At 42.9% G+C, this 72,089-nt stretch overlaps 1 protein-coding gene across 1 annotated transcript; it reads right to left on the bottom strand.

Annotated features, from left to right (window-relative positions):
- Positions 1-18,099: 18,099 nt before the first annotated feature.
- Positions 18,100-61,818, bottom strand: cdc20 (cell division cycle 20 homolog). The gene is made up of 11 exons (XM_068036369.1): positions 61,667-61,818; positions 48,228-48,459; positions 41,794-41,960; positions 40,589-40,685; positions 35,934-36,062; positions 24,345-24,541; positions 23,749-23,843; positions 23,388-23,619; positions 22,511-22,636; positions 19,130-19,247; positions 18,100-18,615 (listed from the first exon to the last, which is right to left on the bottom strand). Exons 2-11 carry the CDS (start codon positions 48,451-48,453, stop codon positions 18,446-18,448), a joined length of 1,557 nt encoding a protein of 518 aa, XP_067892470.1. The 5' UTR covers positions 48,454-48,459; positions 61,667-61,818; the 3' UTR covers positions 18,100-18,445.
- Between the last annotated feature and the right edge of the window lie 10,271 nt (positions 61,819-72,089).

Below are 72,089 nucleotides of genomic sequence, written 5' to 3'. Positions count from 1 at the left end.
GGGGGTTGCCTTATAAGGAATACCGAGCAAGTTGGGCCTATACTCATTTGAATTTAGAAGAATGAGAGGTGATCTTATTGAAACATAAAAGATTCTGAGGGGGCTTGACAGGGTAGATGCTGAAAGGATGTTTCCCCTCATGGGGGAATCTAGAACTAGGGGGCACAGTTTAAAAATAAGGGATCTCCCATTTAAGATGGAGATGAGGAATTTTTTTCCCCCTCAGAGGGTCATTAATCTTTGGAATTCTCTATCCCAGAGAGCAGTGGAGGCTGGATCATTGAATATATTCAAAGCTAAGTTAGACAGATTTTTGATTGATAAGGGAGTAAAGGGTTATGAGGGGCAGGCAGGAAGGTGGAGTTAAGGCCACAATCAGATCAGCCACAATCTTATTGAATGGCAGAGCAGGCTCAAGGGGGCAAATGACCCTTTTTTTATTTGTTAAGAGGATGTGGGCATTGCTGGCTAGGCCAGCATTTATTGCCCATCCCTAATTGCCCTTGAGAAGGTGGTGGTGAGCTACTCCTACTCCTATTTCTTATAACAACCCTTTTAGTCCTGGTATAATTATGGTGAATCTTGAACTCCTAAATTTCTCTGCTCCTTCAGAATTTCTAGCTTCTCACTATTTGGACAATACTGTTAATGTTTTCTTAGGTCCAAAGTTGATGACCTCACACTTCCCCACATTGAACTCCATCTGCCACAGTTTTGCCACTCACTTAGTCTACCAATGTTCCTTTCTGCTCTCATCTATACTACTTATTGTGCCACCTACTTAGTGTCATCAGTAAGCTTGCATAAAGCTCACCATTCCTTCACCTAAGTCATTTATAGAAATATAGCAAAAAAGTGGAGGGCCCAGTAAGAGATCCCTGAAGGACACTGCTCGTCACATCCTGCCAATAAGAGTACACACACATTATTCCTACTGTTACGAGCAGGTGAGAAAGGTGTCTAGGGGTCTTTTACTGTCTTCACCTGGTCTTATTGTAACAGAGTTTAATTTTAAATACACTGTGTTTTGAGCTCCCCCTTTGTGAATCCTTGTTCACAACTTTCCAATTATAAGGCAAAGAAATGAGCACACAAGGTTTTCTTTAGGTTTAAAGAAGAAAAGTGAAATTTATTAAACCTTAAACTTAAACTCTAATATGGTTAATGCTTATGGATATATGACATACCCACGTTAGCATGCACACACAATACACACATGCAAATAGGGACAGAAAAGAGCAGAAGAAAAATAAAATGGAGAGGTTTGAGGCAATTTCTAAAGGGGGTTTCTTGTCACTGTTTCTGTGTTTCCAGCTCACCATAGACTCCTTGATTGTAGACAGCTCCTACTTTTCGTTGGGGTCCAGTATTCTTCGTAAACCTTGTTCACTGTAGGAGACTTTTCTCTCGTGGTATTTATATGTCTTCAATGGTTCCCGAAGCTGGTGAGTGCGAGATGAGAGCAGACAGGAGAGAGGTGTTCTCCGTCCAGGAGCTAACATCCTTCTGAGTTCAAATTCCCTGTTGGAAGTTCAAATTCAAAAAACTCCAACAGTCCAATGTGACTAAACTGGCCTGACCACGTCTGTTTGTGTATTCGGCCATCTTAGTAATTAACCTGGAATGCTTCAACGTCTGGTAATCAAAAGTCCATTGTGGATTAAATTGGAGCAGGGAATAGTTTCTTTGTCATTTGAAGTACTTGTCTGTTGATATGCTAATGGATTTCTCCAGCCAAACTCTCCAATTGTTTGTTTCTTAAAGCAAGTTCTTTCTTTACCACCTGCAGTTTAAAATCAATGTTCATGTGGCGAAATTAATTTTCCTCATTCTTGGCAGGAGGGGTGCTTGCCTGACACTACTCTGTCTCTTACCTCTTAAGTAATTTGTTAGCCATGACAATAGGTTTCCTCCAATTCCATGCACATTCATTTTTGTTAACAGTGTTTTATGTAGAATCTTATCAAATACCTTCTGGAAGTTCATATAAATAGCATCCATAGACACTCCCTTATCTACCATGTTAGTTCCATCCCCAAAAAATTCAACTGCATTTGTTAGACATGACATACTCTTTACAAATCCACACTCACACTCTCTGATCAGTTCATATTTAGAGTGCTCAGTCACTGTGTCCCTAACAGATTCCAATAAGTTTCCCACAACAGATGTTAGACTAATAGGCATGTAATTTCCTAATTTATCTCTATTACCCTTATGTAATGGAGTTACATTGACAATTTTCTAATTCAAGTGGACAATCCTGTTGAGTCAGTGCTGTAGCACCTCGACACTGTATTCTTCATGGAACTTGACCCGGTTCTGTGCAACTGAAGCCCCAGAGCTTCAGGATTTTACTTCAACAAAATTAGTATGTTCACCCCGAGAAAACAAATACTGAGCCACTCCAAACAAATATACTTGCTACACTTTAAGCATACTTGCACCCCTCTAACCATTGTTCAACACTTCTTTCCAACTCCAACACTCTATTGTTCCAATGTTCCATGCTCAGGATCTAGGGTTATGCTGAAGGATTCTGCATATATTCTGTCTGTCTTCTAGACTTCTTTAGTGCTTCCACAATCACCAGTACTTCTCCTGATCCCTCAGTGTTCCCAATACCCTCCTACCTGAATGTTCATTGACCTGAACGCTGTTCACCCTCAGTTGCACAAGACCCCAGACTAAATGAACTCTCCCAACAGATTCTCCTCAGTGGTTCTAGGCCTGATGCACCATCCTGCAGATACTCCTATGAACCAGCTATCCATCCTGACTGCTACTAGACCCTAGCCATCCCCAAAGTACTCCCAATTGTAGTGGTCCTGATGTTTCAGTTGAGAAGAACCTAACTCAAACATCAGGAGATTTTGAATCTGAGACCTTCCCGGTTTGGGTGATTTAGCACCAGACCATAAAGTGCATTTACCAACTGAGCCTGTAGCGAGGCAATGCAAATATTAATAGAGGAGGAAGATGTCTTGTCTTGTTTGGTTCTGATGGGTAGTACCACCCAAACAGTGATACTGTGATGACTCCAAAGTCACCGTTTATCGACACTGTTCACACTAGGGCGGGTTCTGTAATAATGTATGGTTAGTTGGATAAGCTACCATGAAGCTTCACTCAGCTATTCAACATCATAAGTCAGCAGTTTCAGGAAAGGATGTGAGGGAAGAAAAATTATATGGAAGAGTTGAAAAGGAATGAAATGTTGTACCCTGCTGTAAGAATTAATATAGGTGGTGGCTCATAACAAGCAAGTTAGTTTACATTCCATTTTAAATTCCTCACTGCTGTGAGGTCAGAGCATCACTCAAGCAATTCAATAATAACATTTTACTGAACATTTTGAAAAATTGATACAGGACTTTGTTAAATATTTCTCCTGCATATTTAATATACAGTTTGTATTGGCAGCCATTAGACTTTATGCTGAATTGTTCCTGAAATTTGCAAGGACCAGTTTGCTGAGTCTGTGTGAGGAGGATTGAAGACTATTACAAGTAATAAATACAAAGACTGAACAAGAACCACAACCTGTATTTATAGTGCATCTTTAATGTAGAAAAACATTTGTTATGACCGACCGCTCCAGTCAAAGCCCCCAGTCAAAATATACGATTCTGATTGTGGTAGGAGAAACACACTGTTAATTCAATCCTGTCATTCCACAGATCGCCTAACATATCATTTAAAACTTTCCAAATTAAAGAAAGACCCAGCCAAATTGTACCATCTATTAACCCCCGAACCAGGTGTCTTTAAATCAACAAATTAACTGTTTAATTAGAAAATTCTTTCGCACAAAGAATAGTGGGTATCTGGAATGAGCTGCCAGAGGAGGTGGTGGAAGCAGGAACAGTAGCAACATTTAAGAGGCATCTGGACAGCTACTTGAATGAGCAAGGCATAGAGGGATATGGAATTAATGCAGACAGGTGGGATTAGTATAGATAGGCATTATGGATATGGTGGGCCAAAGGGCCTGTTTCTATGCTGTATGACTCTATATAAAAACTAAATTCTTAAACACTATGAAGATATAATCTATGAAGATATTAAAATAGAAAAAAATAGAGTCCTTGCAAATTTACAGTCCAATGTTACTTGAAGTCCTCACAGCCGTCCAATGGGGAAAAAAGGTTCTTCCACAGTAGAACAGTCCACAGTCTAATACCAGCAGTAAGTGATGCTTTCCTTCTCCAGCGAATTTCAACAATTAACAACTTGCAAACACTTTCAATAGAATCAGTCTGACTTTAGAATTTTTGAGGGATAAAAGATCGTCACAGTCTAACTTCCTTTCCTTCAGTTAAAAATTATCAGAGATCTCTGTTTTGGCTTGACTTTTTTTTAGAATTTTGAGAGATAATAATAATTAAACAGATGAAATTTCTCTTCCTTCAGTTTAAATGACTGAGAGCTCTTTTTCAGGTGCTAACACCACAGCTGTCTGTGCCCTCTGTTAGAACAAATTGTCTTCAACTAAAAAGCCAGTTCAAAATTGAATTGTAACAAATGTATCGCTTGATACTCACTTCAAGTGACTGTATCGAGGCACCCTTTGAATCGCAGTCTCCAAATGTTTGTATCCAATGGCAACCGAAAATGCATTTTCTCTAACTCCTGAGACTTGCTGGTTCTTAAAGCAGTACTGATCCTTTGCAAGCTTTAAAGGTGCACTGCATTTTCCAGAGAAAAAAAAACTACAGGACCATGACACATTCCAAAGATACTTCAGAGAGGCATAATCAAAAACAGGTTGTTGAGTCAAGGAAGGATAACTCCTTAGAAGGGGTGATACTAAGGGAATTAAGGAAATGGGGCTAGTGCAAGAAGGTGTAGCTGAGGTGGGAGTTCAGCTATTATTGTACTGAATGGCAGAGCAGGCTTGAAGGGCAAATGACCCAGTCCTGTTACTATTTCTTATGTTCTAATGAACAAAAACTTTGACAAAAATATAAATTTAGAGGATGAGAGGGAGGAGTTTAGTGAAAGAATTCCAGAACATGGGTCCTATGCATCTGAAGTTAGGACTGCCAATAGCGAAGCAAAGGGAGAGGAGGATGCACAAATGGCCAGAGTCAGAGGAATGGAGAGTTTGGGGCGCGGGAGGAACAGATTAAAGAAATAGGGAGGGGTGAGGCCTTGAAGGGAATTGAACATGAGGATGAGAATTTTAAATGAGACATTGGACAGCAGAGTCTGGAGGTGACAAAAGCAGGAATGAGAGCTTCAGCAGCAGATGCACTGAGGCAGGCATGGAGGTGGACAACACTATGGAACTGGAATTAAGCAGTTTTTGTGATGGAGAGGACAAGAACCTGAAAACTCAGCTTCAGTTAAATAGGATGCTCAGGTTGTGATGTGTATGATTCTCCCTGAAACAGTGGCTGGGAAGAGGTGTGAAATTAGTGACAAGGATTCAGAGTTTGTGGTGGGAGCTAAAGACAATGGTTTTGGTCTTTCCAAAGTTTAACTGGTGCAAATTGACTAGATGTTAGACAGGCAGTCTGATACCGCACAGGCAGTAGAGGATCAAGAGAAGCGATGAAGGGCTAGAGCTGGGTGTCATCAATGTACATGTAGAAACTTACCATTTCTCCAGATAATGTCGTAAAGGGTCAGCATGTAGATGAGGAAAAGGAGGGAGCCAAGGTTAGATTGTACAGGGCAGAAAGAAAAGCTGTTCCAGGGGATGATCTGGCTATGGTTGAATCAGTAAGAATGGAACCAAGTGAGGGTAGTCCTACTGAGCTGGACAAAGGGTAGGCATCACAGGAAGATTTTGTTGTCACCTGAGTGAAAGGCTGCAAAGAAATTGAGAATTTCATTTGTGACTTTGGTTAGGGTAGTTTTGGTGCAGTGGGAGGGGCAGAAAGCTGATTGGAATGATTTAAACATGGAGTTCCAGGGAAAATGCATATAGATTTGAGAGGCGACAGCACATTCAAGGATTTTGGACAGGAATGTGAGATTGAAGATGGGGCGGTAGTTTGCAATGACAGTATTTTTTTGAAAAGGGGTGCGATGATGGCAGTTTTGAAAGGGAAAGGGATATAACCTGAAGTGAGGGAACCATTTACAATGTCTCCCAACATGTCGGCCAGGAAGGGAGGTTGGATGGTCACCAGTGTTACGACCAGGTGAGAAAAGTGTCCAGGGTTCCCTTTTAGTCTTCACCTGGTCTGATTGTAACAGGGTTTAATTTTAAACACACTGTGTTGTGAGCTTCCCCTTGGTGCATCCTTGTTCACTGCTTTCCAATTATAAAGCGAAGAAATGAGCACAAACAGGCCTTCTTAGGTTTAAAAAAGTAAAGTGAAATTTATTAAAGCTTAAACTTAAACTCAAATTTAGATAACGCCTACGGAAACACGCCGCGCCCCACACAAGCATGCATATGCGACACACACATGCAAATAGAGACAGAAAAGAGCAAAAGAAAAGTAAAGTAGAGAGGTTTGAGGCAATATCAGAAGAGTTTCTTGTTACTGTGCTTCAAGCTCACTGTAGTCCTTTTGTAGGTAGTTCTTGCTTTTTGGTGTGGCTCAGTATTCTTCTTAAACCTTGTTCACTGTGGGGACAGAATAATGGGGACATTTAAGGTGAAATAATCAATCAATTATGTACTACTAACAAACTAACCTCGGAGCTGCAGAGACAGCTTATCAGAAATAATAAAGTAACTTCAGTGATGCACAGACAGCTTATCAGTAGAAGCAGACTAACAAGCAGAAACTAACAGGACAGCTGCAGACTGTTTAATAGTAGCCTATTGTATAGCAATCAGCCTAACGGTCCAAGGAGATAGGGGGATGAGAAACTGTTAGAGTAAGGAGGTGAGACAAATTGACAAGGCAGTACCCCAATCAGGCCATGACACCAAGAAACTGCAAAGTTTGTAAACCAATTGGGAACATAAAGGGGGTGTCACTGATTTGTATGATTCCCCTGCTCAGGGAGGAGAGGAGAGGAGAGGAGAGGAGAGGAGAGGCGAGGCGAGGCCCAGGTGTTGTTGTTGTTCGCTTTGCTGATGATGTAACCATTTTGTACTGCAATAAAGTTTCTTAAAGCTACAGTCGGACTTCGTCTCTCTTTGTGCAACTAATGGGATCCAACTGTTCACTGTAGGAGACCTTTCTCTCTTGGTTCATGTGTCTTCAATGGGTCTTCAGTTCCATGAGAAAGAGATGGGAGCAGACAGGAGAGAGGTCTTTTCCAGTCCAGGAGCAAACAGCTTTCTGAGTTCCAAAGCTCTGTGGCAAGTTCAAATTCAAAAAACTCCAACAGTCAGTTAGTCATGTGATTAAACTGGTCTGACCACGTCTGTTTGTGTATTTGGCCATCTGAGCCATTAACCTGGTAATTAAAAGTCCATTGTGGATTAAATTGGAGCAGGAAATGGCCCCTTTGTCCAGTCCAAGTACTGTCTCTTACTATGCAAATGTCTTTCTAGTCAGGGGCTTGACAACCCCTTGTAATAGACCTTCTTTTCTTCCCAGCAGCAATTTTAAGTTTTAATGTTCATGTGGCGAAATAATGTGTGCCTCATTCTTGGCAGGTGGGGGCCTGCATGACATCTCCACACCTAGGGGAATGAAATGCGATTTGAAAAAAAAAACAGCGCAGTTCATTACAAGGTTTGAGAGAAATATAAGATACAGAAAGAAAAACCATGCATTTCTCTCATTTCCATTCATTCATCCTTCTTAAAGCTTATTAAAATTGTCTTTTCCTGCCAGTGCTGCTTTAATTTCCCCTTTTTTTTGGCATCCCAGTCGCCATATGGTTCTTTGGGGAAGCTTCACTTCAGTTTGCCCATCGCCATGACTGCCTAGGGTTTTTGTTCCTGTTGAGATCATGTATTTTTTTCCAGGAGAGTTAGTAGTGGGTGGGTCTATCCTGAACTCTCTGAGTCATACAAAGACTTTTGACTCAGGGGATGGGTGGTTCCTTTTTCCTCTCACAGTGGGGGAGGATCCTTTGTTAATCTCCACTTTGTTCTCTGGGCCACTCCTACCTGCAAGTATTTGTGCCGAATTGACTGCATTCTCCTGTGACATTTCGACTAGGTGAGGCATCACCCTCACAGTTTCTATGCCCCCTAGCGGTCTCTCCTAGTCTCTGCAGATTCCTGTAAATGCTGTTAGCAACTCTAGTGGGATGCTTCTAGAGTCTGCATTTACGTAGGATGGTGTGGAGTCTAACTTTTCACATTTTTCGGGGTTGGCTGAGTAGGGATTTTCATCTGGGACTCCTCACGGACTTCCTTTAACCTGTCCTCTTGGTCACTTTTTCCCCTTCTCTTTCTAAACCTTTGCCAGCCGTGTGCCTGCCTGTCCCCTTTTGTTCTCTGCGGGGGTCCCTTACAGTTCACCAGCCCTCTGATGGTGGGTCCTCCTAACACCGGTACAGGACTTAGGGTGCAGGTTTCACTGTAGGTTGGAGTTTCCCCTCAACCTGGCAAATGTGGCAACTCCTGCAGTACTCCACCACATCTTTGTCGAGTTTTGGCCAATCAAACTGTTGTCTTATGCGGGCTTTGGTCTTTCGTATACCGGCATGTACAGCCACTGTAGACTCGTGGGCCCTTTTTAATATTTCTCCCCGGTACCTCTGTAGCACCGCTAACTGGTGAACTGCTGTCCACTCCTTGCCCTCAGGTCTGTGAGGAGAACTCCATTTCCTTATCAGTACTTCATTCTTTAAATAGTAGCAATCAGGGACACCCTCTGCTTCACTTTCAGACTGGGCATCCTGTGCTAACTCTCACAATACTGGGTCGGCTCGCTGAGCCTCACCTAAAGAAAATCCTTTTAATTCATTCCCTGGGTCTTTTAACTTTTCAAAGAAAGTCTCAGACAGGCAGACCTCATGGTCATTTGCCTGCAGTGCCAATGCAGTCTCCTGTGGGGGAGCTGGTTTGATCATGGCCCGATCCACTACACATTCAGAGACTCTGCAGGGGACTATCCCCTGCCACTTCCCTATGTCTCTGACCTCCTGCAGTCTTTCTTTCACTTCTGGGATGGCTACCACCTTCACCCCTGCCAGATGATTACCTAGGAGCAGGTCAACCTTGTCCACAGACAAACTAGGGACATTCCGTAGTCACCAGTTCCGAAACTAGGTCGCACTCCAGGTGCACCCACTGTACAAGTACAGGCATACACTGCCCTCCAATACCATTGACCACCATTTTGGTGTTCATTGCACTCTCTGGGGCAAAGGTCAGGTCTTTTCCCAATAAAAGGGATTTAGTGGCCCCCGTATCCCTGAGAATCATTCTGGGCTTGATTGCCCCACTCGAGGGTGATGGGGTTACTTTCCCTTCAGACACCAAACCCTGATAACCTTCATGAATCCTATTGTTTCCTGCACTGGCCATAGTAAGCTTCCTGGGTTGCACTCTTACTGCAGTTAAAGCCACAGCTTGTTCTGCTGTGCTTTGCATCAGGTCCCCGTCTTCACTGAGCGTGTGTGCCCTGATTTACCTTACCGGTTTCCCCTTTAGTTTTCAGCAGTCAGCTATTAAATGCCTTGACTTATTACAATGGAAGCACAGAGGACTCCGGGTCTCACTCTTGCTCACAGCACCTTCCTTTTTGGCTGGAGGAGGGCCCCCTGTGTTTCCTGCTTTCCGTTCCTTCCCAGGACTGCCTGGGTGGCGATCATCTTCCCACCCTTTGTCCTTTTCGGATTTGTGGGGGGGATTAGGAAAGGTTCTCCCCTGGGAAACCGACTTATAAATTAAAGCAAACTCATCGGCCAGAATGGCTGCTTGCCGGGCTCTCTGAACCCGCTGCTCCTCTACATGGGTCTTTATTGAGAGTGGGAGAGAGTTTTTAAATTCCTCTAACAGAATTACTTCTCTGAGAGTCTCATAGCTGAGCTATATTTTAAGAGCTCTCAGCCACTGGTGAAAAGCCAAATGCTTACTTCTTTCAATCTTCAAATAAGTTTGATTAGCTTGCTTTTTGAGGGTTCTAAACGTTTGACCATAGGCTTCGGGTACTAATTCATATACCCCGAGGATAGCATTTTTGGTCAGTTCATAACCTGATGAACTCTCATCTGGCAACAAGGAATAAACCTCATGGGCTTTCCCAGTTAGTTTGCTTTGCAATAAGAGAGACGAGGTTTCAGCTGGCCATTTTAGCTACCTTGCCAGTTTTTCAAAAGACAGAATAATGCTTCCACATCTTATTGAATTTTGGAATTAATTGAGCGGGTTTTAGCAATTTTGTACCCAGCCCTGTATTATGCTCCTCCATATTGGCCATGCTTTCACTGGGGTTACTCTGTCACCGACCCCCGCCCCGCCCCCCCCCCCCCCACCCCCCCAGTTAACTCAAGTCGCTTCAACTCTTTTTTCACATTCTTTCTGCAATATTCTTTCTCTCTCCTCTCTCTCTCTTGTTCCTTCGTCTGTCTTTCTTTCTCTCTCTTTGTCCTCTCTCTTTATCCCTCTCCTGCCTCTCTCTCTCTTGTTCCTTCGTCTGTCTTTCTTTCTCTCTCTTTGTCCTCTCTCTCTCTTGTTCTCTTTCTTCTAATTCAAGTTTCCTCTGTTCCAATTGTATCTTTGCTAGCAATACCCTGTCGGTTTCTACTTCTAAGCCTGTTTCTACTTCAGATTCAAGGGAAAAATGGTAGGTCACTAGCCTTGGGAGTTCTGACTTCCTAGCCTTGCCACGTACAGTGATCCCACACTGCTCAGCCATTTTTCTCAACTCCTCCATAGACAGTGCTTTTAACTTATCCCAAGCTACTTCGACCTGGCTTGGAAAGCTACATGCTTCAGTTGCAGACATGTTAGTATTCAATCACACACACCCACAAGAAAACCTGTATTAATCTTGAACTTTTTTGATTGGGAACAATTTGGCTTCCCACTTCCAATTTCCCTCATTTGTCTGTGGGTGAAATTCCGGATGCTGGCCCCCGAGTTTCTGTTGTGACCATGTGAGAAAGGTCTCTTGGGTTCCCTTTTAACCTTCACCTGGTCTGATTGTAACTGGGTTTAATTTTAAACACACTATGTTTTGAGCTTCCCCTTGATGAATCCTTGTTCACCGCTTTCCAATTATAAGGCAAAGAAATGAGCACAAAGAGAGGCCTTCTTGGGTTTAAAGAAGAAAAGTGAAATTTATCAAAACTTAAACTTAAACTCTAATTCGGTTAATGCCTTTGGATATACGCTGTGCCCCAGGCTAGCATGCATACGCGATACACACATGAAAATAGACACAGAAAAGAGCAAAGGAAAAATAGAGAGGTTTGAGGCAATATCAGAAGAATTTCTTGTTACTGTGCTTCGAGCTCACTGTAGTCCTTTTGTAGGTAGTTCTTGCTTTTCGTTGGGGCCCAGTATTCTTCTTAAACCTTGTTCCCTGTAGGAGACTTTTCTCTCTTGGTTCATCAATGGGTTTTCAATGAGAAAGAGATGGGAGCAGACAGGAGAGAGGTCTTTTCTAGCACAGGAGCAAACAGCTTTCTGAGTTCCAAAGCTCTGTGGCAAGTTCAAATTCAAAAAACTCCAACAGTCAGTTAAGTCATGTGACTAAACTGGTCTAACCACATCTGTGTATTCGGCCATCTTAAGTTAACCTGGAATGCTAGCCTCTCCACCAGCAACGTCTGGCAATTAAAAGTCCATTGTGGATTAAATTGGAGCAGGGAGTGGCCCCTTTGTCCGTTCCAAGTACTGTCTGTTATTATACAAATTTCTGTCCAGTTAGGGGCTTGGCAACCCCTTGCTTTCATTTCTTCCCAGCAGCAATTTTAAGTTTTAATGTTCATATGGCAAAATAATGTGTCTCTCAGTCTTGGCAGATGGGGTCCTGCATGACACCAGCTTAATCAGAATGAGGTCAAGGGAGCAGCAGATGGGTCGCATGGACAAAGTAAGCCTGGAGAGGGCATGAAGGGAGATGGAAGAGAAAACGTAGCCATGTGGGATTAGGTAGAGTAGGAGGGATATTTGGTTAGGTGTGCATGGGTTGAGGGTGTGGTAGCAGAGGCAGCTGAACATCACCAAGCGTGAGACCATCCAAAGAGGTCAAATAAGCTTCTTAAACATTTTAGGATGGAGAGAGCAGGGAAAAGGGGATTAAGGAGATAGTCATAGTGGAGAAAAGAAGACAGGGATTTCCAGTGTAGTGGGCAGTTGTGGCAAATGAGTGGACAGCATTGTAAATCCTCACTGAGGATCTGAATTAAATTCTCTTGTTTCCTTTTATCATTAAAAACTTTCAAATGGCTTTATATTAATTCCCACTGAACTTGAATCCCTTAAGAATTGCCTGTGTAACTCACCCACCTGTGATATGTTATCAAATACCTGCAATACTGCCACTCCCTGAAAAACGCAAAGTAAAGCAATCATATAGATTTCATCAGACTCTCCCAACAAGTTGGTTCAATGTTCAAACCAGTTTAGTTAGTACAGTCATTTAGTTACTATATGTAAAGTTCAAATTACATTCATTCTTTATTTGTTTGAACAGTTTTTGTCGTCCTAACTTCAGGTCAATGTCATTTATGCTGATGAAACTACAGTCAGAATATACTACTCAGGCTACCTTCCCTTAATAGTTGCCTGTTGTGATTAATGCATCACCTAGAGCCTTTGACATCCTTAGGACATCCCAGGGTGTTTCAGAGCAAATTAATTACTTCTGAAATGTAGTTAGTAAAGTTATATAAGCAGCAAATTTGTGCACAGCTCAGGCATAAAAACAGCAAATGAGACACATGTCCAGTTATTTTTTTTAATTGGTGTTGAAGGTTAAATATTGGCCAGGACACCTCGCATACACATTTTCCAATTATGCCACAAGATCTTTTACATCAACCCAAAGCAAGCAGACAGGCCTTCAGTTTCATGTCAGATACTGTTTTTTTAAAAATTAGACAACACAGCACTTCTTCAGTATTGAAGAACACAAGAAATAGGAGAAGTAGACCATTTGGCCCATTGAGCCTGCTCCGTCATTCAATACTATCATGGCTGATCTTGGGCTTCAATTCTGAAGTGACTGAAGTGTCAGCCTCGATTATGTGCTCAGGTCCTGGAGTGGGGTTTGACCACACATTCTACTGACTTAGTGGTGGGCAGTGCTACCACTAAGGCGAGCTGACAGTCATTTGTTTCAATGGATTGTTTTGCAGTAATGATTCATATGCTTGACTGCAAGAAAGCAAAGGCTAAAAACAATGAGTGCTCTGGTGATCTTTCTTGTCACCGACAATGATAACATTGGTTCAGGTTGGCTACAGTTATCTTTTCAATAGTTAGCATAGGTTGGTAGAGCCAGTTCTTTGAAATCATTGACAGGTAGGTGTGCTAGGTGGAATAAAAACAAGAAATGCTGGAACCACTCAGCAGGTCTGGCAGCATCTGTGAAAAGAGAAGCAGAGTTAACGTTTCGGGTCAGTGACCCTTCTTCGGAACTCCTAGGTGGATATGTTTGTTGGCATCATGCTAGGTGCAACTGAAATAACCTGAACTCCAGCATATGTATTCTCTCCACAGATGCTACCAGACCTGCTGAGTATTTCCAGCATTTCTTGTCTTTATTTCAGATTTCCAGCATCCGCAGTATTTAGCTTTTATATATGCATTCTTTCATCTAGTTGACAAAATTGAGATGCTTCCAAAGAAACCTCCAGCATTAAAGTAATTGTAATTTTTCAGAGGACATACATTTGATGTACCTTTCAGTTAGATGCTATAGAAACATAGAATATTTATGTTGTGACCATGACGTTACAGAGCCCATCTTTAAGGATCTTCCTGTTCTGCAGAACTCTTGGAAAGAGTTACTGTACAGTTAGTTCTGTGATAATGGAAACAGTGATTTAGTTGCTACACTCTTTTTACATAAACATTCCTTCACGCTCTGATCCAAGAAACATAGGAAAAATAATTGGAATGTTAGTTGGAAAAAAATTACATTAAAAAAATACAATAATGGACTAAACATTAGATAAAAGTACATTAAAAGATAATGTACTTTTTACAGCCTTAGGATGTCTAATTGGCTATAAAGCTTTATTAATTACTTTTGAAATAGTTACTTTTGTAGGCAAAAATGGCAGTCAATTTGGGCACAGCAAGGTCCCACAAGCAACGATGATATGGTGGTTTAGTGTTGTTAAGGGATAAATAGACCAGGCCAACCAGAGAATGCACCTAAAAAATAGAAAATGCTGAAAATACTCAGCATGTCTAGCAGCAACTGTGAAGAGAGAAACAGATAATACTTTAGATCGATGACCTGATTCTGATCAAAGGTCATCAACCTGTAACATTAACACTTTCTCTCCATCGATGCAGCAAGACATGCTGACTGTTTTCAGCATTGTTTTATTTCAGATTTCCAGCATCCACAGTATTTTGCTTTGTATCAGTGAACACGTCTGCTGTGCTTTGAATAGTGCTATGCAATCTTATGTTCATCTCAGCAGGCAAATAGGGCTGTTTCTTATCTCATCTGAAAAACAGTACCTTCAATGAAGTAATCCATCAGCATTACACTGAACATTACATCTATTTTCCTTGTCTTTTTAAATAAAAACTCGAGTTTCCCATAACATTTTCAAAATATTAATAGGCTTGCTAAAGGTCGTGGTGAGCAGGCTGCATGCAAGAATAATTAGACCCCTTCACAATGAGAGGAAGCATACAAGGAGTGAATTTTCTTCAGGGATGAAACAGAAGCATATCACCAATTTTCTGGTCCATTTCCTAAATTTTATGACCAACAGGCAGATACTGAGACCCAAGTCTATAAATATGTACATAGATTAGAAATAAGATGCCTGAATTTGAGGTGCACACACACAAGGATAGGGAGGAAAAGGATGTGGTTTAAAAAGAGAGATAGGTGTTAGTGCTAAACCTGTTGAATCTGCTGAGGACAGTCTTTTTTTAAAAAGATGCAGGCCTGGGTGTTTGTAGCCTTGCTGGTGTTGTAGGTTTCTTGTTAAGACTTCAGACTCAACATGGTTGTCACTTTCCATTCTCTCCCGCAGCAATTTGAAGTATAGAATTAGAAGGGCTCTTTCCTGGTTTTGGCTGAATCTCTTTCCACAGCATGTAGCTGGACTGCTTTCTATGATGTCATTGTGATCTCTCTTTAGGGCTACCTTTTAAAAGATACAAATACATCAAATTAGAGCTTGTTAGTTGACATATGGCCTGTTCCTCTGCTGTGACCACAATAGATCAGGATGCAGAATCCATGGGTATCTATTGATGTCTGGACGGGTACCATTGTTGTGGCTACTTCATACCTTCTTTGTCAAAGAAACCCATTCAATTCAGGAATGTCTCGATAGTTTCAAGATGGGTTTAGTTGACACCACTTAATCTGGAATGCATCTTTCTCCTTGAGTGAGGCAATTTTTGAAAAGAGGCTAGGTCATCTGACCTTTGGCCATCTTTGCAGCACTTTTTTCTTTAAAAAAGGGAAGAGTCAAAGTGTGGACAATTTCAAAGAGTCCCCATTGAACAAAGCTCATATCTTAAGTTAGGAATAGGATATGGCTTTACTGGGCAAAAATCAATTTGCACATGTAAGGTCCCAGAAACAGCAGTGATAAAGACCAGCTCGCTGTTTTGGTGATGCTTTTTAAAGGATAAACATTGCCCAGGGCACCATAAAGAATTCTTTACTTTTTTTATGCTCACCGGATAGGGCATATATGCCCTCACTTTAAAGTCTTTCTGACCGATGGCATCTCAGACAGCACAGCACTCCTCCAGTACTTGAGTGCAAAATGTAGGCTGCCACTGCAGTTAACTCATCTTGAACCCACAACCTTGACTTGGGCAAGAGTCAACCAATTGAGGCACAGCTAATACCAAGGAAACTAGAAGTCATTTATAGAATTTAAAAATGCTGAACAAGTCAATGAAGTGTAAATCAAACTGGATGCATTAAGCAGAAGTTAAATAATTACAACTATAAATCTTGCAGCAAGGAGAGCAGAATGGATATGGGAATATGCTGCATGTCCAACCTTTTGCCCATTGGAGGAAGTGATATCCCAAGGAATGTAAAGAGTCTAATGTTGGTAGTAGAGATAGCAAAGCATATTAATTGCTTGGCTTGAAGGAAATGTGAGCCTCTCAAAACTGTACTCCAGTGGCATTTGTCCCATCCAACTTGTGTTTTGAGAGGCGAGGAAGAAAAGGGATAGTGGGCATTTGCCAAAAATCTACAATAGTAAGCTTTCCCATGCATCAATATGAAACAATTTGAAGAGTAGGAAAGTGAACATTTTGGGATTCAGACTCAGATGGGAACAAGAGCTTGGTGCATTAAAGAGGGCAGGAAGAATATGGTGTCAAGATCTATGTGCTTCATAGACTTGAACCTCAAGTCAATTCATTGCAGAACAGATCAAAACAGCTAATAAACTGCTGAACCAGATATCTCCAAAAAGCACAAGAAAAGGTCATTTAGACCTCTGGTACTCGTCAGTGCGCACCTTGCACGTGCAGCAGTTCGAAATCAGTCAAACACTCAGGCCAGGGAGGCAATGCAGAAAAGAGATACAAGGCTGATTTGTCATGCCAAAGGTCAGAGTTGGAGAAATATTTTGGGGCCCTGGGCAGGGAAGAATAGGCCATTCAGCTCCTCAAGCCTGCTCCATTCAATAAAATGACTGATCTTTTGATCCACTCCATTTTCCTGCCCAGAGTTGAAAATCTACCAACCTAGCCCTGAATATACTCAAATGACTGAGAATCCAGTGCTCAAGGATAGAGAATTCTAAAGATTCATAACCCTCAGGTGAATAAATTTCCCATCTTAGTCCTAAATGGCTGATCTCTTGTCCAGAAACTACACCCTCTAGTTCTAGAGTCTTTAGCCAGAGCAAACAATCTGAGGGGGTTTAAAACAAGGTAGGTGCACTCTGGTTTCAATGGGATCATCCATCATTCTAAAATGCCAGACCATGGCCCATTCTTTTCTCATAGGACAAGCATCTCATCCCAGCAATCAGTCTAGTGGACCTTCATTGCACCAATTAAAAAAAAAAAAGGTAAAAAACATCCTTCCTTAGGTATGGAGGCCAAAATTGTATAGTGCAGGTGTGGTCTCCCCAAAGCCTGTACAATTACTGCAAAACTTCCTTACTTGTGTACACCAACTAGGAATTATGTATAAAGACGTGATTTTGGGGGCAGGAAGAGAATGCCAAGGGGATTAGCCAAGATAAGCCAAAATGCCAATTACATATTGCTGCAAGACCAAACAAGAGATTATAAACTTCACTTTCATTTCTGGATTCTCCAGCTTTTAATTTCAGCAACAATGTACCCTACAAAACAAGTATTGTGTTTCAATGTCAACTGCATCTAATACTGCATTCCAAACAGTACAAGATCAGAATTAGCTTTGTAAGAATCATAGTAGAACCAGGTTAGCATTATTTGGTTGCGATAGAGAGGAAAATCCTTCAATTTCTTCCCCACACCGTTACATGTGAATTCAAGAACAAATTCAGAAAGCATAGTTCATTTTTAATAAAAGTAAAGCCATTTTCAAGTAGACAACATACAAGAACTAGTATTTAAAGCACGGCCTTTAAAAAAAATGTAGATAACTTTTTAAATTGTTGCAGAGGTCTGTTGAGAAATGGAATGACCATTACAGTAGGACTTGAAATGACAAAGTTGTGGCCCTCAAACTTCCATTAATGTATTTCACCCTCTTGCCAGTTATTTTTCCAGTGAGGCATCTTAGCATACATGAGAAACAAGAGGAAAAAACTAGTGCTGGAAACCAGAAATGAAAGGTACTGGAAATGTTTAGGTCAGTCAGCACCAATAAAGAGATTGATACAAGTGCAATATATTAATGCTAGTGGTTTTGTAAAGTGATTTGAGCTTGCCCTGACACTAAATTATTGGGTTTAAACCCAGAGTCAGGGTTTCAGCTGACTTGTGAACGAGTGTAAGTAATCTCACTGCCTTAGTCTGACACTAAGGATTGCAAACCCACGATGGCATCAAAATGTGTTAGTCCAGTCTGTTAGTAAAATGAACTTGTAACTAGATAGTAATACATATACAGCTTGAATAATCCATCCAAGTTTATTGAAAAATTTAAAAGATAAAAATCTATACACATTAAAATATTAAAATGAGTTGTTCATATACAACTTAAAAACCTCTGTACAAGAAAGCATACCACTCAAAGCTTTAACATTCTCAAAAAAAAAAATCACTGACATGCAAATAGTTCTGAATTTGGGAACAAGCAGATATTGATAAACATGAGTTTCTCTCCAAGGTGAAAAAAGATTAGTACTATTGAAAAGTCAGTCATCCTCATTTTTAAAAACTAGTTTCTGTTCCTTTGAGGGAAAGTATAAGCTTTCACTTTTGTACAAGTCGCTGTAGCAGTAATTGCATAAAGTTTTATCGAATGCCATGGTGCAGCACACTGGATTGATGGGCTACCACCTTTTTCTTTTTTGCTGGGTCCACAGCAAAGCACTTCCAGATACGGATAGTTTCATCTGCAGCCACAGAACATACTGTAGTACCATCCGGACTCAGAGCAAGGTCCAGCACCCGAGCCTGATGACCTGCATGGAAAGTAAAGCAAGTGTACATTAGATAACGTGATACAATCTGACAACTGGAAAACAAGCAGGATCCACAAGAAATTTTTGACTTCACTTGTGCTTGAATTTTAAACAGAGCTTACAGGATCAAGTGGCTTTGAAAGTATAGGCAAAGGGTCTATACTCAAACATTAAACTCTTCTGTTCAGTTGCTGACATTATAGAATTATTGGATGTTATTTTGAATGTTCAGTCCCTAGAGTGATAATGCAAATGATTAGGCTTAGGAGAGAAGATCTTGGACAAAATTATAAGCTATAGTTTTCAAATTAGATTTAAAAAAAAAAAGTTTCCACAAGTCAATGCAACTGGAGTAGTCAACACCTTAGTCAAAGCTGCTAAGACATTTGAGCTGCTTCAAGGAGGCACACCAATAGTAAAAAGTTAATAATTTGTCCCAAAATCATACATTTTTAGACCTAGAACTTGTACAGACATTTATAAAAATGCTTCTTCACACAATTGAAGTGCTTACCTTTGAGCTCAGCAACTTTGGTCAAGTTTGGGTACTTCCAGATTACCAACTGATTCTGTGAAAATCCATGACCTGACACCATTTCTTTGTATTCTGTTGACCAGACTATGGAACAGACCTAAAGATGACAATACCATGTGAGTAAAAGGTAGAAAACAGTGCCAAGCTCACCCACCTAACAAAGGACATGTGTAAAGTAAAAACAAGAAATGCTGGAAATATTCAGGTCTGGCAGCATCTGTGGAGAGAGAAGCAGAGTTAATGTTTCAGGTCAGTGACCCTTCATCAAACTGATTCTGGTTCTGATGAAGGGTCACTGACCTGAAACGTTAACTCTGCTTCTCTCTCCACAGATGCTGAAAGACCTGCTGAGTATTTCCAGCATTTTGCTTCTATTACGTGTAAATTACTTTAGCAGGACAAATATCTCAAATAACCTAGTCAGGTTGGGTGAAGTTGGTTTAAAAAAAAAAAAAACACTAAAGCTTCACTGGTTTGTTTTATATGGACATCAATCCATTTGCTCTTCCACAGCTCAGTCCCTCATTAAAATATTGATTTGTCTAGTTCATCCGGGCGGGGAAGAAAATAACCTTCAATGGATATAGTTTCATCCAATTCACTTGTCAATATCCTTTTGTAACTTAAATAAAAATAAAATACTGCTGATGTTGGAAATCTGAAATAAAAACAAGAAATGCTGGAAATACTCAGCAGGTCTGGCAGCATCAGTGGAGAGAAGCAGAGTTAACGTTTCAGGTCAGGACCCTTCTTCAGAATTGGCAGATATAAGAAATGTAAAAAGATTTTAAGTAAAGCAGGGGTGGGCAAGAGATAACAAAAGTAATGTTTGTGCTCCCATTTATATAACTGCTGCCTCATTTAGTGTCATCTGGTATATCCAAGTTTGCATTCAGTTCCTTCATCCAAAAAATATGGTGAAAACTTGGCCCCAGTAGATCCCAGACCACTGGTCACACCCCACCATACAAAGCCTTTTTACTTCCCAACTCTAATCACAAGGTTACCCCAATTCTGCACACATTTTTGCCAATAATCTGGTGTGCAGCTTATCAAATGCCTTCTTGAAGCCCATACCCGAGCCCCTAATGCACAATGCTGGTGATTGCCTCAAAAAAAAAAAAATACAATTAGATTTGTTAGACAATACCAACTTTTCACAAATCCATGGAGGCTGATTAGTTCATTCTGCACAAGTGATCATGCTGTTAGAGATTCCAGTAATCTCCCCACAATTGATGTTAACCAACAGGTCAAGTTACCAGATTTTTCTTGCCTTCCCTTCATAAAATGAACTACAAAGTGAACATTTTCAATTCAAAAAAAAAATACAATTCTTGAATCTAGAGTGCTTTGGATAATTACAATATTAATTTTTAAATACATCCAGTTCTGGATATTTGTCAATTCCCATTCTCAGCATTACCAATGAAAACAAAATGTTAAATGCATTAAGCTCCTCTCTATGTATCTTGGGTTCCTTTGTACAGCTGGTATTTTGTCCTGTTACTTACCATTAGAAAATTAGGATTTGTAAAAGGCAGATCATGCTCGACTAATCCAATTGAATTTTTTGATGAACAGCAAAAGTTAATGAAGGGAAATGTGGTGGATGTTGTTTGTATGGATTTTTATAAAGGGTTTGATAAGGTACCACATAAAAGCCTGATTAACAAAACTGAGGATCATGTTGGATAAAAAATTGGCTTAAGGACTGAAAATAGTGAGTTGTAGTAAATGGTTGCTTTTCAGACTAGAGGATGGTAGACAGTGGTGTTTCAAGGATCAGTGCTGGGACCACTGCTTTTTTTTGCTACATACATGACTTGAATCTTGGAATACAGTAGAATTTCCCAATTTGTTGACCAACACCAAACCTGGTGGTGGGGCAAACAGTGAGGATGATAACCAACTGACTAACAGGACAGATAGGGTAGCAGAAATGGGCAGACAGGCAGATGGAATTTAACACTGACAAGTGAGGTGATGCATTTTGGCAGAAGTAACAGGGAGAGGCATTATAGACTTAAATGGTGCAGTTCTAAAGAGTGTGCAGGAACAGAAGAACCTGGAGGTGCATATGCATTGATCTTTGAAGGTGGCAGGACATATTGAAAAAGAATGGCTAGCAAAGCATATGGGATCTTGGGCTTCATAGAGGCATTGAGTACAAAAGCAAGGAAGTTATGCTGAACCTCTATAAAAGCTCTGGTTAAGCCCCAACTGAAGTATTTGAAGTATTGCGTTCAGTTCTGGTCACCACACTTTAGGATGCAGAGGAGATTTACCACAATGGTTCCAGGATTTTTTTTGGGCAGTCGGGGGGGGGGGGGGGGGGGGGGGGTCTTGAGGGATGGATTTTAGTTACAAGTCTAGGTTATCAAGAAAAAAAGGATTGAGAGGAGATTTCATAGAATTGTACAAAATTATGACAGGCTTAGATAAGTTAGAGGTGGAAAAACTGTCCCCATTAACTAAAAGTACAAAGACAAGGGAACACAGATTGAAGGTTTTGGGCAGGAGCTGCAGGAGGAAAATAGGAACAATTTTTTTTTTTAAAAATATAAAATGCATTGGGTGGTAATGACCTGGAACTCACTGTTCACAAGGGTGTTGGAAATATACACAATGGCTTCAAAAGGAGATTGCCTTCAAATGGCTGTCCAATAAACTTGGAGGGCTATGGAAAAGAAAGTGGGACCGACTGTATAGTTCCTTGGAAAGCTGGCATATACTTGGTCAAATGGCAGCCCTCTGTGCTGTAAATGTATCTGTTTTATAGTCGAAGTACAGTCCAACCACATGATCTCCACTATTCACAATATTGGGCAAATGGTACATTTAGCCACAGCAGGAAGTAGAGAAATGGAATAGATCTGTATTTTAGAAAAAAAATTCTTGATTATGCCAGCCAGTGAACAAATTACAGAACACTAAGCAGTAGAAACTACACCTTTGTAACTGCTTGCATGTCTGCCAATTCTTAACTATCCATTATAGTTTCCCTTGCATGTGTCTTTAATGGGTTCACATTTTCCTTACTACACTATTAAAGACATTGATAAAGTTAGCTTTGATATCCCTTACAAGTTTTTCATTCTCTTTTGCACAGAATACTTCAACTTTTCCTTGCATTTGTGCAAGCCTATTAGACACTATTTGCCAAACGTCAGTGGCCCTCTCACCCCAATAAGTTGTACATCAATCCAATCATGCGTGAACATTAAAATGTCAGCCTAGTTTAATGCCAGAATGAACAAGATTGGGGTGCAATAGGAAAAAAAAAATCATTTACTTGGCAACACTGATTTCAACTTCCATACTGCATTAATCTCACTATCTTTGAGCTGTAGAACTAACCTGAGACCGAGTATCCACAGCATTCAGACAAGATCCAGTATTGGCATTCCAAAGACGAATGAACCGATCACTGGTGCCACCACCACTTGCAAGGATACTTGCTTGCCAAGGGCACCAAGCAACTGCCTGGAACAAGAATTAAATATAGTTACAGATCAACTTGAGCAAATATTACTAATCGACTGCACCAATGACAAGGTCAAAGCTGCTAACAGCCTACAGCAAAAACCCATTTTGCAAGTAGACCTCAATTACAGGAGAGAAAAAGAGCTTCTCCACTGAAAACCAGCTACATATTTCCACCATAACTGAAGAGTTAGCAGAACTAGTAGTTGCAGGGAATGGTGCATGAGGCATTACCCTTTAATGAAGTATATGAGCACTGACAGGCTTGAGTCTTATTTTTGTAAGTTTATAAAATGGAAGGACATGTATGACTGGCAAGACAGGCAAGCAATATTTATACTTCAAAAATGGTGGCAACTTTTGTAGTTAAAATTAATTTTAGTTTAGAGTTAAAGCTGGTTTCATCAAAAAAACATGCAAAACAACTAAAAAGGTTAATACTGTGATGCACATATGGCTGGGGGTGTAGAGGAAACAAAAAGAAACTAGGAGAAAAGCCAGTGACAAAATTCAGACAGTTACTTTATGTACTGCATTAATCCATCAAGACCGCCTCAGTGGACAGTGTTCTATGTATATAGATTTATAAAATTTGGTCCCAGTTCTGTCGTCAGCACTGGTGATTTAGAGATACAACTGGAAATCCCATTGCTACGAATACACTACAGCTAGTGTTTATAAAATTGAATCCTATAGATCAAACTGCAAGCTAGTTTAAGTCTTCATCCATTTGCCAATGAAAGCCATTTACCTTAACAGCACCCTGGTGCTGTGTGAACGTGTGCAATGGTGAGTACTCTGCATCATTCCCAGCAGCACTAGGCCAGATATTCAGAAGGTTGTCATTTCCACCACTAGCAAGATACCTTCCATCAGGTGACCACTTCAAGCCACAGACCTCCTGAGTGTGTCCAACCAAAGTAGATACATGATGTTGTGCCACACGAACATCGTGATGATGGATTTGACCTGTTCTGCAGCCACTGAAGAAATTAAAGTTAAAAAGTGAGAAACATTTTGCAACTCATTCAGAAGCTTATAACTGCTTATTGTACTATGCACAAAAGTAATTTTAAAACTGCTTTGTACTGTATATTACTGGCATACTTTACCTGGATAGAATGTAACTGCTCCAGCTGAGTGCACCTACTCGTACAGTGTGACTCACCATATTCCTTAGACGTTTCTGACGCTCAACATCCCAAACCTCAAATCAAAAATATTTACAGTAATTCTATATTGCAGCAGCTGTGCACACTTCAAGATCAAAGACAAGTACAGCTACAAACTAGAAACATTTCAATTCTCTCAAACCCTAGCTTTGCACTAGATTCAGTCCCTAAAGTGAATGCAACACAGCAATGTAGCGTAAAGTCTCAAGAATAAAAATCTGCAGTGCTAGCAGTCATATTGGATATTGCCCAATTGCATTATTCACAAGACAGGGTTTAGGATGCCAGCCATCTTAAACCTCAATTATAACGGAGGTCAAGATTTGATGATTTGAGTTAGAACTAGTTATTTGCATTGCTAGAATATGAAGTAAAGCAGATTCTGGTATAATTAGCATCTACAAATACATAGTCATATGGTACACCAGGGTAGAACAAAGCAATAACTGACAATTCATACTCCTCTTTCTAAATGACAGTAGTTGTATCTTGGTTTACAAGAACCAAAGCAGAATCAGACCATCTTGCACTCTTACCTGAACCTCTCCATTCCTTGTTCCAACTGCCAGATAGTTCCCTTCTTTTATCCAGGATACAGAAGCAATGTAGTCCTCCTGGCCCTCCAACTGTACAAGTGGTAGGATATGACCAGACTCAGCATGCCAGAGATAAACATTATTTCCAAGGCCCACAGCCAGGTAGTTCAATGAACTCCAGTCAATCAAATTCAGATCTGAAAAGGAGGCAGGGATGGGTAGAGTTGTTAGAAAAGGGGAGAAAAAAAAGTTAACGTAGTAAATTACAAAAAAAAAATGACCAATGGTTCTGCATGTTTTAAATCATTATACCAAAGATAGATTAGGTAGGATTATGGATACCAGCAATTTCCTTTCTGCATAGAGAAGAGCAGCACAGAAACAGGCCCTTTGGCCCATTGTGCCTGTGCCAGCCATCAAGCACCTATCCAATCTAATCCCATTTTCCAGCACTGGGCCCGTAGCCTTGTATGCTATGGTGTTTCAAAGAACAAAGAACAGTACAGCACAGGAACAGGCCATTCGGCCCTCCTCACCTACGCCGATCTTGAAGCCTGCCGAAACTAACACCTTTTGCACTTCCGGGGCCCATATCCCTCTAATCCCTTCCTATTCAAATATTTGTCAAGATGCCTCTTAAACGTTGCTATCGTATATGCTTCCACCACCTCCCCTGGTAGCAAGTTCCAGGCACTCACCACCCTCTTAAAAAAAAAAAAACTTGCCTCGCACATCCCCTCTAAACTTTGCCCCGCGCACCTTAAACCTATGTCCCCGAGTAACTGACTTCCACCCTGGGAAAAAGCTTCTGACTATCTACTCCGTCCATGCCGCTCATAACTTTGTAAACCTCTATCATGTCGCCCCTCCACCTCCATCGTTAGTGAAAACAATCAGTGTTTCCAACCTCTCCTCATAGCTAATGCCCTCCAGACCAGGCAACATCCTGGTAAACCTCCTCTGTACCCTCTCCAGAGCCTCCACATCCTTCTGGTAGTGTGGCGACCAGAATTGCATGCAATATTCTAAGTGTGGCCTAACTAAGGTTCTGTACAGCTGCAACATGACTTGCCAATTTTTATACTCTATGCCCCGACCGATGAAGGCAAGCATGCCTTATGTCTTCTTGACTACCTTATCCACCTGCGTTGCCACTTTCAGTGACCTGTGGACCTGTACGCCCAGATCTCTCTGCCTGTCAATACTCCTAAGGGTTCTGCCATTTACTGTATACCTCCTACCTGCATTAGACCTTCCAAAATGCATTACCTCACATTTGTCCGGATTAAACTCCATCTGCCATTTCTCTGCCCAAGTCTCCAATCGATCTATATCCTGCTGTATCCTGACAATCCTCATCATTATCCGCAACTCCACCAACCTTTGTGTCGTCCGCAAACTTACTAATCAGACCAGGTACATTTTCCTCCAAATCATTGTAAAATTATATATCTCTGTCTTCTGTGATTCAGCCAGTTCTGTATCCATCTTGCCAGCTCACCTCTGATCCCATGTGACTTCACCTTTTGCACCAGTCTGCCATGCGGGGCCTTGTTAAAGGCTTTACTTAAGTCCATATAGACAACATCCACCACCCTTCCCTCAATCATCTTCGTCACTTCCTCAAAAAACTCAATCAAATTAGTGAGACACGACCTCCCCTTCACAAAACCATGCTGTCTCTCGCTAATAAGTTTGTTTGTTTCCAAATGGGAGTAAATCCTGTCCCGAAGAATCCTCTCTAATAGTTTCCCTATCACTGACGTAAGGTTCACCTGCCTATAATTTCCTGGATTATCCTTATCACCCTTCTTAAAGAAACAACATTGGCTATTCTCCAGTTGTCTGGGACTTCACCTGTAGCCAATGAGGATGCAAAGATTTCTGTCAAGGCCCCAGCAATTTCTTCCCTTGCCGCCCTCAGTATTCTGGGGTAGATCCCATCAGGCCCTGGGGACTTATCTACCTTAATGCTTTGCAAGACACCCAACACCTCCTCCTTTTTGATAATGAGATGACTGAGACTATCTGCACTCCCTTCCCTAGGCTCATCATCCACCAAGTCCTTCTCCTTGGTGAATATTGATGCAAAGTACTCATTTAGCACCTCACCCATTTCCTCTGGCTCCACACACAGATTCCCATCTCTGTCCTCGAGTGGGCCAACCCTTTCCCTGGTTACCCTCTTGCGCTTTATAATTGTATAAAAAGCCTTGGGATTTTCCTTAATCCTGTTTGCCAATGACTTTTCATGACCCCTTTTAGCCCTCCTAACTCCTTGCTTAAGTTCCTTCCTACTGTCTTTATATTCCTCAAGTGCTTCATCTGTTCCAAGCCTTCCAGCCCTTACAAATGCTTCCTTTTTCTTTCTAACTAGGCTCACAATATCCTGTGTTATCCAAGCTTCCCGAAACTTGCCAAACTTGTCTTTCTTCCTCACAGGAACATGCTGGTCCTGAATTCTAATCAGCTGACATTTGAAAGACTCCCACGTCAGATGTTGATTTACCCTCAAACAGCCGCCCCCAATCTAAATTCTTCAGTTTTTCAGTAGATTTGTTGGGAATTTAGAATAGTGGGAATGGAGGTTAAGGCAGTTGTATGTTCCTCCTGCAGAATGTGGGAGGTAAGGGTCGACAAGAGTGTCCCTGCTGACTGCATCTGCAGGAAGTGCACCCAACTCCAGCTCCTCGAGAACCGCATTAGGGAACTGGAGCTGGATGATTCGGATCATTCGGGAGGCGGAGGAGGTTATTGAGAGGAGTTATGGGGAGGTAGTCACACCTCAGGTAAAAGTAGGTAGATGGGTTACCATCAGGGGAAGGAGAGGGAACCAGCAGGCAGTGCAGGGATCCCCTGTGGCCGTTTCCCTCAACAACAGGTATACAGTTTTGGATACTGTTGCGGGGGATGACTTACCAGGGGTAAGCAATGGGGTACAGGTATCTGGCACAGAGTCTGTCCCTGTTGCTCAGAAGGGAAGGGGGAAGAGGAGCAGAACATGAGTCATTGGGGACTCCATAGTTAGGGGAACAGATAGGAGGTTCTGTGGGAACGAGAGAGACTCACGGTTGGTATGTTGCCTCCCAGGTGCCAGGGTTCGTGATGTCTTGGATCGTGTTTTTGGGATCCTTAAGGGGAAGGGGGAGCAGCCCCAAGTCGTGGTCCACATAGGCACCAACGACATAGGTAGGAAGAGAGATGGGGATTTAAGACAGAAATTCAGGGAGCTAGGGTGGAAGCTTAGAGCGAGAACAAACAGAGTTGTTATCTCTGGGATGTTGCCCGTGCCACGCGATAGCGAAGCGAGGAATAGGGAGAGGGAGGAGTTGAACACGTGGCTGCAGGGATGGTGCAGGAGGGAGGGTTTTGGTTTCCTGGATAATTGGGGCTCTTTCTGGGGTAGGTGGGACCTCTACAAACAGGATGGTTTTCACCTGAACCAGTGGGGTACCAATATCCTGGGGGGGGGGGGGGGAAAGAGAGAAGATTTGCTAGTGCTCTTTGGGGGGGGGGGGGGGGGGGGGAGGTTTAAACTAATTCAGCAGGGGAATGGGAACCTAAATTGTAGTGCCAGTGTACAGGATGTTGAGAGTAGTGAGGTCAGGGATATGGTTACAAGGACGCAAGAGGGCACTGGCAAGCAAGAACCTGGTTTAAAGTGTGTCTACTTCAACGCCAGGAGCATCCGGAATAAGGTGGGTGAGCTTGCAGCATGGGTTGGTACCTGGGATCTCGATGTAGTGGCCATTTCGGAGACATGGGTAGAGCAGGGGCAGGAATGGATGTTGCAGGTTCCGGGATTTAGATGTTTCAGTAAGAACAGAAAAGATGGTAAAAGATGGGGGGGGGTTGTGGCATTGTTAACCAAGGAAAGTATTACAGCGACAGAAAGGATGTTTGAGGACTCGTCTACTGAGGTAGTATGGGCCGAGGTTAGAAACAGGAGAGGTGAGGTTACCCTGTTGGGAGTCTTTTATAGACCTCCAAATAGTTCCAGAGATGCAGAGGAAAGGATAGCGAAGATGATTCTCGACAGGGGCGAGAATAACAGGGTAGTTGTTATGGGGGACTTTAACTTTCCAAATATCAACTGGAAATACTATAGTTCGAGTACTTTAGATGGGTCAGTTTTTGTCCAGTGTGTGCAGGAGGGTTTTCTGACAGTATGTAGACAGGCCAACCAGGGGCGATGCCACATTGGATTTGGTACTGGGAAATGAACCCAGCCAGGTGTTAGATTTAGATGTAGGTGAGCACTTTGGTGATAGTGATCACAATTCGGTTAGGTTTACCTTTGCGATGGGCAGGGACAGGTATATACCGCAGGGCAAAAATTATAGCTGAGGGAAAGGAAATGATGATGCGATTAGGCAAGATTTAGGATGCGTAGGATGGGGAAGGAAACTGCAGGGGATGGGCACAATCGAAATGTGGAGCTTATTCAAGGAGCAGCTACTGCGTGTCCTTGATAAGTATGTACCTGTGAGGCAGGGAGGAAGTTGTCGAGCGAGGGAGCCGTGGTTTACTAAAGAAGTTGAAGCGCTTGTCAAGAGGAAGGCAGCAGCTTATGTTAGGATGAGACGTGAAGGCTCAGTTAGGGTGCTTGAGAGCTACAAGCTAGCCAGGAGGGATCTAAAGGGAGAGCTAAGAAGAGCAAGGAGAGGACACGAGAAGTCATTGGCGGATAGGATCAGGGAAAACCCTAAGGCTTTCTATAGGTATATCAGGAATAAAAGAATGACTAGAGTTAGATTAGGGCCAATCAAGGATAGTAGTGGGAAGTTGTGTGTGGAATCAGAGGAGATAGGGGAAGTGTTAAATGAATATTTTGCGTCAGTATTTACAGTAGAGAAAGAAAATGTTGTCGAGGAGAATACTGAGATTCAGGCTACTAGGCTAGATGGGATTGAGGTTCACAAGGAGGTGTTATCAATTTTGGAAAGTGTGAAAAGTCCCCTGGGCCAGATGGGATTTACCCTAGGATTCTCTGGGAAGCTAGGGAGGAGATTGCAAAGCCTTTGTCCTTGATCTTTATGTCGTCATTGTCGACAGGAATAGTGCCGGAAGACTGGAGGATAGCAAATGTTGTCCCCTTGTTCAAGAAGGGGAGTAGAGACAGCCCTGGTAATTATAGACCTGTGAGCCTTACTTCGGTTGTGGGTAAAATGTTGGAAAAGGTTACAAGAGACAGGATTTATAATCATCTTGAAAAGAATAAGTTCATTAGAGATAGTCAGCACGGTTTTGTGACGGGTAGGTCGTGCCTCACAAACCTTATTGAGTTTTTCGAGAAGGTGACCAAACAGGTGGATGAGGGTAAAGCAGTGGATGTGGTGTATATGGATTTCAGTAAGGCGTTTGATAAGGTTCCCCACGGTAGGCTATTGCAGAAAATACGGAAGTATGGGGTTGAAGGTGATTTAGAGCTTTGGATCAGAAATTGGCTAGCTGAAAGAAGACAGAGGGTGGTGGTTGATGGCAAATGTTCATCCTGGAGTTTAGTTACTAGTGGTGTACCGCAAGGATCTGTTTTGGGGCCACTGCTGTTTGTCATTTTTATAAATGACCTGGAAGAGGGTGTAGAAGGGTGGGTTAGTAAATTTGCGGATGACACTAAGGTCAGTGGAGTTGTGGATAGTGCCGAAGGATGTTGTAGGGTACAGAGGGACATAGATAGGCTGCAGAGCTGGGCTGAGAGATGGCAAATGGAGTTTAATGCAGAAAAGTGCGAGGTGATTCACTTTGGAAGGAGTAACAGGAATGCAGAGTACTGGGCTAATGGGAAGATTCTTGGTAGTGTAGATGAACAGAGAGATCTTGGTGTCCAGGTGCATAAATCCCTGAAGGTTGCTACCCAGGTTAATAGGGCTGTTAAGAAGGCATATGGTGTGTTAGCTTTTATTAGTAGGGGGATCGAGTTTCGGAGCCACGAGGTCATGCTGCAGCTGTACAAAACTCTGGTGAGACCGCACCTGGAGTATTGCGTGCAGTTCTGGTCACCACATTATAGGAAGGATGTGGAAGCTTTGGAAAGGGTGCAGAGGAGATTTACTAGGATGTTGCCTGGTATGGAGGGAAGGTCTTATGAGGAAAGGCTGAGGGACTTGGGGTTGTTTTCATTGGAGAGAAGGAGGAGGAGAGATGACTTAATAGAGACATATAAGATAATCAGAGGGTTAGATAGGGTGGATAGTGAGAGTCTTTTTCCCCGGATGGTGATGGCAAACACGAGGGGACATAGCTTTAAGTTGAGGGGTGATAGATATAGGACAGATGTCAGAGGTAGTTTCTTTACTCAGAGTAGTAAGGGCGTGGAACGCCCTGCCTGCAGCAGTAGTAGATTCGCCAACTTTAAGGGCATTTAAGTGGTCATTGGATAGACATATGGATGAAAATGATATAGTGTAGGTCAGATGGTTTCACAGGTCGGCACAACATCGAGGGCCGAAGGGCCTGTACTGCGCTGTAATGTTCTAAAAAAAAAAGTTCCTGCCTAATATTGTTATAATTAGCCTTCCCCCAATTTAGCACTTTCACCCGAGGACTACTCTTATCCTTATCCACAAGTACCTTAAAACTTATGGAATTATGGTCACTGTTCCCGAAATGCTCCCCCACTGAAACTTCGACCACCTGGCCGGGCTCATTCCCCAATACCAGGTCCAGAATGGCCCCATCCCTAGTTGGACTCTCTCCATACTGTTTCAAGAAGCCCTCATGGATGCTCCTCACAAATTCTGCCCCATCCAAGCCCCTAGCACTAAGTGAGTCCCAGTCAATATTGGGGAAGTTAAACTCACCCACCACTACAACCCTGTTACCTTTACATCTTTCCAAAATCTGTCTACATATCTGCTCCTCTACCTCCCGCTGGCTGTTGGGAGGCCTGTAATAAACCCCCAACATTGTGACTGCACCCTTCCTATTCCTGAGCTCCATCCATATTGCCTCGCTGCATGACCTGAGGTGTCCTCCCACAGTACAGCTGTGATATTCTCCTTAACCAGTAATGCAACTCCCCCACCCCTTTTACACCCCCCTCTATCCCGCCTGAAGCTTCTAAAGCCTGGAACATTTAGCTGCCAATCCTGCCCTTCCCTCAACCAAGTCTCTAATAGCAACATCATATTTCCAAGTACTAATCCAGGCTCTAAGTTCATCTGCCTTACCGGTTATACTTCTCGCATTGAAACAAATGCACTTCAGACCACCAGTCCCACTGTGCTCAGCAACATCTCCCTGCCTGCTCTTCCTCTTAGTCCTACTGGCCTTATTAACTATGTCCTCCTCATTTACTTCACTAGCTGTCCTACTGCTCTGGTTCCCATCCCCTTGCCACACTAGTTTAAACCCTCCAGCAAACTTTGACACTAGCAAACCTTGCAGCCAGGATATTAGTGCCCTTCCAGTTTTGATGCAACCCGTCCTTCTTGTACAGGTCCCATCTGTCCTTGGAGAGCCCAATGGTCCAGATATCTGAAACCCTCCCTTCTACACCAGCTGCTCAGCCACGTGTTTAGCTGCACTATTTTCCTATTTCTAGCCTCACTGGCACGTGGCACAGGGAGTAATCCAGAGATTACAACCCTAGAGGTCCTGTTTTTTTTTTTTTTAAAACTTACTACCCAACTCCCTAAACTCCCCCTGCAGGACCTCATCACTCTTCCTGCCTATGTCATTGGTACCGATGTGTACCACAACCTCTGGCTGTTCACTCTCCCCCTTCAGAATGCCCTCTGTCCGTTCAGAGACATCCTTGACCCTGGCACCAGGGAGGCAACATACCTTCCTGGAGTCTCTTTCACGTCCACAGAAGTGCCTATCTGTGCCCCTGACTATAGAGTCCCCTATAACTATTGCTCTCTGCGCTTTGTCCCTCCCTGAACAGTGCCAGCCATGGTGCCACTGCTCTGGCTGCTGCTGTTTTCCCCTGACAGGCCATCCCCCCCAACAGTATCCAAAAGGGTATACTTGTTAGAGAGGGGGATAGCCACAGGGGATTCCTGCACTGACTGCCTGCCCCTTCTAGCAGTCACCCATCTATCAGCCTGCACCTTGGGTGTAACCACTTCTCTAAAACTCCTGTCTATGACGCTTTCCGCCACCTGCATGCTCCTAAGTGCATCCAGTTGCCGCTCCAACCGATCCATGCAGTCTGTGAGGAGCTGCAACTGGGTACACTTCCTGTAGATCCAGTCGCCCGGAACGCTGGAAGCGTCACGGACTTCCCACATCTCAGGTGAAGCACTTCACCCCTCTAACTGACATTTCTATCACTAATTAGTTAATTGATATAAAATAAATAAATACTTATTAAATCCTTACTAAATTATGATACACTTCACTATGTGGTCCCTAGTGCTAGATTTCTACAGTAAATATTAAATGCTGTCTAAATACAGTAATCTCCTCCCTCTGGTTTAGTTACTCTACTTATTAGTTAATTAGTGTTTTAATCAATTTTTTTTCATCAGTTTTATTTTCAAATTCAGTACAGATTCCTTACCAGCCAGACAGGTCACAGCTTTCCTGTTACGTCACTTTTTCAGTTTTTTTTCCCCCCACCCGAGGTAACTAACTCTGTATACTCACCGCTCTGGAACTCCATCCTCAGAGTTTCAAGTGCTCTTCTAAATACTTCTTAAATGTCATGAGGATTCCTGCCTCTACAACCCCTTCAGATAGTGTTCCAGATTCCAACCATCCTAGGTGAAAATTTTTCCTCTAAACCTCCTGCTCCTCATCTTAAATCTATGCCCCCTGGTTATTGACCCCTCCGCTAAGGGAAAAAGTTTCTGTCTAACCTATCAATGCCCCTCAATTTTGTATACAAAAAGGACCCCCCTCAGCTTTCTCTGCTCTAAGGAAAACAACCCTAGTCTTTTCAGTGTCTTCATAGCTGAAATGCTCCAACACAGGCAACATCCTGGTGAATCTCCTCTGCACCCTCTCTAGTGCAATCATATCCTTCCTATAGTGCAGTGACCAGAACTGTACACAGTACTCCAGCTGTGGCCTAACCAGCGTTTTATACAGCTCCATCATAACCTCCCTATTCTTATATTCTATGCCTCGGCTAATAAAGGCAAGTATCCCATATGCCTTCTTAACCACCTTATCTACCCGTGATCTAAGGACAAGTACACCAGCCCTTGCCTTGTTAGTCCTCCCAAAATGCATCACCTCACTTCAGGATTAAATTCCATTTGCCACTGCTCCACCCATCTTACCAGCTCATTTATATCGTCCTGTAATCCAAGGCTTTCCTCCTCACTATTTATGACACCACCAAATTGTGTCATCTGCGAACTTACTGATTATACCTCCTATATTCACTGGGCGGCCGTGGTTAGCACCGCAGCCTCTCAACTCCAGTGATCCGGGTTCAGTTCTGGGTACTGCCTGTGCGGAGTTTGCAAGTTCTCCTCGTGACCGCGTGGGTTTCTGCCAGGTGCTCCGGTTTCCTCCCCCAGCCAAAGACTTGCAGGTTGATAGATAAATTGCCCCTAGTGTAGGTATGTGGTAGGAGAATTGACAGAAGGTGGGGATGTGGTAGGGAATATGGAATTAATGTAGGATTAGTATAAAAGGGTGGTTGATGGTCGGCACAGACTCGGTGGGCCAAGAGGCCTGTTTCAGTGCTGTTTGACTCAAAATCATGTACATTACAAAACAGCAAGGGTTCCAGCACTGATCCCTGTGGTACACCACTGGTCACAGGCTTCCACTTGCAAAAACAATCCTCGACTATCACCCTCTGCCTCCTGCCACTAAGCCAATTTTGGATCCAATTTGCCAAATTGCCTTGGATCCCATGGGCAATTACCTTCTTAACCAATCAGCCATGTGGGACCTTATCAAAAGTCTTACTGAAGTCCATGTAGACTACATCAACTGCCTTACCCTCATCTGCACATCTAGTCACCTCCTTGAAAAATTCAATCAAGTTTGTTACACGATCTCCTCCCGACAAAGCTATGCTGACTATCCTGGATTAATCCCTGCTTCACCAAGTGGAGATTAATCCTGTCCCTCAATTTTTCCCCAATAGTTCCCCTACCACTGATGTTCAGCTCACTGGCCTGTAATTACCTGGTTTATCCCTGCTATCCTTCTTGAATAATGGTACCATATTCACTGTCCTCCAGTCCTCTGGTACCTCTCCTGTGGCCAAAGAGGATTTGAAAATTTGTGTCAGAGCCCCTATCTCCTCCCTTGCCTCATAACAGCCTGGGATACATCTCATCTGGGCCTGGAGATTTATCCACTTTCAAGCCCACTAATACAGCTAATACTTAGTTTAGTTTAGAGATACAGCACTGAAACAGGCCCTTCGGCCCACCGAGTCTGTGCCGACCGTCAACTACCCATTTTATACTAATCCTACACTAATTCCACATTACTACCACATCCCCACCTGTCTCTACATTTCCCTACCACCTACCTATACTCAGGTTAATTGGCCTTTATAAATTGCCCCATCAACCAGCAAGTCTTTGGCATGTGGGAGGAAACCGGAGCACCCGGAGGAAACCCACGCAGACACAGGGAGAACTTGCAAACTCCACACAGGCAGTCCCCAGAATTGAACCCGGGTCGCTGGAGCTGTGAGGCTGCAGTGCTAACCACTGCGCCGCCCACTTCCTCCCTTTCAATGGAAATTTGTTCCAGTATATCACAATCCCCCTTCCTGATCTCTACACCTGCATCGTCCTTCTCCATAGTGAACACAGACGAAAAGTAATCATTTAAAACCTCACCTACGTCCTCCGGCGCCATACAGTTTGCCACTTTGGTCCCTAATGGGCTCCACGCTTTTCCTGGTTATCCTCTTGCCCTTAATATACTTATAAAACACCGTGGGATTTTCCTTTATCTTGCCCAGTGTTTTTTCATATCCCCTCTTTGCTCTCAATTACATTTTTTTTTAAAATATAAAAGTACCCCTCTACACTTCCTATACTCCTCTAGGGCTTCTGCTGTTTTCAGCACTTTGAATCTGCCATAAGCCTCTTTTTCCCTTATCCAATCCCCCATATCCCTTGACATCCAGGGTTCCCTGGACTTGTGAAGGGTAAGACCAACCTTTACAGGAACTTGTTGGCCCTGAACTCACTTTCCTTTTTGAATGATTCCCACTGGTCTGATGCAGACTTTCCTACAAGTAGTTACTCCCAGTCCATTTTGGACAGATCCCGTTTTATCATATTGAAATCAGCCTTCCCCAATTCAGTACTTTTACTTCCAGTCCCTCTTTGTCCTTTACCATAACTACCTTAAATCTTAGAGTTATGATCACTATCCCCAAAATGCTCCGCCACTGACTTCCTACCACTTGTCTAGCTTCATTCCCTAGGATTAGGTCCAGTACTGCCCCTTCTCTTGTAGAAGCTTTACATGCTGGCTCAAAAGGCTGTCCTGTATGCACTTAAAGAACTCTGCCCCCTTTAAGCCTTTTGCAACAAGACTATCCCAGTCGATAGTGGGAAGTTAAAATGCCCCATTATTTTTACACTTCAGATTTGCCTACATATCTGCTCCTCTGACTGTTTGCATGCCAAAGAATGTTTAAACCCCATAACTTACAGTAATCATTTCGGATCTCTGGAGCATCCAGGATTCTCTCTGGCATTGAAGGAATATACCGGGTGGACTTCTTGGTGGAACTTGGTGTCGCTGACTGACTGTACAGAACTTTGAGATTATTCTGGTAACCTAGAGAACAAGCAGAGACTAAAGCCACAGGACAAGATTGGAGGGCTTCCCTACCCAAAGGATGGGACTCCAGCTGAAAACCACAGAACAGGAGGATTCAAGGAATAGCTAAAAACAGTAATATTTTAGTAGAAACATTTAATTACAAAATAAAACTATTTAATCCTCTGCACTGTTATTTTACAGATAGTCTTGGGCAAGTTCAGCCCTTGTAACATGCACCCTCACCCACCCACCCTATTTTATATTAACTACAAATATGCAATGCATCAAGTTATGCTCCAACAAAATAGATATTGAAATCACCCCCAGAGACCATGGAGCACAACTCAACAGATTCATTCCTGGGAGGGCAAGTCCACCACCTGCTCTCTCCATTTTGTGCACTCTGGGTCTTGCTTTTTTTTTGACCAAATGAACAGCATTGAAACTTCAATCAGTAAGACCATTTAAAAAAAAGATACAACTCTGCAGTTAACACTAAACCAAGTCAGAAAGGGACACGTCAGAAAGGTCCCGTCAAAGAACAAACTTCCAGTGTATCAGAATTAAAATGGTTCAATTGAAGGGGAATGTGATGCACTTACCCCCATTCCATTTGAATTGCCAAAAGCCAAGCAACTTGCATTTGTATAGCACCATCGTAAAATATCCTAAATTTCTCAACAGGTATGCTATCAAAAAATTTGACACCAAGCCACTAGATAAAGATGTCAGGACTGGTGTCCAAAAGCTTGGTCAAAGAGGTAGACTTTTGAGAGAGAGAGAAAGGGAAATAAGTTATGGGCTTAGGTCTGGAGCAGCAGTCAAAATACATACATGAATGGACAGGGAAACTCAAGTTACATAGGCATGGTTACAGAGCAACATAGGAGCAATAAAGATACCACTCACACCAAGTCTTTCCCAGTCAAGGAGCAACAACCTGATCTCAGAACAGGAATGAAATGCTTCTTACAAATTCCAGTAATGTCAGTCACTCTGCAGGATTCACATACTTTAAAATCAGCCTTCTAGGAATGAGACTTTTCCAGAGGATGCGCACGAGCCAATTCACCCATCAAGCCAGAGTTATGCAAGTGTGCGCTTCAGAATGCACCCTTCCCTTTCATCACTCGCAGTTAAAATGTTTCAGACTTAATTAAATCCTCTCAAAGATATCCATTGTATGTATGTATATATATATATATATATATATATATATATATAGACAGAGCCCACCTAGTCAGAGTACTTGAATGCTAACTAACTGAAGTTGCAAAAGAGGAGATATTTGGGAGAAAGGTCATTGAGATTTAAACTTGCGCTCAAAACACAAACCCACACAACCAACAACTAGAGAAAGACCAAGAATGTAATATACCAGATGAGAGAAATCCAACAGTGTGAAATCTAACCCCACAATGGGAGGACAATGATTCTTACATATACAGGAACTTAAGCTCTTCTTGACCTCTGACCTTGCAAGCTACCATGCCATCACCAACCTCCTTTTCCTCCCTTGAACACTCGCCTCCAAAATCTGTGCCCATCTTTTCTGGAACTCCCTGTTAGAGTTCCCCCTAAGTCAGGTTTCTACCCATTACCAGTAACGAAAGTTCTTAGTCACAAATGACATTCTATGTGACTGTGAAAGGCAAACTATCCCTCATTCTTCATCCTGTCTACAGGTTGACACTGTTGACATCACCCTCCTCCCAACAGCTCTGTTGAGCTGGGTAAGTGCACTTGCCTGGTTCCATTCTTAACTTAATCATGGCAGGTGCATCACCTGCAATGGCTGCTTCTCTTTTCACTCCTACACCATTATCTTTGGTTTCCCCAACAACCCCCACCTCCCCAACCAAACACAAGGATCTATCTGCTGTCTCTTGGCAATATCTGAAAGTTCATTCTACATGCATGCTGACGGCACCCAACTTTACTTCTCCATCTTTGGAGAAAGCAAAACCTTGTCTTCTGTCTCTGCCAAACTCTGCTCCATAAAACTGCTTCTATAGCCACCTACTCCATCCTTCTCCCTGGCAATTGAGGCTGAAAAATAGTTCACAACCTTGGTATCATACTGGACCTAGAGAACAGCTTCTGACCAATGTCCACACCTTCACTAAGACTGCCCATAACATTGCCCAACTCAGTCATTTTCTGCCAAGACCTTAACCTATGCCTTTGTTACCTTTAGACTTGACTATTCCAACACTCCTGGCTGGGCTCCTATGTTCTACCCTCCATAAATTTGAAGTCATCCAAAAACTCTGTCTAGTGCCTTAAATTAAGTCCTCTCCATCACCTCTGTCCTCACCAACTTACATTGGCTCCCTGTTAAGCAACTCTTAACAAGCTCATCTTAGTTTCCAAATCCCTCCATGGCCTCACCCCTTCCTATCACCTCCAGCCCCACAACCCTCTGTACTCCTTCAATTCTGGCCTCACCAGATTTTAAAATTGCTCCACCATTAGCAGCTGAAGGCACAGCATCAAGCACTAAGCTCCAGAACTCCCTCCTTTAAGACACTCAACCCATTTCTGATCAAGCTTTTGGTCATCTGCCCCAATCTCTCATGTGGCTCAATATCATTGTGTTTTTAATAACACTCCTGCAAGGTGGCTTGGGACAGATTATTGCATTAAAAGCAGATATAACAGGCTGTAGTACTAAAATGAAAATTTAAAAACATGAAGTGGAGCAGATAGTGACTGCTATGGTATACAGCAACAAAGGGCACAGGATCTCAGGGAAAGAGTCTGCCATTACACTGAAGCTTTGAATCTTCTAGTAATTATGAACTTCAACTGTATTAGGACATACTATTCTAGATATTTAAACAAATCCCACAAGAGGGAGTCTCAGGATGGTAACTTCTATTGTGTTCAGTTTTCAGAATCACAAGAAGTCCAACAGAACAGGAGAAGCATCCACACTAGTGGATCAGTTATGTCTTCCTTTTCCTCAACTGAGCATGCTCGTCCCCACCACAATGGTTAACAAGAGCCTGGACAGTGAGAGTTCTATTTCACACACTTTTGCGCTCATCCCATCCTAGAACCATAAGGGTTCCCCTTGCCCTGACCTCCTGTTGAAGAGGGTGGCGAGGTGGATTATCCTCTACCACAGCAAGCATGATGCCAAACATATCTCCCCTCCCAGCATTCCAAAAGTACCATTTCCTCCAATACATTGGTCCACTCCCATCACCCCCAACAACCCCTTGCCTTCAGCACTTTGCCATGCAAGTGCATGAGATACAATATCTGCCCTTTTGCCACCTCTCTCATTGGAGAAGGCCCCAACGACTCTTCAGCTGAAATAGTTACTTTTACTTTCAATTGTATTGTATTCAATTGTACATTGTGTGTCAGTTATAGTCAGAGCATAGAAACGGGCCCTTTGGCCCACCGTGTCCATGCCGACCATAATGCCTATCTATACTAATCCCAACTGCCTGCATTAATTCTATATCCCTCTATGCCTTTCTCATTCAAGTACTGTCCAGATGCCTCTTAAATGTTGCAACTGTTCCTGCCTCCACCACCTCCTCTGGCAGCTCATTCCAGATACCCACTATTCTTTGAGAGAAAAATTTACCCCTTTGAACCTCCTCCCTCTCACCCTAAATCTATGCCCTCTAGTTTTAGTCACCCCTACCATGGGAAACAGACTCTGGCTATCTACCCTATCTATGCATCAATTTTATATACCTCTATCATGTCCCCTCAGCCTCCTTCACTCCAGGGAAAACAGACCCAGCCTATCCAATCTGTTCTGATGAAATGTCACAGACCTGAAACATTAACTCTGCTTCTCTCTCCACAGATGCTGCCTGACCTGCTGAGTATTTCTAGCACTTTGTTTTTATTTTATTATACTTTATTCACTGCTCACAATGGAGACCAAACAAACTGGTTGACTGCTTTGCAGATCACCTCTGCAGTCCATGTGCAAAAGCTTCTAGCTGTGTCATTTCTAAGCCCATCACATTTTAAATTTCTTCCAGTTCTGGAGAAAGGTCACAGATCTGAAAAATTAACTTTTCCTCTTCACAGATGCTGAAAGACTTGAATATTTTCAGCATTTTCTGTTATATTAGAAACATCTGACTTGGGATAGATAACCAGCCACAGGCAAAGCAGAATTACAACCTCTGAAAGTGCTTGAAGTCCCTGGAGGCAGACTGACTAGGAAGCATTTCGTATTAGTGTTCAACTCCAATCTCAGCTAGTCAGAAAAACAGAGTCACAAAAACCCCCAAAAAATTGGCAGGAAGGGACCAGAAGGGCTTCCTTTTAAAACAGTAGAGGTTACTTCACTAAGTATCAAGTATCTCAACCTATGGAAATCTAGTAATGATTAATTTCATAATCTGAACAATTTAGATTGACTTTTCAGGTGGCTACATAATTTCCACCCATCCCCATTTTCACTTTCAACAGTCTGTCTGATGCACTAGCATGGAATAGCTCTGATGAGCAAATAGTCTAGATCCCTTGCTAAATAATCTGTAGTTAAAACATGTAAATTAAAATACCTTCTGGTGCACAAAGCGGTTTCCCACTCAGACGCAGAATTTTTGCCTGCTCAACATCATAACCATTCAAGTTTAAGGACCAAGTCTTCTGTTGCTCCTGAAGAAAGATACTTTAATTTATTGCAAGAACCTAGATACAATTCAGTTTATTTAGCTCATTTTTGTTGGCTCACTTAAGTTCATTCATATCTTGCAGTTATATCAGCTTCCCACTATTAAATCTTTAGCTCTTTTTCCAAATGCTTCAGTCAGGCCAATGGTCATGCTGTCAACCTGTTCCTTAAATTTCCAAGTGTGAAGCTATTAGATATCCTGCATTGTTATTCAAGTGGCATGGAAATTAACATTGGAGTGAATCCATTAGTTTAAACAGGTTGCTTACCTATTATGCAAAGGACTGTCAGCTTTCACTTTATTCAGCATTTATTTGGTTTAAGAGTATATTTATATGACTATTTTAATGCAGTCATTGTAGATTGGTAAATACACATTATGAAACCCCACTGTATTAAGTATTCACAAGTGGAATGATAGGAAGGTGTATGTTCCTCTATGCTCAGATGCCATTTAATTTTTGATTGCAGTGTTTGCTGGACCATGCATCCAGGATTCTTGGCATGACTTGTGCTTGCACTGGAGTAATGTTTGATCAAGTTTTGTAATTGATCTTGGGAACAGGGAGCACAGCAAACTGGTTGGGGACAATTTCTCCTACCATTGGCTAGATGGATCATGCCTGCTCTACAGCTAGTCAATTATGCTTTTTATATTATAATACTTTAACCTTTTTCTGCATTTGTTAACCCAACAGATCAAGATCAAGGAAAGAAAAAAGGTATACCAGGTAATCTCAGCTGCTGAAACATTACAAAAATGAAACACTGGCATGTAGAATTCTTCATACCAGAGGAGTCCTTGCAGAAATGTCTCCTTCCAAGCAGCAAAGCTCAGAGCATAAAAAATTTTTTTTCTAGCGTCCAGAATTAAGTTTTACAATCACCCTTGTAACCATAGATATTAAGCACTTTAAAATATATCAATAGTTTGTGTAGGATTAGTATAAATGGGTGGTTAATGGTCGGCACAGACTCGGTGGGCCGAAGGGCCTGTTTCAGTGCTGTATCTCTAAATCTAAAAAATCTAAATCTAAATCTTAAGTTTACTATTTTACAACAATTTGTGTTACTGGAATCTTTGTTACTCACTTTCTTGGTTGGAGATTCGTTTTCTTGCTCATTTTCTTTGGAGATTAAGAAATGTGCTACCTCCATTTGTACTGCATTACGGGCTGGAATGTAACGATCACCGCCTGCTTTTGATGGCGTCCCTTGAACTCGGGAACATTTAGAAGATTTAGGGGTTTTAGTTTTTCCTGAAACGAAGGCAGAAAGGTTTGATTAAATGATCAGACTTGGTTGCAGCTTTCCTCACTCTTTCCATGCATTTCAACCTTCATATAAAATCGTTACTCAACTTATTTTGAAACTGGGATGGGAAGAGAAAAGGGGTGAGGGAGAAAACCACCAGACCTCCCTTTAAGAACACAATACCAAAGAAAGCCAGGTTTTTCTACTGATAGGGAACTAAAGTATGCTTTTAGGACCAACAGTGTAATTTGCAATGGAGTGGTTTTTTGGTTCTGTAGGATCACCTGTCTTCCCCAGACACCACAGAAATAAGCACTGCCAATTTGGAGCACCACAGGAACAAATGCTGATCACCTTGATTGGTGCAATAACCATAGTCTATTTTGTCATTCCTCTAGATTAGTGTTCACACATTAATCTCCAGCAAAATCTGACTCATTGCACATTGGATTAGCAAATATAAAAATGAACAATAGAGTCAGTCATTCAGAATGTGATCAGTATTATAGGTGTATACAAGTGTACTTTGATTCACATTTTGCCAGCCAACTCACAGAAGTTAGTGCAAATATTTTGTTCATTGACTGCTTTACAGTTACTACATTTGTTAAATACACAAGCACTTTACCTATATTGTAAAAGTGCAAGCAAGGAATTTTCTACTAAAATTAGTGCACATCACTGTAACTGGTTGGCAATTTCCATCTGACACCACTCTAGATACCATCTTCCACAGTACCTAGATAAGACTAATGTGCACTGATCCATAACATTAGTCATGAGTAAAATGACTTGCTATTTGAGCAGCTTACTGCCAAGAATAACTGCAAAATGGAAGTTGTGTAACCAACCCATTTATAGAATGTAGTTATGGATTTATCTGCTGCTCATTACTAATGAAACTTAGATTGGCACACATTGAATTGTATCTACATAGACCAATGTTCTGTGAAACTCTCACTTCCTCCAAAGGCAATTGTGACAAACTACACCTGCCAAATGGAAACATTAATTTCATCATATGGAACACTATGAGCTGTTACTGGACTTTGAACATAATTTGTCTCAAAAAGACCACAGAACGGAGTGGCTGTAAACATGGTTCACATTTGTATTCTGAGAGACAGCTGCCCAGAGACAATGGAAGTACTCCCAGATTCAATTAGCCAGATGGGTTTTGTCAATAGTGATGATCAAGACATTGAGAGTCACTGAATGTGTAAGAGCCAGAATTCCACTCCTCCTCCTCCTCCACCGCCCACTGCCCCCACCACCCCCCCAAACACCACCGAGTGTGCCTGGGAAACTTGGAGGATTTCCACAAACCTTGCAGGTGAGGCTGCTCCAAACAAGAGGCTAGTCACATGACTAACCTGCTGGCCAACCTGGGGATTCATTGCATTGTGCGCTCAGAAAAGTAGAGACAGACTGCAATTGAACTTCAAGAAAGCACCTCTGTGCTCCAGGGACCCACAGAAGTAACAAGCCTCAACACCTCCCTGCAACCTTCTGGTACCAACGAAACAAGTTTGAAAGTGTGCACTGGGCCCCAACGAGAACAGCAAGACTTAATGTCAAAGACTTTACATCCAACCAAAACCTGTAACTGAATTCCATCTACTTCAAACCTTGCCCCTTTAATTCTTTCTCCTTTTTGTGTGCATGTTTATTGTGTATGCATGCTATCGTGGTCATGTCGTGTAGTCTTGCTGGTTTTAACTACGTTAGGGTTTTAAAGGTTAATAAACTTATACCCTTGTTTAAATCTGAAAACCTGTATGGTTGACTTTTTGCAATTACTATTAGAGCGGTGAGCAAGGGCTCACTGAGGGGGAAAACTAAAAAAACAGTTTTAAAAGTTAAACCCTGTTACAGCCAAACCAGGATGAGGTGGAAGGGAGCCCTAGACCCCTTTCTCACTTGGTCATAATGCATACTTGACAAAGAACACTTCGCAGAAAATAAAATTTGATTCCAAGTTACAAATTCCAAGTCTGCAAGTCAAGCTAAACAAGGTATTCTACACTTCCAGCTGAAAGTTCACTAACCCTGCAAACTGAAACCACCATTGAAGAGGCAGTCAGCATGGATGAAAGAAAGTACTTGTGCTTACTCATTAATGAGCACTACCAGCTTAATGCAACATTGCTGTATCAGGTCGACATCCATCTCCTCGACAATCTCAGAACTGCGCAAATGTCAAAGTTCCTATTAGCTATACTTATGGCCAGCCCAGTCAACTCATAGGCAGCTTTTAGCTGTGGCTCAGTATAAAGCTATCCAGCAGCTACAACATCCCAGACTGAGTAGCCAGGAATCCAAAAAGGTCAGACTCTGCCTCTAATTGGGATCCACTAAGATGGGTGCTGTATAACCACATGTACATATACAGATTACTTCCTTTCAAACTGGAAAGAATCTAGAATACATTAAACTCTAGAACACTAGGTAAAGTATGATACTAGGTCAGTACTTTTTTATTCACTGGACGAGTATTGCTGGCAAGGCCAACATTTATTGCCCTTCCCCAATTGGCTTGAGAATGTAAAAGCAAAATACTGCAGATGCTGGAAATCTGAAATAAAAACAAGAAATGCTGGAATCACTCAGCAGGTCTGGCAGCATCTGTGGAAAGAGAAGCAGAGTTAACATTTCGGGTCAGTGACCCTTCTTCGGGTCCGGAGGACTGGAGAATTGCTAATGTTGTCCCCTTGTTTAAGAAGGGTAGCAGGGATAATCCAGGTAATTATAGACCGGTGAGCCTGACGTCAGTGGTAGGGAAGCTGCTGGAGAAGATACTGAGGGATAGGATCTATTCCCATTTGGAAGAAAATGGGATTATCAGTGATAGGCAACATGGTTTTGTGCAGGGAAGGTCATGTCTTACCAACTTAATAGAATTCTTTGAGGAAGTGACAAAGTTGATTGATGAGGGAAGGGCTGTCGATGTCATACATGGACTTCAGTAAGGCGTTTGATAAGGTTCCCCATGGTAGGCTGATGGAGAAAGTGAAGGCGCATGGGATCCAAGGTGTACTAGCTAGATGGATAAAGAACTGGCTGGGCAACAGGAGACAGAGTAGCAGTAGAAGGGAGTTTCTCAAAATGGAGACGTGTGACCAGTGGTGTTCCACAGGGATCCGTGCTGGGACCACTGTTGTTTGTGATATACATTAATGATTTGGAGGAAAGTATAGGTGGACTGATTAGCAAGTTTGCAGACAACACTAAGATTGGTGGAGTAGCAGATAGTGAAGGGGACTGTCAGAGAATACAGCAGAATATAGATAGATTGGAGAGTTGGGCAGAGAAATGGCAGATGGAGTTCAATCAGGGCAAATGCGAGGTGATGCATTTTGGAAGATCCAATTCAAGAGTGAACTATACAGTAAATGGAAAAGTCCTGGGGAAAATTGATGTCCAGAGATTTGGGTGTTCAGGTCCACTGTTCCCTGAAGGTGGCAACGCAGGTCGATAGAGTGGTCAAGAAGGCATACGGCATGCTTTCCTTCATCGGACGGGGTATTGAGTACAAGGGTTGGCAGGTCATGTTACAGTTGTATAGGACTTTGGTTCGGCCACATTTGGAATACTGCGTGCAGTTCTGGTCGCCACATTACCAAAAGGATGTGGATGCTTTGGAGAGGGTGCAGAGGAGGTTCACCAGGATGTTGCCTGGTATGGAGGGCGCTAGCTATGAAGAGAGGTTGAGTAGATTAGGATTATTTTCATTAGAAAGACGGAGGTTGAGGGGGGACCTGATTGAGGTGTACAAAATCATGAGAGGTATAGACAGGGTGGATAGCAAGAGGCTTTTTCCCCCAGAGTGGGGGATTCAATTACTAGAGGACACGAGTTCAAAGTGAAAGGGGAAAAGTTTAGGGGGGATATGCATGGAAAGTTCTTTACGCAGAGGGTGGTGGGTGCCTGGAACGCGTTGCCAGCGGAGGTGGTAGATGCGGGCACGATGGCGTCTTTTAAGATGTATCTAGACAGATACATGAATGGGCAGTAAGAAAAGAGATACAGACCCTTAGAAAATAGGCGACATGTTTAGATAGAGGATCTGGATCGGCACAGGCTTGGAGGGCCGAAGGGCCTGTTCCTGTGCTGTAATTTTCTTTGTTCTTTGACATTAAAAATCCAACAGGTTCATATGACAATCCAGAAGTTTCATGGTCATTACTGATGCTAGCCTTTTATTCCATATTTAATAAATTAATTCAAATTCCCCAACTGCTGTGGCAAAAATTGATGCCTCCAGATTAATCCAGGCTTTTAGTCCAGTAATCAACCACTATGCTCTGTAGTGGACAATTATAGAAGCATTAAACAATTATTCTCAGCTTCCCAAACAAATATAGACCAGTTTAATCCCCACCTGTTATGTTAATGATTTTCACTGTAGGAGTGTTAATTGTATGCAGGTGGACATTAAGTGGGGATTCACTTGAGCTTCAATAAAGGAACAGATCAAAGCTCTGGTTGTTAGGTGATGTGCATGTTTAGAGACGCACATTATAAATAACAGCTTATAAAGTGTAAAGATTTGCTCCAGTTCTAATTCACCTGGACTATAACGAGGGGGTGGGGTGGAAAGCATCCCAACCCTGATTGCTATCCAGCAATGCCTAGAGATGCAGGTGTGGAAATCATGAGAACACAGGACCACAATGGACTATGATGCCCCCTTTGGTTATGTTGTTTATTGGTACCAACAAGGCTAGCTACTTGGGCAGGAAAAGGTAGAAAAAAATTGGCATATTCCACATTTTAAGTGAATGTACTAGATATAGTATAACTAATTTCACATTCCAGATTGTACTCTAGATAAATCCAGTGACACTGATCCAGTAAATCTCTCCGTATAGATCTTTCTTTTCTTTTGGGCCTCCTTATCTCGAGAGACAATGGATACGCGCCTGGAGGTGGTCAGTGGTTTGTGAAGCAGCGCCTGGAGTGGCTATAAAGGCCAATTCTGGAGTGACAGGCTCTTCCACAGGTGCTGCAGAGAAATTTGTTTGTTGGGGCTGTTGCACAGTTGGCTCTCCCCTTGCGCCTCTGTCTTTTTTCCTGCCAACTACTAAGTCTCTTCGACTCGCCACAATTTAGCCCTGTCTTTATGGCTGCCCGCCAGCTCTGGCGAATGCTGGCAACTGACTCCCACGACTTGTGATCAATGTCACATGATTTCATGTCGCGTTTGCAGACGTCTTTATAACGGAGACATGGACGGCCGGTGGGTCTGATACCAGTGGCGAGCTCGCTGTACAATGTGTCTTTGGGGATCCTGCCATCTTCCATGCGGCTCACATGGCCAAGCCATCTCAAGCGCCGCTGACTCAGTAGTGTGTATAAGCTGGGGGTGTTGGCCGCTTCAAGGACTTCTGTGTTGGAGATATAGTCCTGCCACCTGATGCCAAGTATTCTCCGAAGGCAGCGAAGATGGAATGAAAGATCAACACCTTTGAAATCAGTCAAACCCATTGTCCAGATATAAACAGAAAATGCCAAAGGGCCATCACTATAGCCAAGCACTTTCAACATCCTGGGATCTGTTGTTCACTATTAAAACTTCCAGCCCCCTTTTTGAAATCTGAATTATTTCTTTAGATTGATAATTCAGTGCAATACACATACCATTCTGAAAGTATACCTATTTTGGAGACCAATTCTCAACCAAAGATTTAAATGCTCCACATGTATAAAATGTATCAGCTTTTTTCCCCCCCGAAGCAAAGTAGTCAATGAATTTACTTCAATGTTTTTCCCTCGTTAAATTCCATCATCATAGTTTAGCTAGGTGAGCTAAGAACAGAAAAAGGCACATGAGCAACATTCCCGCCAAGCATGGGTACACGCCACAGCAATTCAGAACTTAGCACACAGGGAACAAACAGGCCACTCAACCAATGACCCCATTAAGATCCACACATGTGCAGCAATGTTAAAAAGGATCACACACTACATAGGCCCCACACAAAGAAAAATTAGAGGAAACATTGCGTGGAAATAAATGAGTCTAAAGTCAAAAGTTAACCAAACATTCTAACTATATTCACAAAAGTGGGGCAGATCTCAGTGAACCCACACCTGTATTATTCTATTTCTCTGCCTCTTCACCCCTTTACTCCCAAAATTTTGGATGCAACAGTCTGGAGGTTGAACAAAAAAAAATGCTCTTCAAAATCTGATCATTGAAAGAAATTTTGAGCCAAACAGAAACTAATGCAACATAAATACAAGTGGCAAGTTTAAAAGTTACACGTTACCTGGTGTCTTGCTGGGTGTCACCACTTTAGATGCATTCAATGACCGGTTTGCAGTTTTCATTGGTGATATACTGCTGATATTAGCTGAAGTAGACATTGACCCAGAAACACTGTTCTCCTTTGCTTTCCGCTGCCACCTGGCTAATGGCCCATTTGTTATGGGAGCGTCTAATTTCAGCAGGTTGTTAACATCACTCTCAAAAACAAACTGAGACATTCTGCTCATGCACTTCTATGTAGAAAGGAGACATTAAAAGCACAAATCAGAAGATAATCCACAAACTGACCTAGTTATTCACACTTCATTCAATATAGTTGAAGTACAGCAAGTATTATTTCAGTAGTAACTGGATTAGGGCTAATTTATTTAGTCTTCAAGCACATTAGTAGATGCCAGCTTGTGAAACTGAAACCACAAGTTTGGTACATTTGGTTAGCTTCAGCCATTCCAATTTATTTTAAAAAAAACACTTGTGTTCACATTCCTAGCTCCTTGTGCATTTCAACCTCCTTGTACATGACAATTAGAGATGTTCCAAATTTCAGGTCTGCACTAGATATTCAGACATCCATAGTTAGAACTTGTGCCCTGGAGTTCAAGCTCATTAGCCAATTTCTAGTTAAGCAATAATGTGACCAGAGGGTTTATAACATCCTCTGTTGTGTGCAATGGGCATTTTAATCTCAATTAAGGAATGAAATCCAACCAAGATCAGAAAAATCCCATAAAAAGGGACAACTGAAACTTATGTCATAGAATCAGAATAGGTTACAGTACCTGATGCAGCCTGTCATGTCCATGCTGACAATCTTCAAGAGCAACTCAACTAGTCCCACTCACCTGCCCTTTCCCTATCACCTTGCAAATATTCTTTCCAGATAATTATCCAATTCACTTTTGAACGCCATGATCAAATCTGCCTCCACCAGAGTCAGGCAGTACATTCCAGATCTTAACCACTGTGTAAAAAAAAGTTTTTCCTCAAGCAACCTTCAGTTCTTTTGTCATTCACCTCGTGTCCTCTGGTTCTCAACTTTTCTGCCAATGGGAACAGTTTCTCCCTATTTGCAGTGTCCAAACTCCTCTGATTTTGTATCAAATCTTCCCCAATTTATCCCTCATCCCTGGAACCATTGTCTTGAATCTTTTCTGCACCCCTGCTAACATCTTCACATCTTTCCTAAAGCATGGTGCCCAGAATTGGACACAATATTTCAGCTGAAGACAAGCTAGTGTATTATAAGGGCTCACTATAACTTCCTTGATTTAGTACTCTATGCCTCTATTTATAAAGGCCAGAACCCCATATGCTTTATAAACCACTTTCTCAACCTGCCCTGCAACCTTCAAGGATTTGTGTACATATACCTCCAGGACCCTGTCCCTGCACCCCCTTTAGAATTATACCCTGTACCTTATATTGGTTCTTCCTACCAAAATGAATCACTTCACATTTCACCACGTTTCTGCCCATTCCAGCCTGTCTTTGGCCTCTTCAAGTCTATCACTATCCTCAGAGTTCACAATACATTTCCAAGTTTTGTAAACCCAAGTCTCAGTTATTAATATAAAACTAAAGAAAAGCAGTGGTCTTAACACTGACCCCTGGGGAATCCCATCGATACCTTCCCTCAATCTGAAAAGCAAACATTCACCACTACTGTTTCAGTCAGCCAACTTTGTATCCATGCTGCCATGGTCCCTTTTATTCTATGAGCTTCAGTTTTCCTGACAAGCCTATTATGTGGCACTTTATCAAATGCCTTTTGGAAGTCCATATACACTAACTACATTACCCTCATACCTCAAAGCAGAAATCAAGTTGGTTAAACACTTTTCTTTGAATGAAATCCATGCTGGATTTATTAATCCACACTTGTCCAAGTGACTGTCCATGCTGCCCCAGGTAATATATTAAAATTCAGATGCTATTTTGCCCATATACCTGGCCACAAATTCTGAAACTCAAGTCCCTTGCATCAAGCTTTCTTTGCATGTATGTGGTGCCGAACAAAGAAATTTTTGTCATGGATAGCAAAAAGTCTAAACTACCCACTCACCTTTGTGACATAACCCAGTAGACAGCCCAGTCATTTGCTCCAAAATGTTAATGAATAGCTCAAGCCAAGAGGTGCCATGTATCAAGGAGCAGCGGTGACCATAATTAAAATCTAAATGCACTTAATTCAAAATACTGGTGTCACCCTGAACAGGACTCTCACCTATTGGCCTCCACCAGCTAAAATGAAAAACCAGGATGAACTGGTTCCACAACACACTGGGAACATCATGGGGCATCACAGCCAGAAAACATCACATTAACAGCAGGCAAAGTCTGCTGCAGAATACTACTCTACCTTGTGGTATGGACTCGATGGGCCAAATGGCCTCCTTCTGTGCTGCAAGTGACTGACTGTGGTCCTGCAGCCACTACACAAAGATCATGAATGTGCAGCTGAACAGTGCCATGGGCTCAGTGTCAAGGATGCTCAAGTTCACTCCAACAGAGTGGCTCCTGGTGCACACAGAAAGTGGCAGACAGGACAATTGCGCTGCAAAAGAGAAAGGTCAGGAGCAGCATGGACCTTCCCATTCACAAAGACTTAAAATCACTAAGAAAGCATTTAAAATTGTGCCAGCCATTCTGGGAAACAGTAACTAATATTCATGGAGCTGGACAGAATCATGGGACACATGCAGCATAAAAAACCAACACCACAGGCAACTGCAAAGATCCCTGGCTTCGACCTCCCTCAGACAGCGAACAGTGCTCAACCAAATCCACAGGGCACAGATAATGTGGCCACCTGCCCTATATGTGGAGGATAAGGGACAACATGAAGTGCAATTGTGAGCACGAGTCCCAGACTATGTAATATATTACATCAACTTGTTCGCCAAGATCTGTTGTGGGAAGCACCTCAGTTCTCTATTCAGCATCTCAGGTGGCCATGGAATGGCTAGCCAAAGTAGATATCCCATTAAAAGCTTTTCCAGTCATGTTAAAGTAGAACTGCAATTAAGTACCAATATGGTTTATCTATTTTAATAATCAGTGAACATGGCCCACAATAAGCCCACTGCTTATTAGATCAGGCAAACTATAAAAAAAGGTATTAACACCCCTGTGCAATAAGCCATGATTACAGCCAGAATAAGCACCATAACAAATGGGACAAAAGAGGCTGCCAACACCAGCCCGTTTCTTTAGCACTGCATTTAGCATTAAGAAATTAGTAGCAGGATACAAAAAAACCCCAAAAATGTTGATTCTGCTTGATTGTATGAAAAGAAATAATGTTTGACAAATTTATTAGAGCAGAGTATGTAAAAAGCAGGGTGGATAAGGGGAACCAGGAGGTTGTATTTGATTTCCAAAAGGCATTCTATAAGGTGCCACATTAAAAAAAAGATTATGGCAAAAAGATGAGCTCATGGTATTGGGGGCAATACATTAGCTAGCCAATCCTCTATCCATACTAACAGAAAACAGGATAAATGGGTCAATTTCAGGTTGGCAAACTAGCTAGTGGGGTGCCACAGGGGTCAGTGCTCGGGCCTCAACTATTTACAATATATTGACTTGAAATGAGAGTGTATTGCAGCCAAATTCATTGATTATACAAAAAGATGGATGGGAAAGCACATTTGAAGATACAGTCTGCAATGGAATATAGATAGGTTAAGTGAGTGGGTAAAAACTTGGCAGATGGAGTTATCCACTTTGATAGGAACAGAAAAGCAGTATATTATTTGAATGAAGTGAGACATCAGTTGATTGGAGTGTTCAAGTACATGAATCAAAGTTGGTATGCAAGTACAGAAATTGAGTAGGAAGACAAATGGAATGTTGGCATTTATTGCAAGGGGGACAGAGTATTAAAGTAGGGAAGTGTTGCTACAACTGTACAGGCATTGGTGAGACCATACCTAGAGTACAGTGTGCATAAGAAATAGGAGCAACCCTTTGAGCCCACTCCACCATTCATTCAATGAGATCATAGCTGATCTCTCCTGCACTAGGGGCCACCACCTGCAAGCTCCCCTCAAGCCACACCATCCTGACTGGAACTATATAGTCATTCTTTTACTGTCATTTGGGTCAAAATCCTGGAACTTCCTTCCAACAGCAGTGCGGGTGTACCTACCCTACACAGACTGCATCAGTTCAAGGAGGCAGCTCACCACCACTCAAGGGCAATTCGGGATGGGCAATAAATGCTGGCCTAGCCAAGTGACACCCACATCCCATGAATCTCAATCATCAATCTCAGTCTTGAACATACTCAACAACTGAGCATCCCTTTGGGACAAAGAATTCCAAAGATTCACCACCCCGAGAGAAGAAATTCTTCCTCATCTCAGCCCTAAATGGCCTGCCCCTTACTCTGAAACTGTGTTCCCTGGCTCTAGTCTCCCAGCCAGGGGAAAATATCTTACAGGGCTCGACAGGGAAAGAATTTTGTATGTTTGAATGAGATCACCTCTCATTCTTCTAAACGCTAGAGAATAAAGGCCCAGTTTATTTAATCTTTCCTGACAAGGCAATCCCTCTATCCCAGGAATTAGTTTGGTGAACATGGCAAGTACATCTTTCCTTTGTTAACGACACCAAAACTGCACACAATACTCCAGGTGCAGCCTCACTGAGGCTCAAATTGCAGTAAGACATCCTTACTCCTATATTCAAATCCTCTTGTAATAAAGGCCAACATACCATTTGCCTTCTTAACTGCTTGCTGTACCTGCATATTAGCTTTTAGTGACTCGAACAAGGACACCCAAGTCTCTTTGAAATTCCACATTTCCCAGCCTCACCATTTAAGAAATGCAGTTTTCCCAACCAAAGTGGATAACCTCATTCCTCCACATTGTATTCCATCTGTCAAATTTTTGCCTACTTTCTTAGCCTCTCCAAATCCCCTTGAAGCATCTTTGTACCCTCTTCACAACTCACTTCCATTAGTTTTGAATCATCTGCAAACTTGGAAATATTACATTTGGTCCCCACATCCAAATCATTAATATAGATGGTGAATAGCTGGGGCCCCACTACTCACAGCCTGCCAACCTGAAAATGACCCATTAATTCCTACTGTTTTCTGTCCATGCCAGTATATTTCCTCCAACCCCATGAGCTCTAATTTTGTTTACTAACTTTTTGTTGGACATTAAAAGCTTTGAAAATCTAAACATACCACATCCAGTTACCATCTATTCTGTGAGCTACATCCTCAAAACAAAAACTCCAGCTTGTTAACCTGATATCACATTCATAAATGTGTTGACTCTGCCCAATCTTACCTTTTCTTTTAAATAATCATCCAGTTATCACATCCTTTATTATAGATTCTAGCATTTTCCCTATGGCTGATATTCTACTAACAGGTCTGTAGTTCCCCATTCCCCTTCTCCCTCCCGTCTTAAAACAGTGGGGTTACAATTGCCACCTTCCAATCTGCAGGAACCATTCTAGAGGCTATAGAATTTTGAAAGATGACCAATGCATTTACGATCTCTAGAGTGACCATTCAACACTGGGATGTGAATCATCAGGTCCAGGGGATTTATATCCTTTAAGTCCCATTAATTTCTCTAGTGCTTTTTAAAAAACTGATCTGGCAGTTCCTCATTTACATTAGTCTCTTGATTCTCCATTATTTCTGGGAGGTTTTTAGTATCTTCCCTCCAAGACAACGAAGTATTTGTTTAGTTTCTCTACTACTTCCTTATTCATTATAAAATTCTCCTGATTGCTTGTGAAGCATGTGCATTTGTTTTTGCTATTCTTTTCCTTTTTACATACCTATTGAAGCTTTTATAGTATGTCTTTATTGTTGCTTCCTAGTTTACTCATTCTATTTTTTCCTGGTCCTCTTTTGCAGAATTCTAAAATGCTTCAATCCTCAGGTATACTTTTTTTTGACAACTTTACAATTCTCTTCCTTTGATCTAATATAATCCTTGCTTTTGTTAGCCACAGTTGGAACACTTTCCTTGCTTAGTTTTTGTGTATTAAAGGAATGTATTTTTGTTGTAAACTATGTATTAGTTCTTCAAATGTTAGTCATTGCTGGTCTATCTTCATACCTTTTAAAGAGTTTCCTAATCCACCAAAGCCAATTGCCCCCCATACCTACATAGTTTCCTTTGCTTAGATTCAAGACACTAGTTTCTAATAGATTTTTAGATCAAATTTGAAAGGGAGGTGTAGTTCAATTATATCACTTAGCCCTTTACCACTGCACAATACTAGATCTAAAATAGCCTGTTCCCTAGCTGGCTCCTCAGCATACTGCTCTACAAAACCATCTTGCATACATTCCAACAACTTCTCCTCCACAACATTAGGACTAATTAGGTTTACCCCATCTATGTCGATTGAAATCTCCCATGATTACTGTATTACCCTGTAAACTCCCAACATTTTCTGCCCCTTGATGTTTTAGTTCCATCCAAACTGATTCTACATCTTGATCTTTAGAACCCAGGTCATCTCTCACTACAGTACTAATACCCTCTTACAGAGCTACTCCACCACCTTTTCCAAGCTTCCTGTCCTTCCTGAATGTTACATACCCTTGGATATTCAGGTCCCAGCTTTAGTTTCCTTGTAGTTACATCCCTGTAAAGGCTATGAGGTGATAGAGATGAGCTTGTTTCTGAGCTGGCAATTCTTCTGTTTTATTGCAAATGCTGCAGGCATTAAAATAGAGAGCCCTTAATTCAGTTTTTTATTTTAAAAACTGAATTTGTAAACTCTGGCCCTATCTGCTGGCACACTCAAGTTTACCATTACTGTCCCTTCCTGCCATACTCTGATCATCATCATCATTGCTATCGTGTCATTTCCCTTTAATTTACTTAATCTTCCTCTACATGATTCCTTCCCTCCCCCCTTTATTTAGTTTAAAGCACTCTCTACTTCTGATTGTATGACTCACAAGAACACTGATCCCAGCACTGTTCAGGTGAAGCCTGCCCCAATGGTACAGACCCCACTTTCCCCAATCCTAGTGCCAGGGCCCCACCTCTACACCAGTCTGAGCGACACACTCAACTCATCTTATTTACCCATACCAATTTGCTTTTGGCTCAGCTAATAATCCAGAGATTACTATCTTTGAGGTTCTGCCTTTTAATTTAATGTCTAGCTGCTTATACTCCCTATGCAGAACCTCTTCCCTAGACCTTTCGTTGGTACCTACATGGACCACAACAACTGGATCCTCCACCTCCCACTGAAGTTCCTCTCCAGCCCTGAGCAGATGTCCCAAACCCTGGCACAGGGCAGGCAACACAGCCTTCTGGATTGTCGCTCAGCTGCAGAGAAGAGTGTCTGTCCCCCTGACTACTGTCCCTTACTACCATACATTCCTTTTAACTCCTCACTTGAATGGCATCTGCACCATGGTCACATTGCTCATCCACACTACAGCCCTTGCTCTTGTCCATACAAGCTGGAACAACCCTGAACTTGTTGCTCAAATGCAGGACTGAGGGTCCTCCACTTCCAGCTTTGCAATCCCCTTATCTGCCAGACTCAGTTGCACACTCTTGTCCCTGGCCACTGACCAAAATCAGACGACCCGATCCTAAGGCGAGACTGCCTTCTGGAACAAAAAACCAGGTAACTTTGCCCCTCCCTGATGCATTGCAATACCTGCAGCTCAGCACCCAGCTCACTGTGCTGAAGCTCCTCAAGGCACAGACACTTACTACAGATGTCATTGCCATGGACTGCTGTGGCATTCAGGAGCTCCCACGTGCTGCAGCCACAACATCACCTGTCCTGCCATTGTTATTGTGTTAATAACATTTATTTTTCTTATAGTTCCCTCTTCACTGAACTCAATCACTAAACTCCTAGCTTCATATTATACGCTAAAGCAGCAGAGACCCCTGTATTAATACTCCAAAAAAAGTCAGCTCTGCTAGAGCTCCAAAACCAGTTTAAGCTAGCTACAGCAGCCCTGAGCACTTGTATATCCCTGTATAAGACAGGAAGAAATTTAGCTTGCCTCCTTAGTAATTTTTAGTTAATTGCTAAATGTAAACAAAAACTAGACTTGGGAGATTAACCCTTATGATCCCCTCAGTTACCAAACTCCCAACTTCACACTCTGCACTCAAGCAACACTCAGTGCAGACTGTACATTTTTGGTCCCCTTATTTAAGGAGGGATATACTTGCATTGGAGGTAGTTCAGAGAAGGTTCACTAGATTGACTCTTGGGATGAAGGGTTTAACCTATGAGGAAAGGTTGAGCTTTTATTCATGGAAGTTTAGAAGAATATTGAAATATACAACATTCCGAGCGGGCTAGACAGGGTAGATACTGAGAGGATGTTGCCCAGCATGGGCGAAACTAAAATTCGGCGGCAGAATTTCAGAATAAAGAGTCTCCCATTTAAGACAGCAACAAGGAGAAGTTTTTTTGAGGGTCGTTAATTTCTGGAATTCTCTACCAGAGAGAACAGTTGAGGCTGGATAAGCAAATACATTCAAGACGGAGTTGGACAGATTTTTGATCCACAAGGGTTATTGGAGAGGGGCAGGCAGGAAAGTAGAATTGAGGCCACGAACGGATCAGCCATGATCTTATTAATGGCAGAGCAGGCGCAAGGGACTGAACGACCTACTTCTGTTTATGTAAAGTCACTAACTGATAACTAGTAAGGGCATGCACACAGAAGCTGCAGAATCAGTACATTTTTCATTCTTCCAGTTTTCCCATTCTCCAAACATGCTTCCCCTCCTTTTTCAGCTTTTGGAAAAAGGACCATTTCCCCCCCAGGCTGACACCCTGACCCCACTTCACCACCCCCCCCCCCCCCCCCCACTTTCTGCCTTGGATGAAGGGACTGAATGTGTGGTAGCTACATTTGCTCATGACAAAGATAGGTAGGAAAGTAAACTGCCAAAAGCACAAGTCTGCAAAAGGGATTTTGATAGCTTAAGAGTGTGCAAACATTTGGCATATGGAGCATAATGTGAAAAATGTGAACTTGCCCACTTTAGCAGCAAGAATAGAAAAGCAGTATGTTATTTGAATGGAGGGGGACTGCAGAACTCTATGGTACAGAGGAATGCTAGGCAGAGTGTTCTAGACCCAACCATCTTCGGCTTCATCAATGACCTTCCCTCCATCACAAGGTCAGAAGTGGGGATATTTGATGATTGCACAACATTCAGCACCATTCTTGACTTCAGATACAGAAGCAATCCATATGCAGTAAGGCCTGGACAACATCCAGGGTTGGGCTGATAAGTGGCAAGTAACATTTGCACCACAAAAATGGCAGGCAATGACCATCTCAAACGAGAGAATCTAACCATCTCTCCTTGAGATCCAATGGCATCATCATCACTCAATCCCTCCCTCCCCCCACCATGAACATCCTGGGGTAACCACTGACCAGAAACAGAACTGGACCAGCCACAAATGCTGTGGCTACAAGAGCCAGGAATTCTGCAGCAAGTAACTCACCTCCTGACTCCCCAATACATGTCCACCATCTACAAGGGAGAAGTTAGGAGTGTGATGGAATATACTCTACTTGCCTGGATGAGTATGGTCCCAACACTGAAGCTCGACACCATCCAGGACAGAGCAACCCACTTCATTGGCAGCCCATTCACAACATTCACTTCCTCCACCACAGTGGCAGCATTGTATACCATCCACAAGATGCATTGCAGCAACTCACCAAGGCTCCTTCAATAGCACCTTCCAAACCCATGACCTCTCCCACCTAGAAGGACATGGGCAGCAGGAAAAGAACACCACCTGCAAGTTTCCCTCCAAGTCACACACCATCCTGATTTGGAACTGTATCACCATTCCTTCACTGTCACTGGGTCAAGATCCTGGAACTCCCTTCCTAACAGCACTGTTGGTGTAACTACAGCAGTTCAGAGGCAGCTCACCACCTTTGAAATGGCAATTAGGGATGGGCAATAACTGCTGGCCTAGCCAGTGACACCCACATGCCCAAATGAATAAAAAAATCTGGTACACGAATCACAAAATGTTGGTATGCAGGTACAGCAAGTCATTAGGAAGGCAAGGCAAATGGAATGTTGATGTTTATTGCAAGGGGAAATAGTGTTAAAAACATAGGAAGTGTTGCTGCTGCTGTTACAGGGCCTTAGTTAGACTGCAACTAGAGCAGTGTATACAGATCTGGTTGTCTTACTTTAAAAAAGATACAATTGCATTAACAGTTCAGAGAAGGTTCATTTGACTGAATCCTGGGATGAAGGGGTTACCTTATGAGGAAAGGCTGGACCTATACCCATTGGAGTTGATGTTATTGAAACATACAAAATGCCAAGGGGACTTGATGGGGTGGATACGAAGAGGATGTTTTGCTTTTGGAGGAGTCCAGAACTCGGACACGTTTAAAAAAAATGAGGATCTCCCATTTAAGACCGAAATGAAGAGAATTTTTTTCTCAGAGGGTCCTTAGTCTGTGGAATTCTCTTCCCCAGAGAACAGTGGAGGCAAGGTCATTGACTATATTCAAGGCTGAGCGAGCTAGATTTTTGATAGACAATGGAGACAAAGGATATGAGGGGGGGGGGGGGGGGGGTGGCAGGCAGGCAAGAAAGTAGGGTTGAGGCCATAATCAGGTCAGCCATAATCTTATTGAATGGTACAAGGGGGGCTAAATGGCCTACTCCTGCTCCTAATTCTTGTGTTCAGTACCTTTGCATGCAAGTACAGGAGATGCAACACTTGCCCCTTCACCTCCTGCTTTCTCACCATCCAAGGCTTCAAATACTACTTCCAGATGAAACAGCAATTTACTTGTACTTTCTTCAATTTAACATACTGTATCTGCAGTTCATGATGTATGTTGTGGAGACCACATGCAAATTGGGTGAGTTTTGCAGAACAGCTCTGCGAGGTTCACAAGTGCAACCACTCCCCAAAAGCTTCCCAGGTCACCCGTCATTTTAATTCTTTACTCAATCCCACTTTAACCGCTGTTCACCACCTCCTTCACTGTTCCAATGATACTCGAGGAACAGCACCCAATTTAGATTAAGCCCTTTACAACCTTCCAGATACAGTTCAACAATTTCAGATCATAACATTGCAAATAGTGAGGAGGAAAGCCTTAGATTACAGGGAGATTTCGATGGGCTGGTAAGATGGGCAGAGTAGTGGCAAATGGAATTTAATCCTGAAAAGTGTGAGGTAATGCATTTTGGGAGGACTAACAAGGCAAGGGAATATACAATGGATGTTAGAACCCTAGTAAGTACAGAGGGTCAGAAGGACCTTGGTGTACTTGTCCATAGATCACTGAAGGCAACAGCACAGGTAGATAAGGTGGTTAGGAAGGCATATGGGATACTTGCCTTTATTAGCGGAGGCATAGAATACAAGAGCAGGGAGGTTATGATGTAGCTATATAAAACACTAGTTAGGCCACAGCTGGAGTACTGTGTACAGTTCTGATCACCACACTATAGGAAGGATGTGATCGCACTGAAGGTGCAGAGGAGATTCACCAGGATATTGCCGGGGCTGGAGCATTTCAGTTATAAAAGACTGAAAAGACTGGGTTGTTTTCCTTGGAGCAGAGAAAGCTGGGGGGGGGGAGGACATGATTGAGGTGTACAAGATTATGAGGGACATTGATAGGTTAGATAGGAAGAAGCTTTTTCCCTTCGTGGAGGGGTCAATAACCAGGGAGCAGATTTAAGGTAATGGGCAGGAGGTTTAGGGGGATTTGAGGAAAAGTTTTTTTCACCCAGAGGGTGGTTGGAATCTGGAACACACTGCCTGACGAGGTGGTGCAGGCAGCAACCCCCAACATTTTAGTATTTAGATGAGCACTTGAAATGCCATAGCATACAAGGCTACAGACTAAGTGCAGGAATATGGGATTAGAATAGTTGGGTGCTGGATGGCCGACACAATGGATTAAAGGGTCTGCTTCTGTGCTGCATGACTGACTATACCTCTGCCCCCATTTTGTTTTCTTCCTGCACGTGTTTTTGAACAGCAGCTGTTAGTGAAAATTCCCCATTTACTCTTCCTCCTGACCCAACTTTTGTTACTTTACTTGTACCATTATCACAGTTATTTAATCTCACTTGCCTTCCATCCTATCAGAGCTTCACTTTTGCTACTGCCTGTGTACTTACTTAAACCTGTTAAATCTAAAAACTTTTCCCAGTTGTGAACAACATTAGAATGTAATTAAGAGCATGTGTAGATCAGCCCTTCAAGCCTGCTCTGCCATTCAATATGATCTGGTTGACTTTGGGCTTCAATTCCACTGTTCCACCTGCTCTCCATATCCCTTGATTCTCAGACATTAAAAATCTATTTCACCCTTAAACATAATCAACAATGCAGCATCCACTAGACACCAAGGTTGATCATTCTAAACATTCTTAACCTTTGGAATGAAGAAATTCCTCATCTCAGTCACCTTTTAATTCCAGATTTATTAATGGAATTCAAATTTCACCATCTGCTGTGGTGGGATTCAAACCAATGTCCTCTGAGCATTAGCCTAGGCTCTGGATTACTAGACTAGTGACATTACCACTACCTCTCCACATTCTGTTTTCATTTCAGATTTCCAACAGTCACAGAAAGTTTACAGCACAAAGCCTCATCCCACTTTTCAGCATTTGGTCCAGAGCCCTGAAGGTTACAGCACTTGAGGTGCACATCCAGGCACCTTTAAAATGAGTTGACTGCTTCTGCCTCTACTACTTACAGGAGGTGAGTTCCAAGCCCCTACCACCCTCAGTGAAAAAAACACTTTTCCTCACCTCCCCTCTAATCTTTCTACCAATCACTTTAAGTCAATGCCCCCTAGTCACTGACCACTCTGCTAAGGTAAATAGGCCCTTCCCATCCACTCTATTCAGGGCCCTCACAACATTGTACATCTCAATAAAATCTCTCCTCCGCCACCTCTGTTCCCAGGAGAACAACCCCAGCTCATCCAATCTTTCCACATTTTTCCAGTCCTGACAACATCCTAGCAAATCTCCTCTGTACCCTCTCTAGTGTAATTACATCCTTTCTGCATCGAGGTGATCAGAAGTGCACACAGTACTCAAATTGTGGCCTAATTAATGATTTATATAGTTTCAGTGCAATCTCGATGCTTAATTCTATACTTCAGCTAATAAAGGAAATCAGACTAGAATCGTTGCAAAGCGGTTTCACTTTCCACAGTCATACTACGATGTTGGAAGTACAAAAGACTGCCCGAACCCAGGGTCAGAGCCTAACCCTTGGAGTGACTGCACCGTTAGATTAACTGCCCTGTCATCAGATGTCCATCACCCTCCGTGCTGCAATGCAAGAAAACTCCCTCCCTTTCACATACAGAACTCGAGACAACCTAACCCCCGAATTGAACAAAACAAAAAGGGTCCGCGTCAGGGAGGCGAATCTCACCAGTTCCTCAGGCCTGGGTTTGGAAGGCAAGTTTGCGACTACTCCCAAGTCTATGTGCAGCCTCCGACAAACCACTTCACCGGCTCGATACAAAATGGCTCCGCCGCCTCGACACTGGATTTAAATGCCACTCTCCAACCGCCAGACAAATCGGACTCTCCCATTGGAGCAATCAAATAAAAACTGCTGTCCCATTGGACAACCCAAACGGAGGATCTGATTGGATTGCCGCTGGTTGCTATGGGGGCCACGTTCCAACCGCCGCTGGTCGCTATGGGGACCACGCTCGAGCTCTCCCGTTTTTTGCATTCACTCACGTGATGACATGCGCGTTACGTTCAGTGCCAATTTGAGACCGTGGACGCCATGTTTCATAAAGGCAATATGCCCTCTAGTTGCCCCAGAGCGCTGTGGTTCTGCGAGTGGTGTGTCCCACGTAACTTAAAGTGCATCATAAAGTAAAATACTGCCGTTGCGGGCAAATTGAAAACAAAGGCAGCAGCAAGCTCAGAGTCTACTTCTTTGGCCTCCTTGTCACAAGAGACAATGTATAAGCGCCTAGAGGTGGTCAGTGGTTTGTGGAGCAGCGCCTGGAGTGGCTATAAAGGCCAACTTTAGAGTGACAGACTTTTCCACAGGTGCTGCAGATAAAATTGGTTGTCGGGGCTGTTACACAGTTGGTTCACTCCTTGCGCTTCTGTCTTTTTTCCTGCCAACTGCTAAGTCTCTTCGACTTGCCACGTTTTAGCCCTGCCTTTATGGCTGCCCGCCAGCTCTGGTGATCACTGGCAACTGACTCCCACGACTTGTGGTCAATGTCACAGGACTTCATGTCGCGTTTGCAGACGTCTTTAAAGTGGAGACATAGGCGGCCAATGGGTCTGATACCAGTGACGAGCTCGCTGTACAATGTGTCCTTGGGGATCTTGCCATCTTCCATGCGGCTCACATGGCCAAGCCATCTCAGGCGCCACTGGCTCAGTAGGGTGTATATACTGGGTATTTTGGCCACCTCGAGGACTTGTGTGTTGGAGATACGATCCTGCCACCTGATGCCAAGGATTCTCCGGAGGCAGCGAAGATGGAATGAGTTGAAACGTGCTCTTGGCTGATATACGTTGTCCAGGCCTTGCTGCCGTAGAGCAAGGTACTGAGGACACAGGCTTGAAACATTCGGATTTTTGCATTCTGTGTCAGTGCGCCATTTTTCCACACTCTCTTGGCCAGTCTGGACATAGCAGCAGACGCCTTTCCCATGCGCTTGTTGATTTCTGCATCGAGAGACAGGTTACTGGTGCTAGTTGAGCCTAGGTAGGTGAACTCTTGAACCACTTCCAGAGTGTGGTCGCCAATATTGATGGAATGGAGCATTTCTGACGTCCTGTCCCATGATGTTTGTTTTCTTGAGGCTGATGGTTAGGCCAGATTCGTTGCAGGCAGCCGCAATCCTGTCGATAAGCCTCTGCAGACACTCTTCTGTGTGGGATGTTACTGCAGCATCGTCAGCAAAGAGGAGTTCCCTGATGAGGACCTTCTGTACTTTGGGCATCGCTCTAAAACGGGCAAGGTTGAACAACCTGCCATCTGATCTTGTGTGGAGGAAAATTCCTTCTTCTGAAGACTTGAATGCATGTGAGAGCAGCAGTGAGAAGAAGATCCCAAACAGTGTAGGTGCGAGAACACAGCCCTGTTTCACGCCACTCTGGATAGGAAAGGGGTCTGATGAGGCACCGCTATGCTGAATTATGCCTTTCATATTGTCATGGAATGAGGTGATACTTAGTAGCTTTGGTTGACATCCGATTTTTGCTAGTAGTCTGAAGAGACCACGTCTGCTGACAAGGTCAAAGTCTTTGGTGAGATCTATGACAGCAACGTAGAGGGGCATCTGTTGTTCGTGGCATTTCTCCTGTAGCTGGCGAAGAGTTTCCCCACTATGCTGAGCAAGGAGATTCCACGGTAGTTGTTGCAGTCACCGCGGTCACCCTTGTTCTTGTAGAGGGTGATGATATTGGCGTCGTGCATGTCCTGTGGTGCTGCTCCCTCATCCCAGCACAGGCAAAGCAGTTGATGGAGTGCTGAGAGTATAGCAGGCTTGGCACTCTTTATTATTTCAGGGGTAATGCCATCCTTTCCAGGGGCTTTTTCACTGGCTAGAGAATCAATGGCATCACTGAATTCCGATTTTGTTGGCTGTTCGTCCAGCTCATCCATGACTGGCAGAGACTAGGCTGCATTGAGGGCGGTATCAATGACAACATTTTCCCAGGAGTACAGTTCTAGGTGGTGCTCCACCCAGCGGTCCATTTGCTTGCATTGGTCAGTGATCGTGTCCCCAATTTAGATTTGAGGTGGGGGGGGGGGTGCGATCTTCTTGATGGTTGGCCCAAAAGCTCTCTTAATGCCATCATACATTCCTCTGATGTTTCCAGTGTCTGAGGCCAGCTGAATACGACTGCATAGGTGTTGCCAGTAGTCATTTGCACAGCACCTGGCTGTTCTTTGTGCAGTGCTTCTGGCTACTTTAAGTACTACGGATGTTAATTCGCTGGGGGCTTTCTTGTAGTTCAACAGTGTAGTGCGCTTAGCGGATATGACAGATTCCAGCTCTTCAAAGTGAGATTGAAACCAGTCTGCATTCTGCTTCTCACATTTGCCAAAGGTGGTCATTGTTGAGTCATAGATGGCGTCTCTGCATTCCCTGCAGGAGTGTTTTGAAGGGCTTTTTCAAGTGAATTTAGAAACTTATGTAACAGCTGTGGGTAAGAAATTCTGTTAATGTTGATGCGCGGGCAGCCCTTCTGCTTGGAGTGATGTAGCTTCTTTGGTTTGAGTCTAACTTTGCTGCACACCAGGGAGTGGTCAGTGTCGCAGTCCGCACTGTGGAAGCTACATGTGATTTGGACACTGTTTATAGAGGCTCGCCTTGTGACGATGAGGTGCAGCTGGTGCCAACGACGTGATGGACACAGCTGGTAAGGCTGCATTGGTGGAAAAGCATACTACATAGTATCACAAAACAATGAAACAGGCCATTCGGCTCAATACGTCTATGCTATTGATGCTCTCTTCTAACCCTATTAGCATATCCCTATTTTTCTTTCTCCTTCATGTGCTTATCTAGCTTCCCCTTAAATGCATCTATACTATTTGCCACAGTTACTTCCTGTAGTAGCGTGTTCCAGATTCTAATTGTAGTATAATAAAAGGAAAATACTGCGGATGCTGGAAATCTGAAATAAAAACAAGAAATGCTGGAATCACTCAGCAGGTCTGGCAGCATCTGTGGAAAGAGAAGCAGAGTTAACGTTTCGGGTCAGTGACCCTTCTTCGGAACTGACAAATATTAGAAAAGTCACAGATTATAAGCAAGTGAGGTGGGGGTGGGGCAAGAGATAACAAAGGAGAAGGTGTAGATTGGACCAGGCCACATAGCTGACCAAAAGGTCACGGAACAAAGGCAAACAATATGTTAATGGTGTGTTGAAAGACAAAGCATTAGTAGAGATTAGGTGTAAATACACTGAACATTGAACAGCAGCAAGTGCAAACCTGAAGAAAAACAGTGGGTAAGCAAACTGAACAAACTAAGATGAAATGAAATAAATGCAAAAAAAAGATGGTAAAAAATGTAAAAAAGAATGTAAAAAAAGGAAGAAAAAATAACTAAAAATGAAAGTAAAATGGGGGGCTGTCATGCTCTGAAATTATTGAACTCAATGTTCAGTCCGGCAGGCTGTAGTGTGCCTAATCGGTAAATGAGATGCTGTTCCTCGAGCTTGCGTTGATGTTCACTGGAACACTCCAGCAATCCCAGGACAGAGATGTGAGCATGAGAGCAGGGGGGAGTGTTGAAATGGCAAGCAACCGGAAGCTCAGGGTCCTGCTTGCGGACTGAGCGGAGATGTTCCGCAAAGCGGTCACCCAGTCTGCGCTTGGTCTCCCCAATGTAGAGGAGACCACACTGTGAGCAGCGAATACAGTATACTACATTGAAAGAAGTACAAGTAAAAGCAATGCTTATAATCTGTGACTTTTCTAATATTTGTCAGTTCCGAAGAAGGGTCACTGACCCGAAACGTTAACTCTGCTTCTCTTTCCACAGATGCTGCCAGACCTGCTGAGTGATTCCAGCATTTCTTGTTTTTATTTCTAATTGTAGTATAATGTGGTATACTGGACATTGGGTTGTTACTGGATTAAATATGTCAATCAGGCTGTAAACCTCATCAAAGGAAGTGATGTAACACCACATGTGTGAAACCCTCAGAAGATGTAAACCATAGCAGTAAGACACGTTTATTAAAGTTCCCCTTCCTTTTAACCCATCTGACTTTTCAGATATTCTGTGTTAGTTTAACAATAAGTAGAATATTATATGGTGGTGGCAACAGTAAACTAGAATGATGGAAAAATCCCTATCTTTACCAGAAAGCTTAGAAAAAGTTGCGGGCCTAAATCAAGCTGAGGCATAGCCAAAGTTGTAGCGAAGATTTGCCAGGTAACGCACAGCGTTGGGTCTAGCTATGAAACCGAGCAGTGAACAGGTCAGTATTCTGTTGTATGCTATGGGTGACTGTGTGGACAATATTCTCATAACGCAAAGTATCAACGAGGAGAAAGTCACGTACGATGAAGTTATCAAAGCATTTTAGGCATATTTTAATTTGAGAAAAAAAATCATCCTGAAGCATGCCAAAGTTAACAAACACACACAGCATCAAAGAGAAAGTGTGGATGCATTTATAAACAACTTATACAAACTTGCAGAAGACTGAGTATGGCAGCTTGAAGGACGAGCTAATCAGGGATAGCATTTTTGTTGGAGTGTTTGGTGATGCCTTTTCAGACCACTTGCAGTCAAGAGATGATATAACCTCGCAAAAGCAATCCAACTGAGCAGACAAATGGAGGTCAGAAAACAGGATTGATCCGTGGTCCCATCGCAAGGACAGCCGACTCAGTTGAGTTTATTAGGCACAAGAAAGGGAAAGATGGCAGTAAAAAGCAAGGGAGACAGGAGGAGCGTGTAGGGGCAGCCAAGGCTAACTGCAGTAGGTGTGTCCGAGAGAGACACAGGTGGGAAAACTGTCCTGCCAAAGAGGCCGAATGCCATTCGTACGGAAAGAGGGGCTACTTCCAAGCAGTGTGTGGTAGCAAAAAGCCAGTACGGAACATCCAAAAAAGGTGGTCAAAGTTTCAGTAGGGGAGCATTTCGGGAACAGTGACCATAATTCCATAAGTTTTAAGGTACTTGTGGATAAGGATAAGAGTAGTCCTCGGGTGAAGGTGCTAAATTGGGGGAAGGCTAATTATAACAATATTAGGCAGGAACTGAAGAATTTAGATTGGGGCAGCTATTTGAGGGTAAATCAACATCTGACATGTGGGAGTCTTTCAAACGTCAGTTGATTAGAATCCATGACCAGCATGTTCTTGTGAGGAAGAAGGATAAGTTTGACAAGTTTCGGGAACCTTGGATAACGCGGGATATTGTGAACCTCGTCAAAAAGAAAAAGGAAGCATTCGTAAGGGCTGGAAGGCTAGGAACAGACGAATCCCTTGAGGAATATAAAGACAGCAGGAAGGAACTTAAGCAAGGAGTCAGGAGGGCTAAAAGGGGTTATGAAAAGTCATTGGCAAACAGGATTAAGAAAAATCCCAAGGCTTTTTATACGTATATAAAGAGCAAGAGGGTAACCAGGGAAAGGGTTGGCCCACTCAAGGACAGAGAAGGGAATCTATGTGTGGAGCCAGAGGAAATGGGTGAGGTACTAAATGAGTACTTTGCATCAGTATTCACCAAGGAGAAGGACTTGGTGGATGATGAGCCTAGGGAAGGGAGTGTAAATAGTCTCAGTCATCTCATTATCAAAAAGGAGGAGGTATTGGGTGTCTTGCAAAGCATTAAGGTAGATAAGTCCCCAGGGCCTGATGGGATCTACCCCAGAATACTGAGGGCGGCAAGGGAAGAAATTGCTGGGGCCTTGACAGAAATCTTTGCATCCTCATTGGCTACAGGTGAGGTCCCAGAGGACTGGAGAATAGCCAATGTTGTTCCTTTGTTTAAGAAGGGTAGCAAGGATAATCCAGGAAATTATAGGCCGATGAGCCTTACATCAGTGGTAGGGAAATTATTAGAGAGGATTCTTCGGGACAGGATTTACTCCCATTTGGAAACAAATGGACTTATTAGCAAGAGGCAGCATGGTTTTGTGAAAGGGAGGTCGTGTCTCGCTAATTAGATTGAGTTTTTTGAGGAAGTGACGAAGATAATTAATGAAGGAAGGGCGGTGGATGTTATTTATATGGACTTCAGTAAAGCCTTTGACAAGGTCCCTCATGGCAGACTGGTACAAAAGGTGAAGTCACACGGGATCAGAGGGGAGCTGGCAAGATGGATACAGAACTGGCTCGGTCATAGAAGACTGAGGGTAGCAATGGAAGGGTGCTTTTCTGAATGGAGGGATGTGACTAGTGGTGTTCCGCAGGGATCAGTGCTGGGACCTTTGCTGTTTGTAGTATATATAAATGATTTGGAGGAAAATGTAGCTGGTCTGATTAGTAAGTTTGCGGACGACACAAAGGTTGGTGGAGTTGCGGATAGTGATGAGGATTGTCAGAGGATACAGCAGGATATGGATCGGTTGGAGACTTGGGCGGAGAAATGGCAGATGGAGTTTAATCCGGACAAATGTGAGGTAATGCAGTTTGGAAGGTCTAATGCAGGTGGGAAGTATACAGTAAATGGCAGAACCCTTAGGAGTATTGACAGGCAGAGTGATCTGGGCATACAGATCCACAGGTCACTGAGAGTGGCGACGCAGGTGGATAAGGTAGTCAGGAAGGCATACGGCATGCTTACCTTCATCGGTCGGGGCATAGAGTATAAAAATTGGCAAGTCATGTTGCAGCTGTACAGAACTTTAGTTAGGCCACACTTAGAATATTGTGTGCAATTCTGGTCGCCACACTACCAGAAGGACGTGGAGGCTTTGGAGAGGGTACAGAAGAGGTTTACCAGGATGTTGCCTGGTCTGGAGGGCATTAGCTATGAGGAGAGGTTGGAAACACTCGGATTGTTTTCACTGTAACGACGGAGGTGGAGGGGCGACATGATAGAGGTTTACAAAGTTATGAGCGGCATGGACAGCGTGGATAGTCAGAAGCTTTTTCCCAGTATGGAAGAGTCAGTTACTAGGGGACATAGGTTTAAGGTGCGAGGGGCAAAGTTTAGAATGGATGTGCGAGGCAAGTTTTTTACACAGAGGGTGGTGAGTGCCTGGAACTTGCTGCCAGGGGAGGTGGTGGAAGCAGATACGATAGCGACATTTAAGAGGCATCTTGACAAATACATGAATAGGATGGGAATAGAGGGATATGGTCCCTGGAAGTGCAGAAGGTTTTAGTTTAGGCAGGCATCAAGATCGGCGCTGGCTTGGAGGGCCGAATGGCCTGTTCCTGTGCTGTACTGTTCTTTGTTCTTTGTTCTTTGAAATGTGGAAAAATCCAGGAAGTGGAGGATATCCACAACATTGAGATTCCTTTTCTGGGAGACATCCAGGAACCAAGTGGGAGTTGCTGGAGTGCAGAAATTCTTGTTGAGGGGAACAGGACACACTTTAAATTGGATACTGGAGCAGCAGTTTCTGTTCTTTTCAATAATGAACCATGGTTAGAGAAGAACATTTTTCAACCATCAGGCAAGAAATTATATGGGCCAGGAGGAACAGAACTTAAAGTCATAGGGGAATCGAAGGCAACCCTCAAATATTGGGGAAAAAGAAATCACAGAACTATTATACGTGATTCAAAATCAAAATTGTTTACTATTGAGCAGAAAGTTTGCACTGACGTGATGTTAATTCTCAGAATGGAGGAACTGGACAGCAGAGAAGGTTAGCCCAGTGTTATGACCAGGTAAGAAAGAGGTCTCGGGTTCCCTTTCAGCCTTCACCTGGTCTTACTGTAACAGGGTTTAATTTTAAACACACCGTGTTTTTAGCTCCCTCTTGGTGAATCATTGTTCACCACTTTCCAGTTTTAAGGTAAAGAAACCGGCACAGCAGATTTTCTCTGGTTTAAAGAAGAAAAGTGAAATTTATTAAACTTAAATTTAAACTTTCATTCGGTTAATGCCTACAGACACACGACTTGCCTATGTTAGCATGCATACGCGATACACACATGCAGACAGGGACAGAAAGAGCAGAAGAAAAGGGCGGCACAGTGGCGCAGTGGTTAGCACCGCAGCCTCACAGCTCCAGCGACCCGGGTTCAATTCTGGGTACTGCCTGTGTGGAGTTTGCAAGTTCTCCCTGTGTCTGCGTGGGTTTTCTCCAGGTGCTCCGGTTTCCTCCCAAAGCCAAAAGACTTGCAGGTTGATCGGTGAATTGGCCATTATAAATTGTCACTAGTATAGGTAGGTGGTAGGGGAATATAGGGACAGGTGAGGATGTGGTAGGAATATGGGATTAGTGTAGGATTAGTATAAATGGGTGGTTAATGGTCGGCACAGACTCGGTGGGCCGAAGGGCCTGTTTCAGTGCTGTATCGCCGAAGGGCCTGTTTCAAAAATAAAGTGGAAAAGTTTGTGGCAATCTCTGAAGAGGGTTCTTTGTTACTGTGCTTCGAGCTCGCTGTAGAGTCCTTGATTGTAGGTAGATCTTGCTTTTTGTTGGGGCCCAGTATTCTTCTTAAACCCTGTTCACTGTAGGAGACTTCTCTCTCTTGGGGTTCATATGTCTTCAGTGGGTTTTGGAGTTCCGTGAGAAAGAGATGGGAGCAGACAGACAAACAGGAGGTCTTCTCCAGTGCAGGAGCATTCTGCTTCCTGCAGACTCTTAGATCAAACTGTACAATTCAGATAAAAAACCCAGACTGCCAAGCAGGTTAGTCATGTGACTTACTGGTTTGACTGTGTCTGTTTGTGGATTGTATTGGAGCAGGGGATAGCTCCTTTGTTCCAAACACTGTCTGATAATATGCAAAAATGCCTTTCCAGCCAGGGGCCTGGCAACCCCCTGTCACAGGCCTTTTCTTCCCAGTAACAATTTGAAATTTAATGTTCATGTGGCGAAATTAATGTGCCTCATTCTTGGCAGGTGGGGGCCTGCATGACACCAGAAACTTCAGAGCTGAATTCCTAAAGCTGTTCATAGGACTAGGGAAGCTGAAGACAGCATATCACATAACCCAATGGCTAGACGTGAAGCCAGTTGCCTGTTTACACCCAGGAAAGTTCCTCACCCATTCTTGCCAAAGATAAAGAAAGAAATCAACTCTATAGTGAAGCAAGGAGTTATTTTGCCTGTGACAGAGCCTACAATCTGGTTCTCAGGTATGTTCCCAGTACAAACCCAAATTGACCTATTAGAATTTGTGTTGATCTCACACAGCTAAACAAAGCAGTTGAACGCGGAATCCATCCACTGCCGTCTGTAGATGAGAGCTTGGCTAAACTGGGGAAGAGCTCAATCTCCATGAAGTTGGATGTAAATAGCGTTTTTTGGCAACTACCCCTGGTTGAAGAGTCTAAGTTTCTCACAACCTTCATCACCCCATTTGGAAGGTTTTGTTTCAAGAGACTACCCTCTGGTATCACGTCAGTGCCTGAAACCTTTCAAAGGACAATGTCAAGCATCCTAGAAGGACTAGGTGCAGTTGTATGTCATAAGGATGATGTCCTGATCTATGGATCCACTCAGGTACAACATGACAGTAGAGTGACAGCAGTATTGCAACACTTAGAGAAAGCAGGACTTGCACTCAATAACAAATGTGAGTTTTCACAGTCAACTGTCAAATTCCTTGGACATATTAAAGATGGATCTGGTATAAGAGTTGATCCACAGAAAACATGTGCAATCAAGGAGTTTTCAGCTCCTCGGAACATGACTGAGCTACAGAGATTTATGGGAATGATGAATCAAGTTGGAAAGTTTTTGCTCAACCTAGCTGTCGTCAATGAGCCATTACATCAATTAATAAGACAATACATGGTGTTGGGAGGAAGCACAACAGTGATATTTTGAGAAGGTCAAAGAAATGCTGATATCTCTGGATGTATTAGCTCAGAACAACCCTAAGCTACCCACCATCATCGCTGCAGATGCATCTTTTACAGGACTGGGAGCTGTACTGTTTCAGATACAGATAGTTGGAAAGCACAGACCAGTTTAATATGCAACTCATTCACTGACAGAGACTGAACAGAGATATACAGTGATAAGTTTGTAAACTGTTGGTCTTATCTTCAAGATAGAGACAACCCACAAACCTTTGGTAACTCTCCTAAATGCAAAGGAGTTAGCAAAGGTGCCTCTGCGAGTACAAAGATTCAGACTGACGAAGAGGTTTGATGCAAAGTTGGAGTCTGTTCCAGGAAAGCAGCAGATCACAGCAGCTGCAGTGTCTCCTATCC

Source organism: Heterodontus francisci, chromosome 8 (genome assembly GCF_036365525.1).
Source record: "Heterodontus francisci isolate sHetFra1 chromosome 8, sHetFra1.hap1, whole genome shotgun sequence".
In the NCBI taxonomy this organism is placed as follows: Eukaryota; Metazoa; Chordata; class Chondrichthyes; order Heterodontiformes; family Heterodontidae; genus Heterodontus; species Heterodontus francisci.
The sequence above is the reverse complement of the archived record's forward strand: the minus strand, read 5'-3'. Positions and strand labels throughout refer to the sequence as shown.

What these genes read in the sequence shown, in the direction of transcription:
- cdc20 (XM_068036369.1), bottom strand. Translation starts at nt 48,453, where the DNA reads ATGAGCAGAATGTCTCAGTTTGTTTTTGAGAGTGATGTTAACAACCTG. An exon ending in CAAGGAATGGAGAGGTTCAG is followed by an intron (nt 23,844 to 24,344) that starts GTAAGAGTGCAA and finishes TTTTGATTTGAG; the next exon opens with GTTTGGGATGTTGAGCGTCA. An exon ending in AGCAGTTACATTCTATCCAG is followed by an intron (nt 23,620 to 23,748) that starts GTAAAGTATGCC and finishes TAATTTCTTCAG; the next exon opens with TGGCTGCAGAACAGGTCAAA.